The sequence below is a fragment of the Parus major genome, chromosome 13 (assembly GCF_001522545.3).
Source record: "Parus major isolate Abel chromosome 13, Parus_major1.1, whole genome shotgun sequence".
NCBI classification, from domain to species: domain Eukaryota; kingdom Metazoa; phylum Chordata; class Aves; order Passeriformes; family Paridae; genus Parus; species Parus major.
Window position 1 is genome coordinate 7230611 of NC_031782.1, and position 60948 is coordinate 7291558.

The 60948-nt window shown below is 42.3% G+C and overlaps 3 protein-coding genes across 5 annotated transcripts in view; 2 read left to right on the forward strand and 1 right to left on the reverse strand.

Moving 5' to 3' along the window:
- Positions 1–5143, forward strand: part of ADAMTS2 (ADAM metallopeptidase with thrombospondin type 1 motif 2) — a gene marked incomplete at its 5' end in the record, with an annotated part of 174435 nt that extends 169292 nt beyond the window's left edge. The window contains one exon of the mRNA XM_015641485.2: positions 491–5143. Within this exon, the coding sequence (XP_015496971.1) occupies positions 491–951 (461 nt within the window). The remainder of the gene's footprint in view (positions 1–490) is intronic.
- A 5876-nt stretch (positions 5144–11019) lies between these two features.
- LOC107210825 lies at positions 11020–15734 on the forward strand. The gene is made up of 2 exons (XM_015642148.3): positions 11020–11150; positions 12790–15734. The coding sequence occupies exon 2, from the start codon at positions 12792–12794 to the stop codon at positions 13779–13781; it is 990 nt and encodes a 329-aa protein (XP_015497634.1). The 5' UTR covers positions 11020–11150; positions 12790–12791; the 3' UTR covers positions 13782–15734.
- A 10666-nt stretch (positions 15735–26400) lies between these two features.
- Positions 26401–59219, reverse strand: CNOT6 (CCR4-NOT transcription complex subunit 6). Of its 3 annotated transcripts, none has more exons than XM_015641914.1 (12): positions 59062–59219; positions 44530–44643; positions 41875–42061; positions 38396–38481; positions 37347–37436; positions 37172–37240; positions 35614–35771; positions 34952–35106; positions 33824–33978; positions 32623–32853; positions 31145–31347; positions 26401–30486 (listed from the first exon to the last, which is right to left on the reverse strand). In XM_015641914.1, exons 2-12 carry the CDS (start codon positions 44639–44641, stop codon positions 30274–30276), a joined length of 1659 nt encoding a protein of 552 aa, XP_015497400.1. In that variant the 5' UTR covers positions 44642–44643; positions 59062–59219; the 3' UTR covers positions 26401–30273. The 3 variants fall into 3 exon arrangements, with proteins under 3 accessions (XP_015497400.1, XP_015497398.1, XP_015497399.1); XM_015641912.1 differs by having other exon boundaries at positions 37332–37436; XM_015641913.1 differs by lacking the exon at positions 59062–59219 and adding an exon at positions 56796–57172 and having other exon boundaries at positions 37332–37436.
- Between the last annotated feature and the right edge of the window lie 1729 nt (positions 59220–60948).

Sequence of the window (60948 nt, forward strand, 5' to 3'; positions counted from 1 at the left end):
AACATGTTACCCCTGACCGTGGTTTGTCACTGTTTGACTGCAGAAAAGCATTAAAAGGAGCAAAGAGGGAAAAAATAGATTTCTTAATATAAAACTTGATGACTTTGTGGGAGTTCAATGTAGTTTTAGCAACAAGACAGTACAATCAGTGTGTTTTGAAGTTTAAACCAAGTCAGTAACACAATTCATTGTGGCTTCATGGTCTTCAGGGTAGTGCTTCCAGGACGTGAAGTCAAAAATTTGAGTGTGATGGTCTAGAGCTTGGATGGGGCTGGTGCAAACAGTTCAGATCAGCTTTTGCAGCTCTTGAAGTGAGTTAACTTTTAGGTTGAATATAAACCTGCTTCTGCTTATAGAAGGCTCATTTGCCAGTTTCCCATCCCACTTTAAATATCAAACCCTCTGCCCACTGCCAAAGCTTCAGCTGTGTTTCTTTTTCTGATTAATGTAAAGATGCTCCTTATTTATCTGTTCCCTTTTTCTCTTTCAGAAGATCATTGTCAAGGAGACAAGTCAATGTTTTGTCGCATGGAAGTTCTCTCCCGTTACTGCTCCATTCCTGGGTACAATAAGCTGTGTTGCAAGTCCTGCAACACGTACAGCAACGTGACAGAGGACAGCAATGTAACCAATGCCAATGTAAATAAGAATAATGTCATTGAGGAGGAGCTCCTGACAACCCTCAGCCCTCCCGTGGGAGTGTCCACCACACAGTCTGCCACCAGCCCTCCTCTGCTTTCCAAAACACGTCCACCCCCTTCCAATGCAACTGAGGAGCACCCAGAAATCAATGCAGTGGATGTTCCCTATAAAGTTGATGGGTTGGATAACGAGGTACCACAGCACAACATCATTACACGGAGGAGGCCTTATGAAAGGACAAGGAATCAAAGAATTCAGGAGCTGATCGCTGAGAAAATGAAAAGAGAGACTCTTAGGAAAATAAACTAAAATGGAAATATGGAGCAAACAACATTTTTCTCTTATAGAGATGTTACCAACATCATAGTATTGGCCATTGTAGAGACTAAAAATGGGGGAAAATCAAAGTGGTGCTATGGCCGAGATACCAAATTCTCAAGCCTACTATAAATGGGAATGACAGATTGTTTCATAAGTGCTAATCTGAACACTTTGATGGCTAGGTTAGGTATGCAGGGTATGGCAGAGTATTAGTGCAATATCCCTACAGTGTCCACAGAATCCAAACAAACCACATTACTTAGGTCAGGTTAGCAGGTTTCTCAGCTACAGGCTCTCTCAAGTCTTCTATGCCTGTGTAAAACTGCTTGGGAATAGTAATGGGAGTCACACTTAGTCTGGAAGAAAGCAGTCCCAAGACATAATAGATCCCTTTAACTCTGACAAGCAGGGGGTGAGCACTCCTGTGATGCTTCTGTGCCTTGCACAACCCTGGCACTGACACAGCCCGCTCTGGGAAGGTTCTCAGGCCATGCCAGGCTCGGTTTGGCTGACCTTGGCAGAGCTGCCTCTGTGGTCACAGCTCAGCATGGGCTCACGTAGCTTCCTGGACCAGGACTGTGTAAGAAAATACAGAGAAAATTCTGTAGCCATATATTTATGTGTAAATTAAAAACTGACGAACAGTAGTTTACATACTTCCATAAACAATTTCAAAGGATTCTCCTAAACTTTTGGATACATGCAAGACATTTAGTAGGGTAGATCTGGCCAACTTGGACTGACAACATCCTAGTCTTTCTGTTTACAATTATCCATGATTTTTATAGTCTTTAAGTTCCTGTAATGCAATGGCCTCAGTGATCCTTATTGGTTGGTGCTTTTTTATTGGTCTGATTTTTTTTCTACCCACATTCTGTTTTACTTAAAGATGACTGGATTCTTGTTGTCTTTTCTTTGGTGCTTTGTTAAGACAAGCTCTTTTTTTTTTTTTTCCCCACATAGGATGCAGTTATTTTTGAGGAATTAATCTTGTATTATCTTCCTTTCCTTAGGACAGCTTTATTGGTGCAGAAGTGAACAACTGTTTGCTGTGCCCTTACATGAACAAACACACACACACACATGTATCACAGCACCAGGTCTGCTAGAAAACTTCTAAGATGTTTTCTGACAACCCTTTGAGTACTTTTTTTCCCCTCAGGGTCATCATGGTTTTCATATGTCATTTTGAATTCCTGGTTGGAGAACAGGAGATGAACTCAGCTTGGCTCTAACACTGCTGAGACAGGGAGCATGGACTGGTTCCTGCTGTGGGTAGCATCTGAGCAGTTTTTTTCCTGGCTGGGATTCTTGCATTTGTTTCTTCTTTGCTGGTAAATCTCCTGCAGAGCCTGGGGCTTCCCTGAAATCCTCTCTTTACTAGGTATGTCTGGTGGCTCCAAGTTCAGATTTTCCAGTCTGAGAGGAAGATCTCACCCTCCAGCCTGAGCTGGTCCTGGCTTGAAGCAGCACCAGCAATAAACCCGTATGTAGAGGCACAAAATTATTGGGAATGTTCTGCATGCCCAGCAATGTGTGAGCTCTTCTCTGTCCCTGCTGCTGGGGAAGAGCTTCACAGGTATTGCAAGGTGAAGGACATGTAACTCCCTGTGACCCTACCTTCTGCCCTTGACTGCCACGACTGAATGAACTGCCCAGTCTCTTCTTCCAAATGAGCCATTCCTGATGGAAAGGGGGCAAGAGCCTGCAGGAACCTCAGGCTTTACAGCACCTATGTGTGGGACTGCTTTGGCCTGAACTGTGGCCAGAAGTTTTTGAAGCACAAGACCTGGTCTAAGAAAAATTCTTCATGGAGATACTCGCCCAAGCAGAGAATGAATATTTTCAGCTGGTGCCGTGGCATCAAGTGCCCCTTCTCACACAGGACCAAGGTGATACACTTGGAACAGCTCAGATAGCGCAGGGATGACAGACACACTGAAGACCACGAAAACTGGGAAGCTCAAAAGGCCTGCTAGGAGTCCAGAGCATTAGGAAACATCTCCTGGGCCAAGCAGACGTGGCGGCAGATGTGGAAGCGGCAGAAGCAAAAATCTGTTCTGGTTTGGAGAAGTAAAAATCAGGCTCTGCAGTTTGGCAGCACAGCAGGAAGAGTTCCACTGCAGGCTTTCACTCCTGGGACATGGAGTGATGATCTCCTGCAGCCCTTGTCCTTAGTGCCCTGTCCCAGCCCTGCTCCATCACACGGCCACAGCGCACGGGCGAGCCCCGGGAGCCTCGTGCCAAGGGATTTGTGGTTGCCTACAGATGGGACAAGTTTTAATAACAGTGTAGGTTCAGGTCACGTCTGTGCACAACAGCAGCGTAGTAATGAGCACTGAAGGGGAAAAAAAAACCCCACCATTCTATTTATAAGCAAGGAAGACGTGTTTAAATCAACATCATTCCAGCTGCAGTGCCATGGGAGACACAAGCTGTAGCCAGGCTCCCAGCCTGTAGTCATAGTATTTCTTGCCTTCCATATTTCCTTTACACAGATGTGGTTAGTATAAAACTCATCTTTTCCCCTTCAAGTTAATATCCTTTTAGCTCTGTGGACAATAAAAATAAACCACAACCCCCAGCTTTTTCATAGACTAGAAGCTCATCCAAGCATATGAAACTTAGGAGAAACCCTTTCAAACCCAAAGATAGAAAGGGATGGAGCTGGATTTATGCAGATGGAGAGGTAAAGTTTGCTGCCTGGAGGGTACCAGTCTTATCCTCTGGGAGTTTTTTGAGACCCATTGCTCTGATTCCCTGAGGTAACTCATCTAATAGATCCTGTTCTGCCCTAGTTCTGGAATAGGCTTAGTCAACCAGGCAGTGTGAAAAAATACCACAGGAGGCAGCACCCACACCTCAAAAAAGCATTTTTCCAGATAAAGTGGAAAGTTCTGCTGCCTCAGGGAGCAGGAACAGCCTTCTGGAAGGCTGGTGCTATGTTAGGTCCAGTGCTCATTAGGAACCCCATGAAATGCCTGGTGGCATCTGCATTTTGGAAGGGCTTGTTCCCTTCTCAGTCTCAACTTTTGGGAGATTTAATTTGATTTGTTTCTCAATGGTTTAAATTCTCCTGAATATTTCTCTAGCTATTTTGGGGAGAAACACTAAACTACTTGAAACTTCACTCTATGTTGCTGAGGACATTGAGAGGCTGATGAACCATCTCTTTAAGGAGCAAGAACCACCAGCTGCCTTCTCTTCACACTTTTCCTGTATGAGAAGGGGGGAAGTTAAGTCTCTTCAGAGCAGGAAAGATGCCTTCTTTTCAAGCTGCCATGGGTTGTTCAGAAGGTGGGTTTTTTCAGCAGCTCCCCAAGAACAGGTACATCACTTCTACTGGAAAACACAACACAGGGCTCTATGGATAAAGAAAAAGCAACCCCAGACAAAAGGTGGGAGTTTGCTCTCCTGACCTGATCTCATTTCTATGTCATGCAGTGGAAAATTTGGTCATTTTTTTGTTTGGTTGAACTTGGACAACTGTTTCATCTCCTCTGCAATGCTGTAATTGGGCAAGAGCACCATCACAGTGGATCTTCTGTAACCAGTTTGCTGTTTCACAGGTGCTGCATTTTCAGACATAACAAGCTGAAAGTGATATTTTAATGTAACCTAATCCCCAGAAACTAAAGCAGGTTTATAAACAAATATATTCCTGCAGAGACCATCTCAGAGATCAGAGATAGTAATGTGCTCCCATGAAACAATGTGTTCATGATCTAACCATGCAAGTACAGTTTTCTCAATTGTCATTTTTCTTGCTGTCTGAATTTAAAATCCAAGTGACAGCCTCTCATGAAAAAAAAAAAAAAATCCCAAACAAATTCTGCTTTCTTTGGCTTCAGTCACCTGCCATTTTTTTCACCATCATTTCTTTAAAAATTTCTGTTATCTATTATGAATGCATCACTTTTTATATTCATATATCCATTCAATATTTAGAGTCTCACAACACCTCCATAGAATGCTTTCAGATATTTTGAGAATTCTAGAAATGGTGCTTTACCAGTACTCAAAGGGTTTTATGTTTTATTTTATTACATAATGCATTTAATGTCTTATTTACTCACCTACAATGCACAGTATTAGCTATGTTCATCTGAATATCTATATGCAACCTCCATTCACTTACATATGCCTGAACAGAAATTGCAATAAATAGCCATTTCTTGTATATTAAAAATGTATATACAAATTAGAATCTTTAATTTTATAATTTATTAAATTCAAATGTCTGTGTTCTTTTGCATAAAAAAAAGTGTTTGGCTTTTCCCTGTGCTTTTTTTCATTGAGTTGATGTCATGCAGAGATGCTGGAGGACAAAGAACCAGCATCTTCAGATTCAAAATCAATTCAATTTCTACAACGTAATCAAGTGGGATTGGGATCTTGCTGCCGAAGTCCTACATCCTTGTTACAACATCCATTATCCAAGGCTAAATATCATGAAGTCACTGGACCAAAACTTCAGCTGATAACTGCACAGAAATTAATCAAACTCATTTAAACCTGCTTGAGGCCCAAATCCATCCTGGTCTATGTATCACCTCTTTAAAGGGCTCAGTTTTGGGGCTTCTATTCAGGATCGATGAGTGAATTCTGTTTTGCATGTCTTATTGATAAAGTAATTGCTCCTTTCCATGAAATTCTTTTGCACACACTCCCCTGCTGTATCCTGCAGAGCATGGCCAGGTTCCCTTTAAAGGATAATTGAATCTTTCCCATCTGATTGAAGTTTGAATAAGCAGATCCCTGCTTATTGTGATTATTCAGTGAGCACCATGCAGTGCATTCAGGTCCAGCATCCTTTAATCAGGTAACGAGCCACCTCAACACTTTCCATCTGGAAAAGTAATTTGCATACTTGGATGCCCCGATAAAACAGTGGGCAAGCCCAAACCTGGGGTTCATTTACTGTGATAATTCATGCAGCATTTACAGCTGTGACAAGGGTTATGTTTAATTCCTCTTCCTTTTGTAGATTTTGAGATTTTTTTAGAGTGGTCATGGCAAAAGGTCTCACGTCCACACCCCAGACAAGAGGGGCACCCAAGGTGGGGTCAGTCATGTCCAACACCTCTCCCTCCCCCCAGTCTTGCTCTCTCTCTCTCAAATGCCAAACAATGACACCACAGGAGGCCTTTTCTCGTGGTCTACATCAGATTTTTAGCCCTTTTCACCATCATCTGGCTCCGAGGAATTTTTTTTTAAAAAAAAGGCAGCTGGAGGAGCTGCAATTCCAGGCTAAGAAAGCAGTTTTGGGGCTGTTCTTCATTGCACCGGGCAGAAGGCAGCTCCTCCGAAGCGCTGCGCAGATTTGATTCGCCTTTCCCGCAGCGAGGGGGGCACAGGATGATCTCCAGCCTCGCACAGGTGCTCTGGATCAACGCTTGGCTTTGCTCACAGGGGTCAGAAAATGCTGCTGAGCCTTCCTGGGAGATAAATGTCTGGAAGCCCCAGTAGGGCTGTGTGTGTGCACTGCTCATCTTTGCTCTCCCCATCACCTTTCCCAGCCCCTCCGCCTTTGGCACTTCCCAAAGCGGAGCAGGGCCATGGAGCCACAGAAGCACATCAAACAGCCCCTGTAAAATCTGGGTATTCAAATCTCTGCCAAATGTCCCCAGGGGAAGAAGCAGAGCAGGGTGAAGCGGGCAGCCCCGGCAGGCTCGGTGCAGTCACCACTAGATGGTGGCACGGCACCACAAGTCCGAATATGAAACGTGAATATGGAACTGAACTGTGAGCACAGCCTGGAAAATCCCTCGGTCTGCTGAGACGCGCTCCGGAAAGGCCAGATGGAATAAAACCCACTCGGCTCAGCCCCCATCACAGTGTGGATGTGACCAAAGATGCTGCAGTGCTGCTGTCTGTGCCCTGACTGTGGTGGGGCAATGCTGCAGGAGAGAAACACAGACAGCACCTGCAGTGCAGAAATAGAGCCATGATCAATCCCACCCCCCAAACCACTGAAAATAGCTCAAGAATAAGCTGTTTTCTGGGGTTGTTATTTCTTAGGGCATCTAAACACATCCCAGCTTCTCCAGAACAAAGTTTAGAAGCCAGAAACATTACAAGAGGTTCCACTGATTATTATAATTTGTTTTTTTTCAAATCCTTTATTAAAGAAACATAACAGCTATGGAAAGACAAACCTGTTGTAGATGACCCAGACTGCTGGGGATTTCATGTCACCCCAAGCAGGAGAAGGTTTTCAAGTGATGGCAGTGCTGCCCTCACTGAGACCTGCAACAACTCACAATTCACAGCTCTCCAGCCTCTTTGTGTGGTGTGTCCAATCCACACCAGAGTTCAGGCACTTTGGTACATGTCTAATCTAAAATGATGATGAAAAATGCATCCATGCAAAGACACAATTTAATCATAAGCAGATCAGTAATAACATAAATAAAAATGTTTATATTATTTTAAATAAATAGCCTGGGCAGGATTCCCAGGGGAGGTTGCCAGCGAGTTGTTACCATGGTTTGGACTTCTGAGACTTAAAATAATTTTAAGAAAGGTCTAAGAGAACTCTCTCTTTTCTGGCAGTGACCAACCCCTGCCAATGAAGCCATAACCATGTCATGGCCTAGAAACTGCCAGCAAAGGCTCACAGAGGTCATTTTCCAGTTTAATTAAACAAAGTACCTAAATCCCTCTGAGCCTTTGCAAAGGCTCTCACAGGACTCCTCCACCCATGTTTCTGGCTGGATGGAGAGCTCAGGTCCTGCAAACAAGCCTTGTGCCCTGTGGTGATGTGCTACAGCCACCCAGCCCTCACAGCAAATGATTCCTCAGCTGCAAAAGGCAAGAAATAGCCAGGAACACCCAGAAAATCTGTGTGCATCAGTGACACTGTTGGCACACGCAGCCACCACCAGTTGCTGTGTGAGCTGCAGTCAAGGTGCCCAGCTGTGGGTGCAACAATTCCAACCCAGTTCTCTCTAGCTAATACAAAACCAGCTCGTTAATATTTCATGGAAAGATCTTCATTGGTATTGTAGTGGCTGCTTGCTGTGATGCACAGGAGGTTAATGGGATGGGGGATGTAATTAGAGAACACAAATCATCTGGAATCTGGCACAAATCTGGTCAAAACATTTTCCTTTCCTAAAATTTTAATGATAAGCATGGAAACACTGAATCACAGATTGGTTTGGAATGGAAGGGACCTTAGAGGTCATTTTGTTCTATCCCCCTGCCATGGCCAGGGACACCTTCCACTAAACCAGATTGCTCCAAGCCCCATCCAACCTGGCCTGGAACACTTCCAGGAACCCACAACCTCTCCAGGCAACCTGTGCCTCAGCACGCTCACAATAATTTCTTTGTGATCTAAATCTCTCCTCTTAATTTAAAACAATTCCCCCTTGTCCCATTCAATATCTGCCCTGTAAAAGGTCACTCTCCCACATGCAAGAGAGGAGCAGCTCTTCCAGGCTGTTGATGCACCTTCAAGGAGGACCTGCACTGTGTGTGGAGATGCTCAGTGCCATGTCAACCCTGTTCCCCAGCCCTGGCAAGAGCCAACGAGCTTCAAAAATGCCCAGAGGAGCATCACCTGTTATACTTACCCAACTCTGCTAAACTGCATGGGTCTCCCAAAAACTGGAAGCATTCCAAAAGAACCAAAACTAGCAAACATAAAACCAAATCAAAAAATAATTGCCAGCATTTATATCTTAGACACTCAACCAAGTCCTGAAGAACTAACAACTGGTGGTTGCCTTTGCAGTTCAGGCACTGCTGCTGTTGCTGTTTTCTTTTGCCATTTGGTGACAGTTTTCATGCACCCAGGAATGCTGATTCACTGCACCCTTGGGGAGAATAAATACAGGAAACTGGGATGATTTATCCAGAACCATCCTCACAAGTGCTTGGGAGAAACCTATGACATCCTTGCAACATGCATTCAAAGTTGTAGCTTCTTTTCTTTCAAATGAAGATTTTTCAAGGATGTGGCTGATGAAAGAAGAAACCAAATGGCTGCCTGAGGTGAAAAAAAAGAGGTATAATATATTTGTCCCTCCCATCTGGCATGTTCTATTCACTCCATCACACCTTTTACAAGGAGGCAACTCTAGCAGGGAGAAGTGACTTACCAGGGCAGAGGAACCATCTTGAAGACTCTTTATGAAGAGAATGTATCCATGCACGTCTGCACATCTGGAGTTTGCTTCCAGATCAGTGATCTTCCTCACAAAATGTTTTTCCCAAGCTCCATACTGCAGCTGCTCAGCATAGCTGGTGTCAGAGGGGTTTTTTCCTTTTGATGGTAATCATGCTTCCTGCAAGCAAGAAGGAAAAATTGAAGCTCTGAATTACTACAGCATAATCCCAGCTGATCATTGCTGTTAGTGAATTTAATGCATGAAGGTTGTGGGTCATTTCAGCTAAATTCAGCTGTTTGGCACCAGAAGTTCAGACAAACAGCTTAAGCTTACGTACCTGTTACATTGAAATGATAAGCAATGGCTATTTCCAGAAAAAAAAATCTGCTTGGAACTATATCCTGAAGGGATGCACAAGTCTGTTGAGCTGCTTATTTCTTTTTCTTGGAGATAAAGAAAAAAACCTGAATGATGAGTGTGGGCTTGGGTGACTAAATCAGCTGTTACAGCCAATTCCAGCCTGAATGCTGGTGACACAGAATATTTGCATTAAAACTAAAGCAATGATTTTTTATCTAGGATTTTTGCTTTTCTCTTCATCCCTCCAGCATGTCAGGACAGGCATTGTGGGGAGCAGCAAGGTTCAGAAATGCAGTCATACTCCCTGGCCTGGGCACACAGGGATGTTGTGTGGGATGGCTATTCCCCAGGAAAGAGCAGCAGCTGTTGGGGCAGCCTCTGAGGACAGTGTTGGGAAATAAATACAGAAGGAAGTTTCTGCTGCAACACAACAATTCATCTCCCCATGCAACGTGATGCTGCAAGAGAGGCTATGAGAGGGACACTGGGGTTACTCCAGAATTGCAATCAGTTTGCAGCATGTTAATAAGCCAGCAAACAAAGCAAACCCCTGCTGTTCAGGGACCCATAAGGTCAGATGTTGCCAGTCCTCCTGGCAAACCAGTTTGCTGTAATGCCCTTGTGTGGTCTCAGAGCAACACGAACAGGGATGATGCTGGGAGCAGTGGGAGAGTTGGTGGAGCAGAGTCCTGGGAGGTGCCGTGTCAGGGCTGGCTGCTGCTGTTCCTCCACAGCTCAGCCTAGGGATGTGCAGCCTAGCCCAGCCCAGGGATGTGCAGCTCAATCCAGGGATGTGCAGCTCAATCCAGGGATGTAAAGCTCAATCCAGGGATGTAAAGCTCAGCCCAGGGATGGGTGGCTTGGCTCAGGGATGTTCAGCTCGACCCAGGGATGCAGAGCTCAGCCCAGGGATGTAGGGCTCAGCCCAGGGATGTAGAGCTCAGCCCAGGGATGTAGAGCTCAGCCCAGGAATGCAGAGCTCAGCCCAGGGATGTAGAGCTCAGCCCAGGGATGTAGAGCTCAGCCCAGGGATGCAGAGCTCAGCCCAGGGATGTAGAGCTCAGCCCAGGGATGTTCAGCTCGGCCCAGGGATGTAGAGCTCGGCCCAGGGATGCAGAGCTCAGCCCAGGGATGTAGAGCTCAGCCCAGGGATGTAGAGCTCAGCCCAGGGATGTTCAGTTTGGCCCAGGGATACTCGGCTCAGAGCAGAATGGGAGCAGGGACAGAGGAGAGCAGAGAGCAGCACTAATGAAGCTGCAAACACCCACTGCCTCTTGGGTAAACCAGCACAAATTTGTGCACAAAATAAGGCAGAGAAGGAAGAAAAACATCCCCAAACCCTAAGGATTCCCCTTCCAGCAATAAATCATGAAGGATCTAGGGCTGCTCTTTTCCCACCCCAGCCTGGAGCACAGGCAGCCCTTCCCCTCCTGCCCCCGTCCCTCACGGAGCAGTGGCCGGGCAATGGGCCGGGGGTGCCCGTCCTGGCGGGGCCCGGCGCCGCCGGCTGCGGCTCGGGCAGGGCAGGGCAGGCAGCCAGAGGATATATTTAGCAGCAGCAGCAACAAAACAGGCAGCGGGATCAGCTGACTGAGGCAGGGAGCTGGCGCATGGGTTAGTGTTAGACAGCACATCTCCCGTGCTGGAAACAGGGAGGAGGGAGCGGGCAGAGCCCTGCAGCCAGGGGAGACGACAGCGCCCGAGCCCCAGGTAAGGGGAGGGGGTCTGGCCAGGGGCTGTGGCCTGGGGGTCGCTGGGAATACCCGGGATGCCGGCAGCCGGTGATGCTGAAGGCACGCTGGAAGGGAAGCTGCAGGGCAGCGGGTCCTGCTCCCCGGGGGCCGCAGGTGCCGGGGAGGTGACCCAGGGCGAAGGGCATCGCCTCCGGCCGGGACCTGAGCCACCCCAGCATCGGAAGAGTTTTACTGCAAATTGATAATTGAATTTCCTTCCGGGGGAAGGGCGTGTTGGCAGGACTCGGTCTCTGATTAGCGCTATCGTGATTTAACACGACATGCCCGTGCCCCTTGCCGGGAGCATCCGGCCGCTCTCATTGCCGGGCCCGGACTCCGACCCCGCCGAGCCACCAGGGGCTGGGAGGGAAGGGACGAACAAGCCTTTTCTTTAAGGCTTAAAGACACGAGAGAAACACAGCAGGCAGGAGAAAGGATAATATAAAGGCCCTAAGGTTTAAAACAAGCATCCCCTGCTCTCAGGCCAGTAAATCCCAGCTTGGCTGGCTTTCCCAGTAGCGGCTGAGGAAAAGCAGCGAGGGCCAGCAGCAGCCTGGGCAGGGATGGGCACCCAGCGACCCTGCCCTGGCTCGGCACGAGTTCTGCTCCCTGTGTGATCTGCAGCTCTGCAGGGAGATCCAACAAAGCCAGATTTATTTCCAGCAATGGCAAGCAAGGCATTAAAATAGCTAGCAAAGCACTTTTCCGTTTAATCACACAACAAAGCTATATTGTGTCTGCAGATTAGTCACATACAAATTTCACTGGGGGAAGTGGTAAAAAAAAAATAAATCCAGGCTATGTGGTCATCTCTGCCAGAAGGAGAGATAAGCAAAGCACAGGGGGGAGTGTTTGGAGAAAAAAAATCAGCACAGTTAGAAAACACTGCAGCAAAAATATACTGAAATATTTGTAATTCAATATATTTAACTGAGTAGTGGGAGCAGGTTGATGGAAATCCATCCTAAAAGCTGTTAAGGATGACTATTTGAATATAAAGGACATGAATTAAATCCCTTTGACTCTGTGTAAGCACTCAGGGGAGGATCTACCTCTCCATAACTACATTTATGCACTACAGATAAAAGTCTCCCTGTACATTCTCATCTACAGCTTCTAGAAGAGACCAGTGTAATGTTGCTTTCCTTAGGTGGTGCTCCTCACAGCTCCTCTCCTTTCGGTTCAGCTCCTGCTTGCTCGGTCTAAGGGTGAAGCCAGAGCCCTGTCATAGTAACCAGACGTGGAGCATTAAATAAGGAGAGTTGTTTGTGCCTTGCTGCTCCCACAAGGGCAGTGAGATGAGCTCACACCCCTGCCCCACACCTCTCCAGCTGTGCTCCCTTGCATTGCTCCAGGGGGAGCACCATTGCTGATGTCCTTAATGACCCTTCTATTTACTGCCACATTTAATGACTTGGTTTCTTTGGTACATTTATGAAACTCTTTATGAAGCCATGGATATAAAAGTACCGGCAGCAAAGTTTTAAAATGAAGTTTTTGTTAACAGCCGTGTTTACCACAAGAAGACATCAGGTGGCTCAGGGAGAAACAAGCCCAGGAGCTCTTTACCCCAGCAGGTTTCCACACGCTGATCGTGTCTGCTCTGTTCCTTGCAGCCATGGCACCCCGGATCAGACTGAGCCTCTCAAAGCCTCTCCCAACCATACGGGAAACCCACGAGGAGGCGATGGAGGATCCAAGCAGCAACCCAAAGCGTGCTGGAAGTGCTGCAGCCAGCCCAGACTCGTACTCCAGCGATGACTACATCCAATCCATCTGCCACCTTGCCAGACCCACCTTCCCAGCCCTTCTGGAAAGCAGACATAAGGGTCAGGACAGAAAGACCCTGAAGACCCTTGAAGATGTGCCAGGTTCTCCACTGCTTGTGGGGACACAGCAGGAAAGGTCAAAATGTAAATTGACCAATTTCATCTCAAATGTGGTGCCACTGGGAAAAGTCCCACCTGCAGAAACCGACTTTTGGTCCAGAGAGGACCCTCTGGAGCAAATTTACACCAATACAGGAAATCTTTGCTCCTCCAAGGCTTCTTGCTATGGTGAAAGTGCCAGTGCTGGTTACTCACAGTGCAACTCTTCTGCCCCAAATTCTGGCCTTCATCCCACAGACCTGGAAGAAAAAAACACAGGAAAAACCAGTTTTCCACGAGTGTTCAATTTTCCAAGGCTTCCCTCCCCAAGACCAGTTCAGAAAGAAGCAGTATGCTCAGAGCTGAGGTATCTCAGAAAGGATGAGGGAACAGTTTTAGGGAATAATCACAGTCAGAAAGAAGATGGCCCCATGTTCATTAGCACTGAAGGGCTATTGGCACCCTCAGCTAGAGGGAAGGTGGTAGGAAACCCAGCCCTGCCCTTCTCTGTAAGAAGGCAGAATTTGTTCAATACAGCAGGCAGAGATGAAAAAGAAGGAAGAGAAACTTCTCACTGGGACAAAAATGTCATGGGTGATGTTCCCACTAAGCAGAGATACTTCGAGTCTTTCCAGGTACCTAAAAAAGCCACCATCCATAACTGGATTTCAGAGCACAGATGCATCTGGAAAGAAGCAAAGATAAAAGCTTGTTTGCTCCCAGCCATTGCTGAAGTGTGAAGAAGTAGCTGCTTAGAATAATTTTATTCACAAGATATAACCACCCTGTGCTCTAGCAGCTCTCTTTGGAGTCCTCACACAGAAAATATGGCTTGAACATGCATGCGAGTCAGGCAGACTCTTGTGATCCATCATATCCCTCATCCGTGGGCAAAGGGACAATTCAGAGTCTCATCTGCTAAGGAAACAGCAATCAGTTTTCATTTTGGAAAGGCAACAGTTCATAAAGCATCTCCTCCCACCTACTGCCTAGAACTGCCCTGAGCACGAAGAAAAACTGGAGAGAGCTGGAGAGAACACAAATCCCATCTGTGCTGGAGAAGAAGTAGGAACATTGAAACACCAGTGCTTTCCTGCCAGTGCCAAGCAGCCAGATGTTGCTGACCCTTGGGTACAGTTATTCAAAAAGAAACCCTTTGCCCAAGGCTCGGACGAAATGCACTCATCTACTGGGAGACCCATCATAGATCCCTGCCTCTGCACCAGGATCCCACTGGAGAGGTCATCCATTAGAGCAGTAGCATAAAGAAATATTTCTTAAAAATCATAAGGAGTCTTTTCTGAGGATTTGCTGGAGGGCAATGTTGAGAATATTACAACTCCTTGGGTGGGGATTTTCCTGGTGCTTACCCTGGCACAACTCTGTTCCCTTTACTCCTGGACTCACCCTGGCAGGAGGAGAGCTGGGAGCCCTGGAGGGCATTGCTGTGGCAGTGCTGTGGCTGTGGTGGAGCCAGCTGTAAAGAAACAGGCATCCTGTTGGGCTCTGCACTGACAGCCAGGCTGCACACCTCGGGCACCCACGGGATTTGCTGCTCAGGTGCAGCCCTTGAGCACACACAGAGCTCTGCAGGGTCAGAAGAGCAGCCTTGGCTGAGGGGCAGCCTAGGGATGCTGGGCTGGTACTCATAGAACCTCAGTGTAAAATAACAACTCGTGTTTCCCTTCATACCTGTGCTTCTGTATTCTCACCTACCCGACCATGCTGATGATGTTGACTGAGCTTTGCTTTGTGCTGCAAGACTGAAACGTGGAAAAAACAAATGTGCATGTTCCAACCACCCAGCACACAGCATACACAAACAATTCATGTTGATGGCATTGCTACATGGGATGTCTGTAGCATGAGAAGCATTCCCACAAGGCTGGGAGGTCCTGGCATGGGGTAGTGGGCACATGCCCAGGCCATCCCTCGCTGCCACACAGAGACTTCTCCATCAGAGAAGCTGCCACTGGCACTTTCTTCTGCAGTCAGAGCAGCCTCACCCACCTGTGTCTAGTGCCACACTCTCTGTAGCCAGTCAGGAGATGTAGCTGAGAAAACTGCAAAGCAATACCAGCCTAATTATTACTGCTACTAGGAGTAAATGTTTTGGCACAGTGGAGAGCAGAGGGACCAGGCTGTTTGCTCAACAGCAGCTAAGATGAGAAAGAGCATTGGAAAGCTGCAATTATAAAAATGCTCACAAGTGATTTCCAAACCACCCTCAAGCAGATTAAATAAAAAAGCAACTTCTGCTCAGTACCAACGTAAGTGTAAATATGCTCAAGGATCAAAAGGTGAGAGTGAGCTTCTCATCCTCACATCTCTTACCTCAAATATTTTTTTCTCCTGTTGAAACTCATTAGTGCTATGGAGCTGAGCTGCTTCTCAGCTCTGTTTTTGAACTAACCACACAGCAAGAACAGAAGTGAAGGTGGCTCCAGCATTCATTAAAGCTGATGGAGAAAATTGAACAACCCAGGAGGTCCCAGCCTGCTCTGCCTCCTCCACACCTGTCCCTCCCTTCTCAGGTAAATGCTGGGGTTTAAGTGATGCTTGTCCTCACTGCTCTGCTGTCATTTAAAGTTCTCTCCATGTGAATATTTATGACTCTAATGCCTAACAAGTCTTGTGCCAACTGCATGTATCACTGCTTTTGACAGAGGAAACAAATAAAATCCTTCTATCCAGTTGTTGTTTCCATTCTGCATTCCACAGGGGATTATTTTCAGTGCTGGGCTGATCCACAGCACATGGGCTGTGACTTACCGTGCAAACACCTTCTCACTCTACCAAAGGCCTTCACTCCTCACCCCTTCAGCAGCTGCTGCCCAGAACTCTGATTCCTTCTCAGCTGCCATGTAATCCTGCAAGTCTCTACAGCCCTGAAACCCATCATCTTTTCTTTCTCAAGCAAAGAGGCAGCAGATGAGAGCTGCATCCCAGGACACGCTGGGAAAAACCTCCAAGTCCTCTAATGTCAGACTGGGAGCAGGTTGTGGGGGCTGGGGTGATGGCAGGGCTGGGCTCAGAGCTGGGGACATTTAAAAACACAGTGTTAGTTCCAGGATTACTCAGCAGCAGCTGTTATGTGCCCATAGAGCACCAGGAGTTTGGAGTTAGGTACAGCCAGGTTTGGAGCAATGAAGCTTTGGAGTGAACTGGCTCTTTCTGGAGAATTTCTGGAGAATACTTTTTCTTTAGTGAAAACTGAGATTCTACTCAAGCAACTGGGTTTTGCAAGAGGGGACAAAGCTTCTGGGATGCAGCAAGGATGGGGGCAAAGAGACATGGGGGGCAAATTAGGGTCATAGAAGCGGCGAGGCAGGGAAGGGAGGAGGGAAATGTGAGTGAGCAGGGCAGCTCCCAGCAGGAGGGGAATGCTGGGTGGCAGGGCCAGGAGCCCTGGGCTGAGGAATTCCAGCTGTGCAGTAGAGGCTGTGACAGGTAGAAAAAAAGTAAGGTAAGAAAAGAAAAGCTGGTTTAACACAGAGGCAGCAGATAGGGAGGGTTTTTTTCTATTCAGGGTCACCTTCTTCACCATCAGCTCTGTTGGAAATGACCGTGTTGGTACTTGTGAAATCACAATTAAATATGCACCAGTTCCTGCGTAAGGCAGTTTTACAGCTGTACAGCATCACCCACCTGCTGGACACGTTCTTTGGGCTGGTTCAGGGAGGGGATGGGGATTGGCACAGCCTTGTCACTCCCCTGTCACAACCTCTCTGCCCCGCAGCTGCTGATGGAGCCTGCAGTCACACCAAAGGAAAAAAATTGGATGCTGTTGGGTGGGATAATGTGGCCTGTTTTTATACAGCACTTTTCTCCTTGTTCACCCCATGGATGCACACCTGGGCCATCAGAAGATGCTCCCCCCTTTTCCTCTTTGCAGAACAGCCCCTGAAGAATCACTGGTCAGGATAAGCCTGCAGAAAGTTGCTGCCTGTTCAGAAGTGCTTCCAGACAAGAAAGAAAACCTTATCAAGGAATTTAGGTCACAGAGAGAGATAAAAGCCGTGCTGCTTCCATGGCCAATCTCATGGCAGGCTCTGCATTTGAAGTCACCGGCAGAAAAATCTCATTTATTGAGATCATCAGAACTGCCAGAGGGATTTGGATTAATTTGATTGGGGAATCGGTATCCAAATCCCACCGGCAGCTTTCAGTCTCAGACTTCACATCCAGTTCACAAGCAAACTGTGAGCTAACATGGCAATTTTGCTTGCATGGTCATGCAGCCTCTTCCTGCTGCAAACGATAAATGCATTTGGACACAGAAAATCATGAGCAGAATTTACAAACCAGAGGTGGTGAGGCAGAGAGCTGTCCCTCTCTTTCCTCAGACTCTTGTCTTTTAAACAATCAAAGATACCCATCAGCTGAAACCAAAGGTGAGGAAGTAACAGCTCCAGGAGTGTCTCTCTGGTGATCAGCCCTGTGTAGTGCAGGAGCTGCTCAGAAACCCCTGCAGCACAGGGAGCCTCAGGAGGGGCCTCTCTGTGCCCACACAGACAGACAGCAAGAGAGGTGTTGATAAACAAACTAAAATAATGAGCCTTACAGACAGGGATATGCCACAAATGGGGCTCTCTCAGCCAGGGATTGTAATGAGAGAGACAAGCGGGAGCAGATGGAAGGGCTGCACACAAACAGGGAGATGCTGCAGGGGTATAAGCAAGTTTCTAAAAATCAGTTTCTAAAAAGGCCTTTAACACTGAAGGTGGGATGAAAGCAGCTATTTTTGATTTCAGAAAAAAATCCAACTCTTAAAGCTCCAAGGAAAAGGTAAAGCTCCCACCTTTTTAGGAGATCAGACCCAAGCCCGAGGCAAAACCCAGGATGTCTCAGCTGAAAGCAGAAGCTTTGTGGCTGGTGCTCCAGGCTTTTCCCCTGCCCTGAAGTGCCTGCATTTGGGCCTAATTGCTCATTGAGGACTTATTTTAATTAACTTTCAGCTATCCTAAGTGGAGACTAACTTCATTTATCATGGTGCAGAATGAAGTTAAATTGCATTTAGTGTCTAGCAGGAATCCCTTAGCTTTGAATGAAACCTTGACTGAACCATCAGCGACGTGATTAATGGAGATGTGTTTTATATTTTCCACTTGCAACTGTAACCATGGGCAGAGGAGAGCTCTGAAATGATGGCTGAAAGCTTTAATACTTGTGATTCAGGAGCCAGAAGCTTCAGGCACAGCCCTCTGCCTTGCTCACCAGGGCCCACATGTGTTTGTGTGGCTGGCATCACTTTTGTGGGCCACAGTTGACAGCAGGGATGACCCTTGAAGTGCCACATCCTGGGCTTGTGGCCCATGCTCAGGGATTCTCAAGTATAATTTGCTTGATACGAGCTAGAGTTGATGCAAAATACATGTTGTGTAAATAGAGAGATATTGTTCCTGGTAATTGCAGCTTTCCTGGAATTAATGGTCCTAGAGGCAATGCTTCCTAGGACTGTTGCAAAGAGCTGTAGAAAAGCTGGGCATTTTTAGAATACCAGCTTGTTGCTACATAAAGTTTGACCAAATGCCATTTAAATCAAAGGGAGCCTTTAAGTGCTTTGGAATGGGCTTGTAATGGGAATAATTTTCTGCTGCATTTAAAGCATGGATTCCTAATAGCAGCTGATGAGGAAAATCAAATTATTAGTTTATTTATTTGTGTGTAATAGCAGTGTATCAACTGTTTCTTGTCTTTGCTTTTAAATTAACCCAGCTGAAAGCCCATCAGCCTGCTGTGAGCTTAGCAAAACCTGTGTGTAAAGCACAAGGCTTTATCTGCCTGTGCCTCACACACCTGCAGTGGCTTTGTCCCTGAGGATCAGCAAATCCCTGCTCTGCAGAGAGGGTGGTCACGCACGGTGAGAGCAGAAGGAGCCAGCAGGGACACTGCCACATCTTATCTGGCAGCACAATGTGACATTTGCAAGTCAGCTGTGCTTAGCTGAATATTTTGTTATTTTTCCCTGGGTTGTGAGTATGTGGGAGAGAAAATGGTTCATACCAGAGGTGCTGGGCTGCTCTCTAAAGCCCTCTGAAAGGAGGCTGTACCAGGTGGGTGTTGGTCTCTCCTCCCAGGTAGGAAGTGGCAGGACCAGGGGAAATGGCCTCAAGTTGTGCCAGGAGAGGTTTAGATTAGGAATTGGGGAAAAGTTCTGGATGGGTTGTCAAGCCCTGGAACAGACTGCCAAGGGAGAATCACTGTCCCTGGAAGTATAGGGAAAAAACATGTAGGTGTGGTACTTGGTTTAGCAGTGGGCTTGGAAGTGCAGTGCTGAAGTTAATGATCTCAGAGGACTTTTCCAGCCTTAATTATTTTATGTTTTTGTATCTTTCCAACTCACTCAGTGAGCACTGGCTGAGCTCCACTAGCTCAGCTTCAGAACAGGGAGATGCCACATCTCAAGTGTCCAGGCTCCAAATAAATTATACAAGAAATACCAAACTTGCTCCAGATGTTCTTCAAATTCTGCCTCAGGTCATGCTACAGAAGCATCAAAAACTGCACAGAATGAATTGTGAGGCTGGCTCACAAATGCCCTTGGTGGCTGTTTAGCAGTGCCAGCCCTGCTGAGCTGGGGGCTGTGTAAATCCACAGTGGCCATCCCTGCCCTGCTGAGCCTCCAAGCCTTTCCAGCCTCATCCATCCAGTGGGATGAGCTGGGAGCTTCACATTGAGACTGGTTTTGTACAAAAGGAACCTGCACATGGTCCTTGCTCACAGAGCCAGCTGTGGAAAACAGTAAAAAATATAACTGTTTTTTAGGGGAAGCAAATACAAGCACAGGCCTAATCATGCCCAGTTCTGAATCCAGAAAGATCCAGGTCCTACTCCAGACCCCAGTTTAAGACAGATGGGTGTCTAACAACTGGCACTGTCTGCAGGTAAGAGGAGTTTGGTGGTACAAATATTGCAGGTGAGCTCCTGCTCCTGCCCAGAAGAGCTGATAGGGATGGGCCAGAGCAGCTGCAGCTGGAACTCTGCTGCTGCTCCCAGCCTGGTTCAGTCCCAGCTCTCTCCAAAGCATCCCTACACCTGTTCCTTCAGGCACTACAAGGTGACATAAAGCACAGCCAGGCTGTGGTGACATTTGAGCTGCTCAGTCAATGTTCAGCTTTCCTTCAGGTGTGCTGGGGTGTGAGGCATCCCCAGCCCTCGAGGGATGGTGACATCCCTGCCTCAGATGCCAAATTCTGTGTGGATCCTCCATGCTGCCTTTGCTAAACCTGGTTTGCTGGAACAAGGCACACAGACAGAAAACAACGCAGCCTCCTTGCTGTGCAGGGTCAGCTCCTGCAATTAATTGCTGCAGGATGTCAACAAGATAAAATTCAGCAGGATTCAAGAGAGGATTAGACAGTCCTGTGATCAGGAACATTTGTGCAATGCTAACTGGGTCAAAGAAATACAAGAGAAATTAAGCGTTGTGCTTCCCTGAAGGGCTGAGCTGGTACCAGCTGGGTTTAGAACAGATTCCTCTACACCTCCCTTTCCCAGTCTTTTTATAGCAACAAGCAAATAGCAGGATCTATTGCAAAGTGTCTTCCCTTGGAATGATAAAGCATTGCCTGCTCTAGGAAGTCCTTGAGACCAAAGTGACAACTGATCCATGCTACAGCGCTAAAACCCCTCCCCTTGTCATTTTAAAGGCAGAAAATTGAAGTTTCCTTTCTCTGCTGCCTCTAAGCTTCAGATCAACAATTTCTCAAGAAGGGAATGAGCTACACAGTAAACTGGCTGCTTGTGTCTCCACCCTGAAACTCTTCTAAGCGTAATTAACCAAATTAATTACATAACTGTACAATAGTGTTAAGCAGAAAAACATGTGGGGTACATAGCTCAATCCAGAAGCCATCAGTGGTATTACAGGGAAGTGTCAGGGGGGATAATGGGAGTGATGGTTTCCACCACCAAAAAGAGCAGAAGAGATTGGGTCTTGCAGCAAGGAAAAAGAGGAGCAAAATCCTCAGGATTTTGGAATAGAGTTCACTCTCCAGGTCAGCAAATACTGCACAGGTTCTCCAAGGTGGGACTTGCCATGCAGGTAGAAGGTGGAGGCTGGGGCACCCAGTATAACCTTTTCCTAGATTTTATTTTTCAGCAGAAAGATGCTGACAAACATCCATAATCTCTGCACATTTTTCTGACATGTAGAAGTGCTCCTGGCACAATTGGCCAGCAGGCACAAGGCACTGCATGTGACAGCAAGGGCAGTGCAGCTGCTCTGAGCACATCGGTTCACTTCATTACATTTCACTGTCTTCAACAACAGGATTCTGAGAGAAAAGTCTCGCTGAGGTTAATGCTGGTAACAGAAAATTACCTGGCAATCTCAGACAGGCAGCAGAAATCTTTGGATTCTGTGCCCAAAGATGAAGCCTCTTTCCTGCAGCCCATTGCAAAGGATACAGGCCAGAAAGGAAAACATGGCAGCATTTAAACATCATCCCATTAGGCCTGGCAAAATTTCTGATGCCCATTGTATTCAAAATTTTCATAGTATCATAGTATTATAGAATGGTCTGGACCTTAAAGATCATCTTATTCCAATCCCCGGCCACGGGCAAGGACACCTTCTACTAGACCAGGTTTCTCCAAGCCCCATCCAGCCTGACCTTGAATATTTCTAGGGATGGAGCAGCCACAGCTTCTCTGGGAATCTTTGCCAGGGCCTCACAGGGAAGAATTTCTTCTTAATACCCAATATAACCCTGCCCTCTGTCAATTTGAAGCCACTTATTTTCATATTTGCTGCCAAAATTGACGAAGAAACAAACCCTCCCCAAACCACCCCACCGCTTTTCATTGCATCTAATATGAATTCTAGAAATTTAATTTCAAAAGGAAATTCAAAATGTTTTTTTTGTTTTCCTTTTCTCTGTTCTTCCAGCAATAGCAATGGCTAATATGGCCTGTCCCACTTTGTCAGACTCTGGGACCTGTAGGGGCTGTGAGGTCCCAGCTATCAAAACCAACCATTGTAATTAGCTTTTATTAGAAGTCTTTCCTTTCTCATCAACAGTATCAACCACATTTACACAGCTGTTTGTCACATTTTTGGTTTTTTTAGAGAAGTATTTTTTGATTGGACCACAATAAAACAGTTGAACTCTTAGATTTTACTGCCCCTGGTACAAGCACTCACACCCTGACCCACACCAGCTCCCAGGGTCTCTCAGCTCCATTGTACTCCAAGAGACAACACAGACTTACGTATCTTTATGGACCAGAACCTTTGCAGAGGTATTTAAGAAGTCATTGCTCCCAGAACCTTGTACAGAGTGTTCCAGGCCAGCAGTACAGTATTTTAAAGTCACTGTGAAAACAAAGCACTGCACCACACGCATTCCTTTTCCCAGGGACAGGAGGGAGCCAACCCAGCTGACAGACTGAAGGCACCTTGCTCATCCTGCTCAGGAGACGAGCTCCAGGCAGGACAAGGCCATGGCTCTGTACCCTCCTCAGACCATTTGATCTGCCTGAATGCAGAGCAGTTTTACTCTTGCTAAAGTCTCTCAGCTCATGGGATGAGATCCTCACCTGCAGGACAAGAGGGAGCAGAACCAATCCCAGAGTCCAAGTGGGGACTGCAGGTGTGACCTGCTCCACCACCCAGACACCCAGGACCTTCAGCTAGCTGCAGGCTTTTGGAATTATTTCTGCTTTCTGTAGAATGGGAATCATTCCTGCTATGGGGAATAATATTCATAGGATTAGCCAATCATATAGGAAAAAATAATTATATAGAATCAGATTTTCAGAGCAAGAAAAGAATCACAGAGATAAAAGAGTTGCAGTGCCAGGTGGTTCTTTCTCTTTATTCATGTCACCAGTTCCTACAGGACACGAGTAATACATGGACAAATGTAAGGGAAAGGCTGACTGACTCCTGAGGATGATGTAACAAGTTGAAACTGCAGTTTTCACACCATCAAACTGAAAGCTTAATTAAATTATATAGCCATGACAGAGACTTGGCACTGGACCCAGCAAAAATGCAAACTCAGTTCAGTGGAATGTGAATCCTGTGTTGGGTGCCACAGGTCAGACACTGCCCTGGTGCCTGCAGGGCTCTGGGGGGTTAGGACAGGTCTCAGGGAAGATAAGCTGTTCCACCTGCACACATGGTAACTTCATTTTTCTGTACCCCTGATTATGTTTTCCCAGTGAAAGCTCAGTGGAGTCAATGGAAAATTTCCGGTTGACTCTTTTGGCCCAAATTTCTACCTTTGTTTATCTCCTTCCTCCCTCACTGGTCTGTGGATAAATGATTCCACCTGAGGGAGAAAATGTTCTATGGGATAATCCCAATCCTTCCCATGGTCTATTACCTTAATTTACACCAGAAATACTCCATGTTTACTACCTGCAAGCATTAGCAGGCATAGCCCCCACTTACACAGGGGTACAGCCTCTCAGAGAACAGCTAAGGCACTAAAAACCTTCAGCTGTCTCACACACCAACTTAAACAACAGCAAAGGACATGAAAATACATACATTTGTGAAGTCAGAAACAGAAAATCAAAGAGCAGTAGAAGGAAAAGCATGTTTGATTTGATCTTATCTCACTGGGCAATGCATGTAGAGTTTTACTGGGTGTAGTTGTTATTCACTGGAAAACTTGCCAGCTGTTAACCCAGCACTGCCAAGCCCACCGTGTCCCCAGGTGCTACAGCTAAACAGCTTTTAAATCCCTCCAGAATGGCCACTCCACCACTTCTCTGGGAAGCCTGTTCCAGTGCTTTACAACCTTTTCCATTATGAAATTTTCTAGGGAAATCTAATATCCATTCTAAACTTTTCCTGACAGACCATTTCCCCTCGTCCTGTTGCTGGTTACCTGGGAGAAGACACCAAGCCCCACCTGGCTACAGCCTCCTTCCAGAGAGCTGGAGAGTGGGATGAGGTTTCTCCTGAAGCTCAGTTTTCAGAGGTATTAACCAAGGCAAATATTCACTATCTCCACTGGTTTCCTTTGCACAGTGACCTGTAAATCTTCTTTCTGAGCCTGCAGCAGCTGTTCCATGGCTGGCAGCACATGCACCCCATGATGCACGTGAGTGCACAAGTGCAGCAAGGACTTGGTTCCCAGCATCCCACCACCTCACATTCTCACAAGCCACTGGAGCTTGGCATGTTCCCAGAGACCAGAAAACTGCAGAGAAAACTTAAACTAGGAAAAATAAATAAATAAATAAAATATGTAGCCTCATCAAGTGACCAATGTGTTACTTAAATCTCTGTGGTCATTAAAACCCAGCAGCAGAGTATGTATGTTTTCATTTTCTGTAGTGTGTGCTTTTTTATGATAAAACACCTAGAATTTTCAAATAAAGCAGTACTGTCCACTGATACACTAGGAATATTTAACCAAAATATACTGTCTCATCTTTTAAAAAGTGATAATCTGAGGGAACACTAGGCTTATTTTGGAGTAAGAAAATACTCAAGTGTACCAAAGATCCCTATAAATAGCTTAATTAGATTTACTGCTTTCTATATAGAGTAATGGAACATTTAGAGAGTAAACCATTACTGCCTTTGGGTTAGAAAGAGGATGAAAAGCAAGAAAAGAACTGGAATGCTCACCTTTAGTGAAGCATGGCTTCTCCCAAGAGGTCACTTCATGTACCTGGTGTAATTCTGTCCTTTCCACTTACCTTTTCTCTTTGGGCTCAATTCCACAGGTTTTAAGGTTCCTCTGCTTCACCAGTGCCAGTAGAAAAGACAAGCCATACTGCCAACTGCTTTGATTTGGGAGATTCTCACCCTAGAAGGCCCAAATCCAACTTTTTTGTATCGCTGAAGAGCCAGTGGACATGGGGTATGAAGGACCAGTAACCAGAATCTGTCCAGAGAGATTGTGTGGTCAATTCTATTAAAATAGCTCCAGTTATTTTACTGCAAGTTAAGCAAAGACAAGATTTCTTTGACCTGGCTGAGGATGATGGGACACAGGCTCAGCTCAGCCTTTGCCTTTGAGGGAGAGATGATGTTTTCTCTCTACATTCCCTGACAGGAACACTGGCCTCTCAGTAATTTTGGCAGTTTCCCTACAAACTGCTCTCTCCATACTTACATATCAGGTTTGCAGATACTATTTAAGAGCTTGTAAACTCTAATCTGCAACCACATAACAACTGTACTCATCTGAAAATATAACATTAAGCAAATGAATGCAACAAGGGAAGGCCCTCCTGAATGATTTTGTCACTGAGGACCAAGTAGGTCTTTTTCATTCCCAACACGACAGCTGGATTTATAAAACTGGTATTAATTGGCAAAGATGTTATCAAACCAACTGGTGCCACTAGAAAAGGTCCATCCCTGGGCCTGAATTCCCACAAATATTCTTCAGAATAATTCTACAAGCCACACTTTGTGCACAGCACTGAAATAGGTGCAGGCTGTGTGCAGCTGAAGTCTGTGTTTCCCGCACCATCTAGTGGCAATCCTGCAAATGTGATGGGAATTAACATCTCACCCAAGAGACAAAGCTGAAGTGAAATCATAGCCAGGCCTACAAGGGACCCATCACTGCTGCTGGGGACTTAGAGCTGCTTCAAGAGAGCTCATTTTAAACCTACAAACAAGCTAACACTCTGGGGCCTGTGGTGTTTATGGGAACACTGAAATAGATCATTTATTTCATAGCAAAGCAGCACCAACATGCTGAACGTGGGATCTGAGGACAGTGGTGCCAGGAGAGGCACTGGGTGCTTCACACACACAAGTATGCTCAGGTGTCTGATGTTTCCTGCTGCCAGGATGGGAACATCACACCAAGTGTGGTGAGGCTGTACCATTACACACACTGAGGCACAGGCACCCACAGAGAATGAACAGGGTATGAAAATACACCAATGACAAGAGTTTGCTGAATCTCATTCCTGGAAAAGAAGTTGAAAAAGTCTTAACTTTGTTTCCCTCCCATGGTAAACTGAGTATTTGAATTCCTTCCTGCTGTCAGACCCCAAGCCTACTTTGTGCTTCTGGAGCAGTAAGAGGAAGGAGTGGGGTCTACAGGAGTGAGACAAAAAACATCCACTGCACAACTGGCCTTACAGACTGACCTGGAAAGGTCAGAGGATGGCCAGCTATGAAGACAGGGGGTTGAGCTCTGGGTAGGTTTGGAGAGGCTCCACAAGCTCTGGAGGCATTTCTGATCATGCCTTCCCTTCACAATCCAAACCCAACTGACTGGAGATTTCTGCTGTGCAGATCTTGGAAGCAGCAGGAAGCACAGCAAGGTCTTTCTTAGACTTCCATTATACCCTTCACACACTTCACTCTTTGGCTGCAACTCTCAAGGAAGAGCATTATAAATCAGGTTAAAATATGAATTAGACTTCAAGAAGGTTTGAAACAGATACTGGATTTATTGGTCAGCTATGAGTAGGAAAATACATTGGTAAAGAAAAAGAAGACCCTGTATATAAATATAATACTAACTAGTTAAAATTTGACCAAGAAGAAAGTTCCACTGAAGAGAACAGTAAAAGCCCTTGTTTACCATCAGACCATATTCAGTTTCCCATTTATCTTATTGAAGAGCTGCCTATAGACAAATGCAACATTCTTTGAGCTTAGTGCAGATAATGTGCTGGTTTTTGTTACATGAATGGTAAACAAGAGTTAGTCCAGTGCATTACACATTATACAGAAGTACTGTGAATAAAGACTAAGATATTCTATTTTAGACACTACTTAAACATACCAAGACACTTAAAGAGTTACAAATTTATGCAACCAAAAGAAAATAGCAGTTAACATACTAAAAAATACTGTGTCCGGCTGGATGAGAAAGGCTTTGCTACTGAAGCGGTTAACTGAACTTTTCAAAAAGTTTTACAGTGTAATTAGTTTTCTTTTTCCCCCTCCCCCACAATGGTGTTGCAATTATTTTGTCTTTCATACAGGTTTTGCATGGTTGAAAAAGCAAAGCATAAGCTATTTTCTAAGCCTGCTATATTTAAAAAAAAACCACCTTGAGAGATTTGCTGAAGTTACATCAAAGATGCATACAACATTCTTAAAATCAGTTCAGTCAAATGCTAGCCAAATTGACCTTTAAATTCAAGCTGCTGAAAGGACAAAATACTTACAACACACACACCAATTTATATGCTCTTTCCCCCCTACTTGTGTTAAGTTAAAAGCAGTAACTTGTGGTATTAGTCTTGTACTCTAAACAATTGTTTTAGTTAAAGGTGTAGTTCAATTTACACTTTGACACCCAGAATTCTTGGTAAATGTAAATAAAACTAGAAAAGATATGGCAGAGTGTATTTTAAGTGGAAAAAAGCCTGGTCTTACCTAAATAAATCCTTCCAACCCCAAGGATGTTCTGTGACTTTTGCTATATGTGCTTTTACAACAAGAACACTGAAAGTACATTATGGCAACACCCAAAACCACCTTGAATAAAAATATTGCAAATAACCATTTCATGTTAAAAACTATGAAGCAAACATTTTGATTTTGTGAAGACACGGTTTATTGCCTTATTCTATGTTATAGCTGGAAATTGAGACTTTTGAGTTAGATTTGTTTGACACAAGAATGTATTTTCTTGGAAAGATTGTTTGACCAAGTTTATCTCAGCTCTGTTTTGGTGCCATCTGGTCTTTCCCTATTTTCAAAACATTTCTCCCTCCTTCCTTCAGTCCCCGAGTCACAGCTGCAGTCCAGTTAAAACCCAGTGAAGTCAAAGGAGTGCCTTCAATGGATTCAGAGGGTTTTCAATCAGGACCTGATGGACTACTATAAAAGCTGGAGGAAATGGTTATTCAAATGGACCCTTAGACCATAAGGTGACTAAGCAAGAACAGTTGTGTCTCCAAAAGCACAAGGGGCCATATTTTCACATGCTGTCATAAATTCAAATTTTTTTAAGACTAAGCAATAGAGGAGAACACATACTGGATAAAGCTCAAACCTTTAGAATCTAACAAGTGCACTCAAGCTCCAGCATCTATTAAAGTAAATTATCCCCCTCTAAAAAAATACAAAATGAGTAAGTGCTTCCCTTCCCCTTCTGTAAAGCTTTCTGGACCCCTTACACAATCCAGATATCAGAAAAGAAAAATAGTTTGCTTAGTCTGACAAGCTAAATTGGCTCATCATTACCGGAAATTGTCATGATGTACATTACCAAGACATCATTAAGGAAACATGAGTAAAACACCTTTTATTCACACTTTACAAAAAAACCCCAAAAAACAAACAGAAAAAAAATAACACTACGCATTAAATCTACTACAGCAATACTACCAGCATTTCAATGTACTGATTATAAACTGGACATGTTTGGTGTTTTTACAACTAAAACCAAAACAAGATAACCCCAAAAGATCAGGTCCCAGACAAGGATTCAAGATCAAAATTTCTCGTATTGAAATTTTAAAATGTACATTTTAACACATCTGAACTGTTTGCAATTTTTACTTTGACCTTAAAACAGAATGGTTTGAGCACACTTGTGTGCTGACTACTTTTCAATAAAATTTTGTATCATTATTACCAATTCATTTTCTTATATATAAAAATTCACAATATTTAGAAAGTTTTCTCTTAATGCTCAGTGTCCTTTTGCTTCCCTGCCCGCAGCTGAAACAAAAGCTGTTTAAGACCAAGCTCTATTTCCATTAGTAATATTTTTTTTTTTTTTTACACATTTATTATTCAAGTTGTATTAGTTTAAGGAGATGATGAATTCTCCCTTTTAGGATGCAAATAGACAAGTTAAATTTGTGAGCTGTTATATACTTGGCTTCATGACACAAATGGCACTGAGGGTACACTATAACTTCGGTCTTGCTTGACACTTTAAAATAAGACTTGGTCACTTTAAAATATGATCTGAAGAATTGTCTTTGGGACCTGCATTGAAGATGCATTTATTTTACACTGCTTCATTACTGGAAAATGTAGGGCTAGGTTTTTATCTTCAAGGAATTATACTTTCAGAAACTGAGGAACACACAAACGAAAGAGAATCCACATGATAGTAACTCTTAGTGGGAAAAACGGCACTGTGCAATGACACTGAAAGAAGCAGTGCATGGGCATTAGAAGCTAGAAACTGTGTACCCATAACCTGAACATGTTCCAAAGTGTGATATTCAATGCTTCACAAAGGAAAAAAAGATGCCACAGCTTATACAAAAGTATCTTCATAAAATTTTCACAAGTGTTAACATTATTTAAAAAAATAAAAGAGGATGCACAGGATCTCTCTGCATGCACAGGCAGTGCTAGTTGAGCAAATTTAAGCAGGCACAGTGGAGATAGGACAAATATTTTAAACAGAAATGAAGCTGTACACAAGTATCCTTAGATTTCACTCCAAAAGTCAGAGATGAGAAAAATGTCTGAGTGTGTACACATCAGCAATAACTCTCAACCCATACAGGTCTACTTATATTCACTGCTCAGCTTATCTGTTCCATGAGAACTCCATGCCTCTTTTTTAAATCAGAAATAGAATGCATTCCATTTTCTCTAAGATATTAAGATTTTATAGTTTTGGATTTTGAAAGCAATGTTCTCAATTGAACATAAAAAGTAGTATAAAAGGGCTAACAAAACCCTAACAGTGCAAATCATTAGCAGAGAAAACCTGTGACAACCTCTTTTACACGCTGGCCTTTATAACACATGAAAACAGATAAAAATTTAGCCTTAGTTTACAATACAATCATTTTCCAAATCTGATTTTTCTTTTTTTTTTTTAAAGTACAAAATCTCATAAATCATGTTTTCTGTTGTTCATATACAATCAATAAAGGCTAAATTCAAATTCTATATTTTACAAACAAGTCTGAAAAAGGAGGGAGTGAAGTACGGAGAATGTTCTGTGGATGTTCCTACTGGCCTCAAAAAAGTAGTGCTACAGATAACTGTGCAAAGAGAATACACTGTATAACAATTCCCTATTTCAAGGCATGAAAATGTCACGTTGGAGAAAAGAAACAGGAAGGTTAATTGTAATGTATTAAAGAAAGGTGCAAATGCACCAATCACTGTGGAACAGTATACAAAGTATATTGGGCTCAGAATTGTGTCTGTTGATAGCACCTGGCTTTTACTATGTCTTTAGCAAATAATTAGATTTAAGATTAAGATTATTAAGAAAAAAAATCCCTGTTGGCCATACCTCACTCCTCTATATTCAGATTTTACAATTGTACAAGTTAGATTGAGGTTGCCCTCTAAAATGTATTTGACTACCTCCTGCCAGGGAGATGGATTCCATTTACAGGAGGCAGGAAAGGCAGCAAAAGCTCCAGTTGTGCAAAAAGTGAGAAGTGGTCAGAAGGGATGAGTGGATGTGGACAACCACTTATATTGTTCTCTATTAACCAATGATGATCCAAAGGTCCAAGAATGCCAAGTATGTTTAGCTGAGGTTTAGAGTAGAAGATGTAATCAATAATACCCTAAAACAAGAGGGGGAAAAAAGATTATTGTTAGTATTTATTCTTGTCTGAAGTTATTATTCCAAACAAGAGGTGAGCTCAGTCTTACAAGTAATGAAACATTCTATTCCTTCTCTACAGCACCATCACAATTTAGGAGATTTCTTCTTCCTGTATCCAGTAGGATGCTCAATATAGATTAGAAAAACAAAAGAAAATGCCACCCTTTTTATCACTTCTGCTATGCTTTTGTGGCTTTCAATTTCCAACCTCCTACAGACCTTCAAAACACTTTTGGCTGATTTTGAAGAGATAAAAAACAATCTTTGTTTTCCCTGGGCAACAGAGAACTAAGACTTTTCCAGATGCAACATGGATTATTTCCTTGCACTTGACAGCTTAAGTGCCCCCTGTCATTTAGCTTGGAGTATCAAAACAAACTCTTACTGTTTACAGGGAAGGTTAAGAGCACCCCAACTCCTGCAAAGCTATTGCAAGTTATTAAAAAGAATAAGATGGTTTCTAGGAGACTGAAGTGTTGAGCATTCTAGTTTGCTATGTTTTAAGTATACACTTGGTGAACTTAGCTACACAGATTAATTTATATAACAACTTCAGAGAGAAAATCACATTAGTTACACTTGAAAATGGAAAACTTTTCCAAAATCTAAGTCCTTACCTTGAAGTCAAATGTGTAATTTGTATAAGGCATTAGACCATTCTCATAGGCACTCTTCAACTTGAAACCGTGTGTAATTCTTCCATTTGTTGTCCCATTTTTTCCATTACAGCTGAAGTTAGTAAGACTTTCATTGTATCTCAGTTCCTTAAAATCTTTGTGGTTTGTTTCCACTCCACCAGTGCTCAAGTACTCAACAACACCTGTGAGGAGACACATTACAAACAAGAAGGTATTAACAAACATCAGCAAATAATGCATGTAGGTACTTGAAGTCAGACATGCAACTTTAGGCTTTATATAACCAAAACCTTAATGATACACAGTACTATCAACAGTAGTTCTTTTAAAATACTGCAGGGCAGTGTGTATCAAAAGCAAATCTCACCTAGAACAAAGAGACATACTTTGATTAGAAAAAATGAGAAGGTTAACAGAGAATAGATTGGAAAGGGAAAGATGAAAAAAAGTCAGAAAAAATTATATCAATGCTAGTTATTGGCTGCCTCTTCTTGCTTTTATGCTCAGGTCGGGCCATTCAATGATCTTCAGCTAAAGTGTTGCAAAAAAGCCAACTTGTGAAACACTGCTTCAAAAGAAGTTAACTTTAAAGAGGCTGCAAAGCCAAATTGATTAGATTTATGTCAGAAAACTATGATTGTGCCTCAGTTTCAGAATAGCTGTGTTAAAATTCTAGAAGGTAAAAGAAGCAGTTAAGTTGTTGTGAAGACACAACCAGACACGTGAACTGGTCACTGCAATCACCACTGGTGATACTGGCCTTCCTGGGATCAAAAAGAATCCTATTTCCATTACTGCTGAGCAATACCTTCTCCTTAAAACCCTAACACATGTTAAGAGTTGCCAAGATGAAGCCAAAAGGAAGGGGACCAGGAATGGAAGCGATTATACTGAACAACCAGCAGCAGTAAGAAGGAAGGATGGCTCTTGAGTACAGCTGGGTACCTGAACAGGCAAGGTGGCAGTCAATGAATGTGTTCTTTTCTTGCACTTTATAGTTGCCACCAAATCAAGAAACAAAGTTCTATGTTAAGTAAAGAGCTCTTTAAAGTCCCCTTCTGAAGGGGATGTATTGAATTTTAGAAGTTCTAAAACATGACAGAAAATGATTGTATGACAGCATATTTAAAGGTAAAAAATTAGCTTTTCACAAAATTAAGAAAACCAAATTATCAGCAATACACTCATGCCACCTCCAGTTATTTTCTGAAGATATTTTAAAATACAGAAAGAAAATCACAATGGAAATGCCTCTGAAAGAGCAGACACAGCTCTACTACAGCACAGGCACTAAGGTCACTCACAAATCAAAGAGTTCTCTCTCCTCCCTTCTCTTCCTTTCTCTTCCCTTGGCACCTCTAGAGTTTACATTATCAAACAATGCATCCTCTAAATTGAAAAACTTAAACTTGTTACACACTTGAAACAGTCTAAAGAATAAGAAATAGAGCTCTTACCAGAGTCTGGTAGAGAATTGAGATCTGCACACAGTACAAGTGGAATGGTTCCAAGTTCTCCCGAAACACCAGGTTTGAGACTACGAGAGGCTTTATCAATAATGTTCTTTACCTCGGACAGGAACATCATAGTCTGAACCAGCTTCACATCAGAATAATCTGGGTCCCAATGCATATGTGCATTAGCTACAAGAACTAGCTGCTTTTCCATCCCAAGATGTGGCTTTCCAGCTAAAATTTAAAATCAGTTATTTATTTAAAATCACTCAGCGACAGAAAACACTATCACAGAAATTTAAACAAAATATTTAAGGGGACAAAAAAATAAAATACTAGTATGACTTCAATATGCTTATACCATCTGAATGAAGAGGGTCAGATAACTCCTCTTACATTTAACAAGTGTTGCAGTTGATATAAAGCATTAGGAATGATATTTCACATTCAAGACCACTAACAGACTATCTTGTTACATGTAATGCTTTTGTATTCACTGAAAATTAACATAAGTAACAGATAATCCTAATTACAGGCAAATAATGTTTTTCTAAAAAATTACAGCAGCTTTCCTCAGGCTATGATAGCAAACAGGCTCTGTTCATATCTTATTCGGCAGCAAGCTCTGAATTCTAAGTTATTCACATTCTAAGTTACCTCTCTTGCTGGAAGTGTTTCTTAAAAGACTTATTTGCTACAATCTGAATTAATAAAATATCACTTGGATAAATATAACACAGGTTGAGTAGGGTCCCACTTTGATATCTATAAAGCAAATTTACATTTCCTAAATTAAGAATGACAGGGCAGAACAAACAGGTTGTATAAGCATGACAGTAAAGAAAATAAGTTAAAATGATGGAGATCTATGATCCAGAAACACACAACTAACACCATCTGATTCTTTGATACTTGTACATAATTTTAAGTAAAAAAAACTCCAATCCAACCAACCAAATCACTCAAACTCTAGTTTTTTTATCTTTTTTCCTTAAAAACACAGGTGGGGAAAAAAGCCCCCTCATCATTTAACTGATATGACTTTTCCCCAGAATCCTCTATGGAAATAAATTTGTCTGAACATACAATCTGCAAAGCCAAATTCACCTGCAGAACCTAGTTTCTCTTGTTTATTATAACAAGAGTAATTTGTTTTCATTTACAAAATACCATCAATTTAAAAAAGAAATTAAAGGGGACTTACATGACATTTCTATCAATTCCTTTCGAAGTTCTAACAGAACAGCAACTCCAATGTTATCTTTTGTCATAACTCTGTTCAGCATAGCCTCTGAACCTTCTGAGTTTGCCATTGCTAGTTGATTGAACTCAACAGTATGCTTTTGAACCAAAGTAAATCTGAAAGAAAAACATAATATGTATTTTTTTTTCAGCAGCCAGATACAGCTGGAAATATTATCAGTAATTCTCCTTTTAATTAAAGCTCAAACATTTATGATGTGAAAATATCACCTTGTCACATCATTTCATAAAATCCTAACTTGAAATCAAATGATAGAGTTTTTATAGCAATTTTTGTTTATTTCATAGTACATCAGTTAAAATATTTTGTTGAGACAAAGAGGTATTTTAGAAAAGTCATGCTTATTTCTAACTCTGCATCTATTCCTAGATCAAACACACAGATTTAACAGAGAGAGACTAAATAATTTTCCAAGTCACTAGGTAGCAAACTTGGCACCTACATTTACTCGTGGATACACAGGAATGGAAGCAGGAGGGGACATTATGATCATCACATCCAAGTTGTACAAGTGCAATATGACACAACCAGTAAGTGCTGCAGCTCTTAAATGATTAGGGTTTTTTTACAGAAGTGTGCAGTGATACCTTGTCATTTGCTTTACCAAAAACTAATATATCAAAAAGTCAATGTCATCTGAGGCCTTATTTCAGCAATTAGATTAAGGATTATAAATTCCTTTACTCAAAAAAACAGAAGGCAAGAAAATCTGCTTTGTTTTTCATTACTTCCTTCATTTTCTATTATTACCACCTAATGGTTGGGACACCCACACTCAACAAGTGAAGGATAATTTAGTGAATTCCCAACCAGCACTGCTCAAACAGAATGAAATCTCATTCAACTCAATATTTCAAGGTTAAATTTTTTATTGCTAGTTCCACACAGAATGATCTGTCTCTCTCTCATATAAACCAGTCTTTCCAGGGGTAGGAATGCTCTGTATGAAATCCTGCCTGGCTACAAAAGGACAGTCAAAGCCCAGCTGTTTGAACTATACACCAACCTGAGAAATTATGTGAAAGACAGCAAGAGACAACAAAAGGCTTAGCAAACCACATCACTTACTTTTCTGTTTTGAAAAATATTGCACAACCATCAACATGTTTTCTTTCCTGTTCTGACATTGTCCTAGCTCTAGATTTTGGACTGAAGAATCCATTATAGCCACGTTCTTTCAATTCTACCAGGAAAAAACTGTAGTACTGCTCTGTTTCAACCTCCTGTAAAGTTAAGGCAGCAAAGCATGAACGCACTATTAGCAAAATATAGAAGACAGATATTATTTAGACTCTTCAGAAGTGTAAATCACTTTCAAATTAGATTTAAGGGGAAAAAAATCTAAGAATTAAGTACATCACAGAATGCAAATTCAAGAGCAATATCCCTATTTTAAGAAAATATAAATGAATTTCTGTAATCCCTGGAGTTATGATTATCTCAAGCTTCTTATTTGAAAATGTGTCAATTCCAGCCCCACATACACACACAGGCACAAAGACACCCCCACGAACATTGCTTTGATCAGGAGCTGCTGGTTCCCATTCCAACTGCGGGGGCTGAGAGCCTTCTTTTGATGTCAAGCAACAAATAATGTTCTAAACATCGCTTCTTTTCCTTTTGTTTGCAGAAGGTTTTGAAAACAGACCGTTTACTATAAATACACTTAATGTGAAGAAACCAGCACATGGGAATAGAAAAGGAAAAGAAATAATGGTGTATTTTTTTACCTGCAGACTTATGATGTCAGCATTGCAGCTCAGTATTTCCTGCATAATGGCTTTTTTTCTGTATTCCCAGTTCAAGGCCCAGGATGGACAATAGCCATACAGCTGCCGAGTGGCGTATTTGTCACAGAGGACGTTGTAGCACATGACAGAGAACAAGGCTGCAGAACAGTAATTTCACTTACACACTGACAGATTAAAAAAGTACAATTATGTTCTTGACTTTTGTCTTCTGTGAATTTATCAATTCACGCTTCATTTGTTTCAACCAAAACACAGCATGTGTATCTATGCTAAAAAAAAATTGTTAGTTCTTCTAGGGAGACAAATTACATGTTTGGACTTATTGCAGCTGTCTTCTAGCATTTAATTAGGAAACAAACACCCCACTTTATATGGTTAACACAGAGAAGAGCAGAAAAATGTGTTTTATGCTAAGTGGTGCTCTAGTGTAAAAAACCCCAAACAAAGTAAGTGTATTTGAACACTTGTATTTGCCAGCTATACAAAGGCCTACAAGTCTACAATTAGATTCTTTAAAATGGACCTTAATTATTGCCACTACAAACTAACAGATTCATAGGCAGGGTGAGGATCCTTTCACACAAAGAAAAAGTGTAGGCAAATTAACTCCTCAAATATTTCCACCTCAAAAAGCCATTCAGGCATAAAATAAGAAATATCTCCTCTCTGTATTAATTTGAAACAGGAATAGTAACGAGACATGCTGGGGCAACTTGACAAGTAACCCAGCAGCATGGATTTGGGCAGCTGTTTTGTTGGGTTTTTAGGTTTGTTTGTTTTTAAAAAGCACTTCAAGATTTTGTAGTATAACAATGAGATACTTGGAAGCTCCTCTCAAATGCAGAAAAAAGAAACAAGGCCACTATTTGAAGATAGAGATAATTGAGGAAAAGAATCTTGGCTGGACTGGAGTTGAAGTTTAACATTTTGAAAACAAATACATAAATAGGTGACAGCAAAACAGTAGTTGCATTAACATCATGATCTTTGAAGCAATCACCTTAATAATGAGAGAATTATCATTCCTGAAAGAGAAGACACTGCAATAATTGAGAAATACTCTAAGATTTTTGGTGTACAGGTAAATAGAAAAGACCGTATTTTAAACAATTTACACAGGATAAAAAATTAGTAAAGAATTAAACATGACCTGAATCCCAACAGCAAGAAAAATCCTGAATCAAGGATGGTTACTTAAAACAATTCTACATTTTTTGGAAATCATGCTCAAATGCTTCCATTTTTTTATTCAAGAAATGTTAAATTAAGCCTCTTATAATTCTGCCATTTAACTAATTGTGGACAACAGTTTCAATTCCTGTGAGGGGGACATTAATTAAAAATAAATTACTTTAGAGTAAAAGATGGATAAATCTGGAACAGGTGTTCCAATTGGGACAGAATGACTTCAGCTGGCTGGCCAGCACTGCTGAGATGATTGATTAATTTAAGCATTAACTTCTTTTCTAGTAAAGATCAACAGCTTTTATTAAAAGGAAAATAAAAGAACTGGGAAATCCTGGAAGTGTTACAGTACCTGTTGGTCTTGTACGGTCTGGTTCTTGCAACATAATCCAGGATCTTGGAGGTGGCTGTTCTGTCGAAACTATGGGAATATTTTAAAATAGAGATACAACAAGTGATAATCACATTTATTTTACACAGCAGAAATAAATGTTTTAAGAATGATCACTTACTTCTTTTTGCAGTACCTGCCAAATTATCAAGCAAATAGTTCAGTAGCCGTCGTGTCCCATCTGGTTCCTGATACAGGTTCAGAATATCCTGCGTAAGTGGGTTTCCTACAAACCAATTCACAGGAATACTGAATAAAATATACAGAACTATTGCAGACTTGCATATCAGTGTTGAAAGCTGACATCTTGGAGACATGATCTACTGTGAACTACTTCGGGGTTTCAGGTCTCAGGTCTTCAATCCCACAAAACCCTGGGTGTGTGGACAGCCCTAGTAAAGTTTAACAACATTCCCTGTTGATTCTGCTGTGGGACAGAGCATGCCAAAGGTAGTCCTTGGACTAAGAGTAGGGAAGAACTTGTGTGGTACAAGAGGCAGAGCTGGTAAGCACAAATGAGCCCAGGAGCCACCTCTGCTCAGTGTGAAACATCCACCAGCAGTTGATCTGACAGTCAGATCTCAGCAGAGACTCTGCCATCTGCCAAACATAAGCAGATTGCAAAAGATGTCATGGACAACACACACTGCAAGTGGCCAGTTTTAAGGGGGAGATAAGCAGACTTCTGAGACTTAATAGTGTTTAGAGGTATTATATCTCTCAGTGCTTCTGATTTTGTGACTCAAAATTCCCCAAGGTCAGCAATTTTATAGCTAGAATCCATAAAGTTCAGAGGGAAAAAAAATTGTAAAAGACTTAAATTGCTGCTTGCATAAACAGCACAGAACCCTGCAGCTGTACAAAGGATGTTCCCTTTCTGGCTAGAGATGTACCACAGTTAACCACAGACTATTTCTTAGTTAAAGCAGAACTGCATTCAACCCCCATGCAAGCAACAGAAAGCTTCTGTACACTCTGCAAAAAGAAAATTAAATCTTTTTCTAGGGGCACTGCCCTGCCAAACCTGTTATTTTTCTAAATAATCCCTAAGTAACAGTATCTATAAATGTGGAGTGAGCAGCTACATCTGGGATTGCTAATCAGTAACATTTTATGAACCAGACATTACAGCTCAGCAACAGTATCACTAAACAACAACAGATACCAAGAAAAAAACAGCAATACCTTTCAGACCCAAAGTCTGTAACTGGAACAGTTTTCCCAGCTCAAAAGGTAAAACTCGTAACAGGTTGTTATTTAAATGTAGTTCCCTGTAGACAGAGCAAGAATCATATGGGTCTGAAAACAGAGCAACGTTTATCTGCAGCAGTACAAGAATTGAACTAAAAGAGAATAGATAAATAGTAGCAAACCACAGTATTGAAAAATTCAGAGACTAAACAGCAATGGTTAGGGACATCCTGCTGTACTCAGATACACACACTCAGACAAAACACATTATGTTGAAGTACAGAGGAAAGGAGCTGTTTGGAGAGTTTATCTTAAACAGTCAGACATTTTGTGAACATTAGCAATAATTAAACACTTCAGTATCTACAAGTGATGATGCAGCAACAGCTCAGACAAACCAGACCATGAAACAGGTCAGCTGTGATAAGAAAGGGAAATTATATCCCTGAAACCAAATTCAAAAAATCCAGAATCGTGGCAGTATGATTACAGCTATGGCATTACCATGCAGTAGTCATTTACAGCAGTAATTTTCTGTTGGTTTGGGTGTTTTTTTTGTTCTTAATTTCAGTGGTAAGACAAAATATGTGCTTTGTAACTCACAAAACCAATATACAGGCAGGAGCAGAATTCATGTCCTGAATTCTAATATCCCAACAAACTGGGCAAAGAAAATAGACTTTTTACTTTCCTAAATGAATTCCCACTAAGCAATGAAAACTTTCATAGAATCAATCAGTATAAAGTTGCTGCTCCAAAGTGTTTAGAATTTGGTGCCTAGAGACTTGACAAGTATTTCTGGGCAACCAAAAGGAAAGAAAAAGGAAGAAAAAAAGGAAACCTGGAGGGCAAGAGTTAATTTAACTCTTTGGATCTCTACAGAACAGTATTTGAGGGTTTCAATGTCTCTCTTGTCATAAGCAGCCCAGAACTGACTGCAGGATTTGAGGTGTGGAGTCAGCAATGCCCAGCACAGGGCAGCCACTGCCCTGCTCCTGCTGATCCAGGCCAGGTGCCATCAGCTTTCTCAGCCATCAGGGCACACCTGGCTCTTGTTCAGCTCTTGCTGACCACCCCCACCAGATCCTTTTCCACCAGGCAGCTTCCCACTGTTCCCCCAAACTGGAGCACTGCTGGGTTGTGGCCCAAGTGCAGGACCCAGCACTTCACCTGACTGCACCTCACACCACTGGCCCCAGCCCATGGGTCCAGCCTGTCCAGATCCCTCTGCAGAGCCCTCCTGCCCTCCAGAGATCAACCCTTCCACCCTGCTCTGTGTCTTCTACAAATGTACTGGGGGTGCACTCAAGTTCTTTCAAGCATATCAAGAGAATCTGTTTAATAGCTCAGCTTTCCAAGATAATGTTACACTGTTTATTTTTTTTCTCCTTTTTCTGCCAAGATCAGAAATCCTACTGCTCTGACATCTTTTTCAACTACTTGCAGTAAAAAGCTAGATAAAAGGAGTCTTGGGTGAGCTCTACAGTACAGACCAAACCCAGAGCTCCAGATGTGGGAGCTGGGAGAGCTGTTATCAGTTCTCAGTGTTGAGAGCACAAATGATTTCTGTGGGTCGGGATATCAGCAGTGCCCACGGTTGAATTACCGTTGGTTTGAACAACTTCCCAGAATCCAGGGGAAGTGTCTGCAGCAAGAGCCAGCCTAAAACACAAAACCCCAGCCCAGCTGGGACCTGCAATGTGCTCTCACATAGGATGTGCTTATGGGCTTTTCTTCACTTTCACTACAGTGAAAAAAAAAACCATGGAACAGCTGCAACTACTGAGGAGCACAGTGGGTTCATGCACAGCTTTTCACATCTAGAGATCTGGGCTCAAGTGCTGTCTTTTGGACATAAATAGAAAGCTTATGTGATCCTAGACCTTAGCTACATATTTCACATTTACAAGATTTACCCTCCTCTGCTCAGAAGAAACTTGGGACTTACAAGAGCTGAAGCTTCACAGAATCAGCCAGAATAAATCAGAAGTGCTGGGAAGAAGGCATAATGACTTGACATTACTGATGACTCTGCACTGCTAAGCTATCTCCATGTCACAAGTGTTACATTTACAAAAATGTTTTAAAAAGAAAAAGACTGAAAGGAGGCTAATGAAGTACAAAGATGAATTTGAGACTATTCCAGTAAATTTAGGGTTGCTAGCTCAAAATATCCAAGGAACTGGATAAAGAAGGGTAGAAACCTGTTACTAATAACTGCTTTTAATTGAAATAGTAATGCAAAAAACTGGAGCTCAGAACAGACTCCTCTCCAGCTGAAAGCAACTATACAACATGCTACAAAACAGAGCTGCCAATTATGCTTCAAAAAGCAAGGTCCCTTTGCTCAGCCTCCAAGGTTGAGACTTGAACTGCTCTGGAATTTGAGCTTTTAGCACCAATTTAATCAGCTAGTTTAATCCTCTCCAACAGAGCGGACTTTTCTAAAGGGGAGGAAAAATGCAGTGAGATATTTCTATGTGCACACTTGCTTTGCAAGTTTCATGAAAGCTGTGCTGGCAGTCCATTTCTCTGTCATTGTCTTTACTTCTAATAACATTCTTGTTACTTTTGGACTCTGTATTTTCTGGATTTGAGAAAGCTATTCAGAAATATCATCAAAATTAATAGCAATGAAGGTTATTACTGGCAACTGTCTAATAATCCTAAAATAAGGCTCTTCCTTTGGGTCAAGGGCAAAAGACTGTTGCCTGTAAATATTTACTCTTATATAAATAATTTATATATTTACATAACAGTGTTTTTACAAAGTAAAATACTGCAGACTTAAGTATAATCTAAATAGGCATCATTATTCATATTTCACTTCCAAAAGTTTTCATTCCATGCTAACTTTGTACATCTTGGCATTACAAAACTGAAGGAAAAAAAACTAAAAAGGCTGTGATTAGAACATTTTTTTCTCCTCCCCAGTTTGCACAGGAATGCAGTTACATCACAGCAAAGGTGGGGAGGAGATGATACTAGATATGTTGCAACTGTTATACAATAAACAGAACAAGAACTATTGTTAAGTGTAATTACTAAATATGAATAAAGAGGAAAATATTGTAATTAACACTATTAGAAATATTTAATCGGATCTTTTTCCTACCTTACAATGAGTTAAAAGCAAATTTTTTTTGTGCTTCACTTACTCTTTGAGACAAACACCACATAAAAGATTTGTAGAAGAATCTGGAAAGAAATGCCTGAGAGGAAATCTGACTTGGAAAAATATAAAATGGGTGATTGCCATCAAACCAAGCACTTCTGAGGCTCATTCTGTGCTGTCATACATCAGAACAGGAGATCACAGAAAAGCCAGTACTGCTATAGCTGCACAGCCCACAGCAAGCATTCAGGGAGGCAGATAAGAAGGGAGGAAAGGGGAATTTACTTATGCTGAAATTTGAACTGTCGCTACAAAGATAATAAAAGAACAGTTTTAACTCCTGCTAGGATTTACATACCTGAGTGACACCATGTTTCCGAGCTCTGCTGGTAAACTGCGAATTTTATTAGAGGACAAGTCCAGATATACCAGATTGTGAAGCTTGGCAATGTCTGAAGGAATACGGGATAAGGAATTGTCACTGAGATGCAAAGCTGTCAAATGGGTCAGTGTCCACAATGATGAACTTAAGCTTCTCACTTTCCCTGTGGAAGAAAGGTACAAGAGAAAATAGAACATTTAAAATACATAGATCTGGCAATAATAGTACATTTTTCAAGTATGAACAGGGCAGGGAAATCTGAGGGGGAGTTTTGCTTCTGGGTTTTTTGTGGGTTTTATTATTATTATTTTATTCAACATAAATTCCATTAATCACTCATTCTATAGATGAAAAATTTGTCGTTGTGTGAGAAATTGCAAGATATTGCCAAGGATGCTTGAGGTTGTTTTTCCCAATCCATACTCAAGGCTTAAACATCTGCCTTTATCTAGTTCCATACAAGACAAAACATATTAACTAGGTGACCATGAATTTATCATTTCCAGAGGTGTAAGAAACAGATTTTTTTCAATTATAGTTTATGTCTGAGATGAAAGACAGTGCTTTGGTTCATCCCTTACTTCCGCACATCTTTCAAACCAAAAATCTTTACTCTATGGCATTAATCCAGCCAAGAACAGATAGAAACACTATATTTAGGGTGACTAAGATGCTTAGTTGAGAACATGGATTTCCATCTGGCATTCAACTAAAAGCTGTATCAACTATTGCCAGATATTTTAAAAAAGGTATGATTTTTTGTATAAACTGAAGGGTGGAAACATGGATTTGTGTGACAGAATCAAGATTTTTACACTGCCACATGCAAGAAATGTGAGATATCATCTGAAGGTCTCAAAATATTTCTTCTCTCCAAGATTTTTCTCCTCCAGGGGTAAATCCTTTTTCATTTACATAAATCATTTCACTGTACCAAAAGCATTATGAGTACCAACACCAGTCTCCAAGGCATAAAGTTGGTTGGAACAACCTTAAAATTCCCACTGTGACTCATCAAGGTTAACAACAGTCTGGTTAATATTATACCAACACACACACTTGGCAATTCCTTTCCTTAAATGATTTTCTCCAAAATAAGAATGCATATTTAGTGCCCAGGGAAGGTAACACTGAGACATGTGCATCTGGGCCTCAGTCACTGGTAGCAAAATGTTTAGTACTGATATAATTTCCAGTGAGCTATAACAAAACAAGGTGCATGAAAAAGCCTGTAATGAAAAAACATGATTTAAATGAGATCATGGGTTTGTGGGTTTCTGTATTATGTGAACAAGTATTTTGCAAGGATAGGACAGCGTGAACATTAATGAAACAAAAGCACTTCACATTTTATTTTGCAAGGCAAATGCATACAGTTCTTAAGGGATTGATTCTCCTCTAATGCTCGTTAAGGAATCTTTTGAAAGGTTTTAAATACAAATTGTTAGTTCTTTGCATTTTTAAAACTGAATTATCACCTCTTCCCCCACCCCCAATGCAAACAGGTGACTGTGATCATAGAAAGCCTTGCAGCTGAAAGGATTTCCAATCAACATCCCTGATCCAGGCTCTGGACTCCAGCACCTCCCTTGGCGGGAATCAGTCTGTAGTGAGATTACCAGGCATGAAAGGAAAGAGCCATCACTTAATGCACTTCCTATGCAGAGCAGCAGATGTCCAAGAGGATTCCAAGCCTAATGCTGATATATAATGCTGATTCCTGAAGCAGCATTTAACTGGGTTTCTGCATCTGTAACCTTCAGTAAAGAATGCTACTCACATGGTGAGGCACGTGGTACTGCAAGCAAGGCACAGATTCAGTGAACTGGATGGAAAGATTCTTCACAATTTGAAGAACTGTTTGTTTAGTCCTTCTCCCATAAATTTCTCTACTGAACAGTTATTTCTAAATCTTAACAGTTGCTTAAAGAACCTCCATATTTACACAAAATTACAGCCTAAGTTTAAAATGTCACAAAATAACTTTTTAATTCTTAAAATATTTGCTTGAATTTCCTTGTAAACACATTTTTTGTAGCAGACTCAGGATTTACTCTACAAATCAAGAGACTGGTTGACCAGTTGAAATACATGCTTATGAATTCTGAGCATTAACTTATTTTTCAGAAATGATTCAGGAGTTCAACGGTTTCTCAAAGCTTGCACAGATTGTAGAGGGTTTGGTGTTTGTCTTCAATCTTAAGAACAAAGAAAAATTTACAACTGCTTTTAAACAGAAAGCTTTTGCTTCATGGACTAATACCTCATTGTTAAATTACCTACAGTAAACACATACCACTGTAGATCAATCTCAACTTCACCCACTTCTCACTGACAAATTACATCTTAAATTCATGCTCTCATTCACTTCATCTCCTTGAAACACAAGAGCTCACATCCATATCCTCACCTTGACAACTTTCCTAAACATGGGGATTTCCCACTTGCCCCACCTTACCCCTCGTACAGCTCCCTGTTATCCCAGCCCCAGCTCTTCCCTTCACACACCCCCAGCTGCTATCCCGGTGTTCTGCTGCCTCACCTCAGGACAGGTAACACCACCCCACACTTGTCCAAGCCCACACTACTTGCAGTGAGTTCATAATGCAGGACCATGCCTCAGTTTCTTACCACTTATTTCCAACTCTGCCCAGTGTGATTTCTTTCCATTGGCTGCTTCCTCTGAGGACATAATTGTGTACATCCTCCGTGGATCAGGTGGATCGTACTTTTCCTTGGGCATTCCTGTTGAAACCAAAAGGCAGGTGATTAACTGGGATATTATATACTGAGAATTCTTTAAAAGGCAATTCCCATCTCAGTTAAATTTCATACTAGACTTTTGTACCAAATACTTCTCAAAGCTACAGATAATGTGCCCTTTTACAAATGTTGTTGAATGGGAAACACTGCTATAAAATAGAAAAACAGAGACTCCTAATGCTCCTAGAATTGCAGACAACAGCCTCCCCATCCCCAGTAATTTAGCAAAATATGCAAAGCAGTTTAAACGTTGTGTCCCACCACCTTCTGAGACTATGTTTTGTGTCCCTCAAAACCAGCACATCCCAGTGCAAGTACTTGTTTCCTCAACAATGAAACTTCAAAAAGGGATGATCACCACCACTGGGATCTCTCATACTCCTAGAGAACACATTTTCTAATAACTCTCATTACCTAGCAGTTCCAGGTTTACTGCAATTCTTTTCACACAAAACAGCATCAAGAAAAGAATTAAGGTTTCAAAAAGATCCTCAATTCTTTAAATCCACAAAGTGATAGGTTTTAAACCAACCTTCACCCTACTCTCTGCAATCTGAAAATATTGTACCCAAGGTATATATTTCTATCACTTTCTTCAGCCAGGTATTTAATACTGAAATTTAACTTCATTTTTCTCATTCTTTTTCACATCATTCCTGGTAACTTTATAAGACTAATTTTTCTAGGTTCATTTTACCGTACTCAATCATGCACCATGGCAGAGAAGCAAACATTCCTCTCCAACAACAGCAAGCTATAAATCAATTTATATGAAATAGAGAAATGAAACAATGCTGGCTCAAATCACACTTAAAAACACATTACAAGTAATATTATGCAATTATTCAGCAAAATACATTACAGCAATATTATAATACTACCCAAACCCACTCAATAAGCAAGCAGCTATTCTGGTCAAATTTCTAAGGACATCTTCCTACCACAAGTCTTTTAAGGCTTTCTCATTTTTTTATTTCCTGGAATTAACTGAAAAATGTTGTCATATAAAATAATCAAAGAATAACTCCTAGTATATAAGAATATCAACCAGACTTATAATCTGTTTACTGATTTTAATGAATAATGTTTACTCTGCATGTCAAACAAAACACAGAAATCCACCAAAAACTTTCTGATAACTATGCATCTTAATTAAAATAAAGATTTTAGGTATCACATGCTTACTTTAATATAACAGCTCTTTTACTAAATCAAACTCCTCCTTTCCTTTCCCACTCCCACTGCTGGTCAAAACCAGATTTCTGCAGTGAAAAGAAATTCCCCTTTAAGAAGTGAATTGTGGGTAAAAGGATCAGATTATAAATAGCAGCTGGGTGAGGCTCCTTCCAGAGTGAAGGCATTTGAGTAACCAGGGTGTGGGAATCACCAAGTGTAACACTTTTTTCATCAAACTTCACTAATTAAATGAGAGGAGAGTGGATTATTATCTCCAGAAAGGTAACCTAAGCCTAACCTCTCCCTGCAGTAACTATGCAACTGGTGCAAAAATATAAATCAGAATAATGTCATCAGAGCATCTCTTCTGAAATTTCTATGTATAATTATATATAATTCACAAAGACCACGTAGGAATGCTCCAGCTTGTCAGGAAACATTTACCTTTCTCAGACATTTACTGCTTTCTCTTCCTGCCTCTCCTTGAATTAATAAATATGTTCCAATTTTTTGAGAAGGAGGTATAGCAAAGACAGAAATCTCATTCAGTACAGAAACATGAACGCTCCCCAGAGCACACTCAATCACATGCACTAATTAACAGCTTTCCTGGTACCAGCAGTGTATCACTGCTCACTGCTAGAGAAGAGGATGACATACTTTTCCAGTGGGTTTTGTTAACGTACACTAAAACAATTAGAGATTTAAGAATTTGAGGGTTTAACACTGGATCCAGGTGATCCTGCACCCCCTGTCGCTCCATGGCACCACCCTTCCTCTCAATAAAGTTCCTGCTCTCAATGGTTTTCCCTCCCTCACTGCTGCAGCATTTCTCAGAGGATGAGTCCCTGCTGTTTAGGATTACCAGGTGCCAAAAAAGCAGCAAATTCTTGAGAGTCTCCTGGCTGAAGGAGCTGGTGCTGCCCAAGAGCATCACTGCCACCAGCCACATCTAGAATACTGGCACACCAGGCATTAGCACATCTTCATCTATCAGCCAGAACTCAGAGTTTCTCAGGAACTGGCAGGAAGGCTAAATTTAGGTTGTAACTCACACTGCAGCATAAAACACAAGCACAACACCTTGAATTGTATTTCAAAACCTGACAGCATGGAGTAGCTCAAGAAAATCAGTCTCTTTTACTGTCTCCTTTCTCCACCTCCCCAAACCCAAATTTAGCACCTGCTGAGCCGCTACAGTAAAACATAAAAGCTGAGGTAAACATCAGATTAAGTGATAGAGTTTTGTCAGAAATTTTTAGTAAGACCCATATAATAGTGTTGAACATCCTTAGAACCATTGATAACTGCAGCTCTTAACAATCATCATGGTAATTTTCAAAAGAGCTTATACCACCCGTAGCTTTCACTTGTACCAACACAGATGGTGGAAGCACCACTAATGTTAGGTTGTTATCACATACAGTAAATCAGTTTGTAAAGGAGAAAATCTTTATAACAAAGATATGACATGGCCAGACAACATAAATATAATGAAAAGGACATTAAAATATGGTTGAATACAAACACAATTGTTTACTGTCTTGTACCAGGTTATTAAAATTGTCATTATAATAGCTGTAAAAACAGAAGAGCTTGAGAGCTGCACGGAGTGTGGCTGCCCACTTCCACTGTGGCAGTACACTCAGTCCCCACATAGAATTGACACCCCTTACCCCAAAGAAACTGAGCCAAACAAGGCCAGTGAGGTCAACAGTGCACAGGGTCTGACACAGGGAATGAGAGTTCCAGCCTCCAGTGCAGATACTGCTCTAAAACCTTGTAGGGTCAGAGGGTGCTGAAAGACAGGCATTGGGACAGGGTGAGGGGCAGCAGGGACCGACAGTCCCTTCAGGGAAGGGCGACAGGGATCATGAAGAGAAGGAAAAAAACCCAAAGGTTGTTATGTCAAGGCAACCTGCTGGAAGAGAGTTGACAAAGCTGGCTACTGCAGCAGGTGGGTGATGGAGCTCTGGCTTCCCTCAGAACAGACCACTGGACACAAAGCCAAATGCTGCCAGGTCGAGCTGCACCTGCCCCGAGTGCCGCCTGTGTCCCCAGATCACAGGCATGACTGCAGCCAGGCCACGCACAGCCGGGCTGGGGCTGCGATTGTCCTGAACAATGACAGTGCCAGCAGCAGCACCACGAGCTCTGGGCTGCACTCCCAGCCACAGCACCAGGGCCACCGAGGGCACCACGGCAGGAGGAGCTGGTGGCCTGGAAAAGGACTTTCTGGAGGCCAGGCTGGGTTAGATACACTGCTCCCTGTAGAACAGAGAGAGTTCAGCTCATTGCCTGACAAGACATTTGTAATGATAAGTGTCCCTGGCTGTGGACACGTGCAAAGCAGAAGCTGGACAATAAAGTAGTTAATGCTCTAGGTGACTATGGAAATTACCAATAAATGTCTTCAAAATGAAGAAATTAGTGTGCTCTGAGTGACAGGTGAGAAAGATGATGACTTTTTTTTCTGTTCTACCCTTCTGCCATTTTTGAGAAATTGGAAGATGGTGAGAAGGAAGATTTAAACAAAATAAGTAGGTGAGCAGATACTTGGAGATTTTCTATTTTTTTAAGCACCCCAATACTACAGCAATTCTTCACTTTCTGAGATGCTTTCTACAATACCGTGATAAATTAACTCCATTTCAAGACTAAATGTATTGGACAACTCCTGTAGGCCAAGTACAATCTTTTATACTATTACTATGGATGTAGATATCAAGTTTGCCTCTAAAACATCATCTTTAAATTAGGAAAAAAAAACTTGAATCCTACAACTGTGTAGAAAATGATGAACAAGTAAGAGCAACACAGTGTTCAGACATAGTTCATAATAAGTATGGAAATAGTTGTTTCAGAATAGTTGACTGGATCAGTTGAAACTATCTATAAAACTCATTTACAAATCTGGGAGTACTATTAGAAATACTTCAAGATCACAAAGGTGAAGCATTACAGCTCTGCTTCTGAAACTTCCTAAGACATGTTGGTGACTTCTTTTGACTTCCCCTCCTCCCCCTTTACTTGCTTTTACTTGTCACTAACACACTAATGCAGATCAGGAGATAGCCAGAAGGGGAAAGTAAACAAAATAGCACCACACCTGATCAAGTGCAGAATTACTCAAACTTTTTGCTACTTTAATTAAAAACAGTGAATAAACAATGCAAATCTAGATCTAATAAAGTAAGAAGTAACAAGACAATTGGACAATATTTTCCATTTGTTGATGCAGTACAGTACTACTTGCCAAATAAATTACTTCTCAACTGCTGAAAAGTAGCAGGATAGAAAGCAATCTATTAAGTTGCTCAAAGATTTCATAAGAAAACAATAGCACATATGAGAAACTCTTTTTCCCTTTCTCTCTCCAAACCCTCAATTGGAAGCTCACCCCAGACCATTCTTTTGTAACCTTGTGCCTTTAACCCTGAAGCTCTTTTCCATGCAATCCAAAGTTTCACTTAAAAATGGGTTCCAATGACCTTCCCCGCAAATATAAATGTTTCTTAAACTGATTGGTCTGTTTTGAATTCAAAGTTAATTTAGGATCCTCCACACCCTCTACCACTTGCACTGTGGTTTTACAATGCATGAAGGAGAACTAAGCTGGTCCTGCTGCAGTTCCTCCTCCCCAAGACCCTGTATTTCCACTTCACTCTTGCATCAGCACTGACTTTTGTCTGATAACACAAGAGCTGGTGAAGAGAATTAAACTGTCTAAGGGCAGAAGAAGAAAAAAAATACATATTTAAAAGAGATTAGCTTCCTGTGTTATTATTCCTGTATAGCAGAAATGTATGTGTGGATTTGATGCTGCTGAAGTCAGGACACCATCATAATGGCACTTTTGACCACACTGGCACAAAATCTCTTCTCCCATAGCAGGAAACAAACTCTTGTTTCCAGTTACCCTCACCCAGTTAAACAGTAACACTGAACAAAGTCTGAAATCCTAACTGAAGGCAAAGTACATTGCTTTTTAGATAACTTAAGGCTGCAGCAGGTCTAGCAATGTATAGGCTAATCGGATGTGTTAACCTGTATTGAAAGGGTTAATTTCTACTGTTGAACTTTATTAGGATTAACAGGAATTTCTGCTTTCAACTCCAAACAGTGACCCTCTTCAAAGGGAACAGAAGTACCTCTAAAAGAGAGCTACTACACTTCAGAAAAAAAATCTTCAAGGTAATTTCATAGTGATGTATTCAGTTTTACTATAAAACTGCAGATTTGCTCACTAGCCTTTCTTTAAAAAGTGTTTTTCCAACATGAATCAAGCTTGCTGCTTTCCCTGTCCTGTCACTAGTGGTGCTTTACCCAGCAAGTCATAAATTTCTATAGGAACTTAATTACATTTCAGCTTGAAGTACAGGCAATAAGCAACAACATTGTCCCTGGCCAGGATGACAAGGTGCAACATCTGGCACCTCCTCACAGAAAAGCCACAGTGGCTTGAACAGGGCTTATGATAAAGGTCAGTCCCTGCAGAATTTACACGCTTGATGTGATGAGTTGAGTCAATGACTGAATTTATCCTCAACCCGTTCCATGCCTGGGCAACAAACCTGAGAGTGATGTCAATACTGGAAACTGATGGAAAATATTCATGGGCAAGACACCAGGATGAGGAAAGTAAACAAATACCCAATGCATCCCAGCTAAACCTCAAGTGCCCTGTGAAGTACATTTAAAGTATTTCAGCTAAATTCTTATTTAAAATGATTTGGCATCACCCCACCTACCTAAGGTACAAAACTAGAGACTTGGATACCTTTTCTGTATCCTGATACTGTTCCTAAAAAGCCTTCTAAATTTCATGTTATCTTATTTCTATAAATGTCTTATTCAAAACATACTAAATTGAAGCTTTTTTTTTTTAAAAAAATCTTACTATATGCCTGTAGTTTTGTATTTTCCAACTACTAGCAGGTATACACCATAATATAGAAAAATACTTGCATTCTACTCTAAAATATGACTTGCTACATAATGTACATTTTGTTGCAATGTAGTATACAATATATATTTATGTTACACATATTTTATACAAAATATATTTTCCTACAGTATATTATAACATGCAACATAAGTGCAAAATATATTTTGCTACAATATACAAGCAGATAAACCAAAATTCAGGAAAGCAGATGTGAGTCATCACAAAAAAAAAAAAAAAAAGAAAAAAGAAATAATTGAATCTGCCTCAGAATTAAGATATCCATGCTAGAGTACATTAAAACTGAAATCACAAATATTCTGAATAAGCAGAAATTTAAGGGCTTGCTTATCTATTGAAATACAACCTTACATTTAACTTTGTAAGCATGAACCAAATCCCTCTATTGAAATATATACAAGAAAACACCAGTGTTGCAAGAAACCACATATTTATTTTTTCCCTACTTGAAGTATGCTACTTCAAGGCAAATATCAAGTCTGTTGTGTAAACACCTATTATTTGTAGGCTAGTACAAACACTCTTGGCATTTTATTTGAAAAAAGCCATGTGTTTTTTTTACAGTATTTGGTATTGAAAAAATAAGGCTAGGAAAAATCCGATTGGGAAATCAGCTGAAGGCCAACACCTGAATTTTTCAGAACACATGCTGTAAGTTCAAAATTTCCTTTTTCCTAGTGTGGGGAGGGATGCCATGTACCAGCTGTGGGCACAGGCAGAACTGCAGCAGCACAAGGACAACTCATGAAACACACCCCACTCCCAGAAGACTCAGCTATAACATGTGGGAAAGTGTCAAGATCCCTTTAACCCAATTTATAGCTAATGTTGGAATAATTTAAATTAAAATTATAAAAAAAGCTGTTGAGTCAACACAAAGTCAATTGATTCATTCCAAGTACTTTTTCACTTGCTAAGATCACATTTTAGTGGCTGTTAGCTTATTAAGATTTAATGGCTTCATCAGGGATGTAATACTTCTCCATCCTATTTTGAGGACTTCTAAAACTGTAATTTTACATGACTGCAAATACAAACCCACGAGTTACCCTTCCTCTTTTTCAGACTTAAGATAATGCTGTGGGATGTGAACATGCATGTGAACACGTATAATAATAAATTCAAGATAATCATTAAGTCAATATCCATTCATTCATGTAAGTGTATCTGGAATATTTCTAATCAGATGAGTTATTTGAATTTGCATATGTAAGCTCTACTAGAGAAAACTCAGAAGCTGACAAATGCTTTAATATTCTTTTTAAAATCTATAAAGCTGTTAAAGTTCAGCAAACCCCTTAATCTAGCCAAAGCTGACTAAAATGAAACATAACCCTCCAGAAACTCAAGCAAAGCATCCTGGTTCAGATAAACTAGGCCATAAATGTCAAAGGATTTACTTGCTGTCTTCAAATCAGGAAGGCTCCATTAGACTAGAGAGCACTGACTAGAACAGGCTTTAAATTTTGTTAAGTTCAAAACTCAGTAATTTCCAATTTTTAAGAAGGGCATATTAAATTTTGACCTGCAGGTACTTTAAATTTAATTAAGATTTCTTTGTCCTTCATAACTACTTGTTTATAGAAATGCAAACTGCCTGGTTCCAGCTAGCAGTGGCAGGCATAGGGAGGATGTCATTTTCCCAGCTTATACTTTTTCTTCCCAACCCCTGCCTATTATGACTTCCCCCAGATAAGCAATGTGCAGCCCTTTATTTCAATGGTGTACATGTAATCTTTCAAACCTTGCATAGTGTGAAAAACTTGCTTACCATCATTTCACTAATGCAAAGAAGCAATTGCCACTTCCATGTTCAGCTGCTATAAAAACTAGTTTAGATTCAAAAGAGAACTCTAAAATGGTCAGAGTACAAAGGGCACAATTGGGGACAGAGGTCCTCCTTGACAGCTCCATCTTCTAGACAGACCTCCAAGACAGACCTGTTTTATCAGACTCATGGAAAAACCCCTCCCCACTCCTTACCCTGAACAACATATAATCATTACAAATACAACGTCCAAATGTTCTCAGTGTTGCAAACATGGTCCAGATGATTAGAACAGTTCTTAATTATCAGAAATTGTATCTAATTATGACTATAGTAAAAGGCTGCTGTATACAAAACAAGCACTAACACAAAACCAAATTGCAAAGCAAAGACTGACCTTAACTGGTACCCTGGGAGCCACATTGGCTAGTTAATGAGTACTACACAACCTTCAGCTTTTTGCACATTCTGTTAGTGTGTTCTGAAACTCCCATATATTAAAGAGATGTCAGGTTCACTAATTACTTTAAGAATTTAAATAAATTGCATTGCATTACAGAATTGTATACTGTACAAGTCAGATGGAACCTAAAAGACCAGCTTTAGAAAGGAAGAGTTGTGTTGTAAAACATTTAGCCTCAGGTTTTATAAACGTAGGCAGAAAGACCAAGGCTTAAAAGCTTCACCTACAAATGTCTCTAGAAAGCTGAGAATAGTCTTAACACTCCAAAACATTAATATAATACAACTCCCACTCCACTGGTAGTATCAAATAATATTTGACTATTCAGTTATGATTGTTCACAATATATGGAACATTGATTCTTGTTTACCGGACCTAGTGCAAAATTTCTTATCTTGGTCCGACTCAGCAAGCTATTCTAAATACTGGCACATGCACCAACAAGTTCCTTACCACATTTTCCTTTATGTGTCTGCAGAATGCTTACCACACTTACGTTGTTTCATGGGGGAAAACCAAAAGTCACCACACAAAACATTATTTCTTAGTCTTACAACAGAACTAAGGAGTAAGAGAGAACTCAGCTACTTTAAATGAAGTTTGGACATGAGCTCATTTGCAGCATTCCTGCTAAAGAACTGAACTTGAGCTTGACAAGAGATGTCAGTATCTAAACCCAAAAATCTCTGCCTTCCTAGAACACCATTTCTAGATACCTAAATGCATGTCAGTATTAGAGCTGCTAAACTAACTGAAGGTCAGGATGTTACAGAACCCATTGCACAGCTGATGCTCTACCCACCTAGCCACATCCTGACAGCAAGCAAATTATTCACAGATTGGTTTTACTTCAAATTTAATCAACAAGCCTGAAATTGTTTTTCTACAACCATGCTCTTGTGCGGCAAAGCCAACTCAGGACCTCTTTCCTGTCCCCATAATCCACTGTATCACCTCTTTCAGTTGTGTTGATGCAGCTGTTTGTGAGACAATACTGAAAACCAAAAATCAGCTAAGAAATGGGGTTTAGAGATTGTGGGGGTTGGGAGTTTTTTTTAATAACCAAGTATCACTGCTCAGCCTTGTCACTGACTGTTTTTGAGCATTACTCTGACTACAGTTGTACTGACATGGATGATGTGGATTTAATGAGCAACCAAAGTAGCAGCTTTCCAAATTCTGCTACCAGAGAGAAATCCTGACATACATCAGAAGAAACCAAGAGGTGATCTAGTCCACTGTTCCCTATATAGAAAGTACCTATGCCATGACTGGCCATTGTAAATCTCCAGAGGTGGATCTTTCATCATGTTCCTCATCAAAACAGGATTCCTTACTAGTTTTAATTATTCTTCACACTTATTACTTGTTCCTAAAAGCTCTCATTCCTGAAAATACTCTGCAGATGAATTGTGATTAATGCTGCACTGAAATTTCTCTTAATCCACAGGACCTTTGCTTTGTCACACAAAACTCCTCTGTTGGGTGAGCAATTGTTAAAACCTCTTTAAAACAACATTTAAAAGTATTAATGGTCAGAGTGTGGCATAAAATTTCTCAATACTTTTTATATTCAGCCATTATGATGCCATTTCCTTGCTCTGACGGGTGATACACATCAGATGGTTGACAGCCAATCCTGGTGGTGTTTTAGTTTAGTTTCAAGCCTTCCATCTTTGTACATCTTGGCTAAACACGGCCTTTGTTGCAAGAATCACATGAAAGATCTGTCTCTGAAGCAAGTTTTTTCCTGATCCCTGACTTTGCAAACTGATCTATGCACAGAGATACTTTTGAGGAGAAGCATTTAGGTCAGATCAATGTGCAGGATCTACATCTCACCCATCAATACACTCCAAAATAGCTCAAGCAATAAAGCTGCATAATATTTGTAACATGCAGGATATGACATTATTGTATACTCCTGGTCTCCTAACCATGGCAAGATGCTGCACCCTCATGACAGTATCCATCACTCAAACTGCTTCAGCATGTTCTAGAAAACTCCAATCTTCCAACTAAAACTGCCGCCTTGCTAAGGGAAAGGGGGAAGCTCACAGGATGCTTTGGAGATTATAAAATGGAACAAAAACTTTAGGAAGGTCTTCAGGTAAGGAGCCCCCTTCACTTGCAGAATAAAGGCTGCATACCAGGAACATGAACTAAAATGCACAAGAGAGCCATCCAAATATCCAGGCAGTGATCACAACATCGAGTTGGCAGTCTCCACATAACAGCAGCATTCCAAGTAAAAAAAAAACTAAAGTCAAATCAATCTCTACCTGCAGATCTCCCTTGTAGCACAAACTGGAATCCTAACAGCAAGTATTTTAGTTCTAAAATAAACAACTGCATATATTTACTGCTCCTAGTCCCTCCTTGATTCATACACTAGAAAAAAGGCCTCCAAGGCATTAATGAAAGGATTCATGTTGCAGTCTTACAAAAGGAAAAATTGAGTTGTTGCCAATCTTTTTTTTAAACAAGCACCATCTTGGAAGTGCAATTAGCAACTAAAAGTACATGTTAAGCATTTAAACAGGTTTTTCTTTGGGACCTGCCTAAGCATTTGTAAACTCTTGTTTGAGACGTCAGCTGCAGAAATTGCTCCATGTAGAAACTGTGAGTGCAGGTCCCCAAGCTTATGCCAAGACTGCCTTGTTGAGTGGACTTGTACAACCCAATTTCAATGTAAGAACATAAATTATGTCACTTAACACAATGCTAATAATCTTGCAGGGTATTGTACAATAATCACACTTCCAAATGTGAAGCACAAACACTTTAGAAGGAACAAAACAGATTAAACCCTGCAGTGACTCAGTTTGAGCAATTTATGCATAAAGCTTTCAAAAATACACCATGGAGAAGGCTAAATTTAGACTGGAATCAGTAATGTCAGTGTTTTGACATGGGAAATAGTGTAAAACCTCAATATACAGATTGAAAACCCTAGATACTTTGTATGCAACTGGGCATGGGTCAACCTGTGCCTCATGTAACTAGGACTAAAATCTGAAGGTTGGTTGGGTCTGTTGTGAATATTCTTGTGGTGTTTTAAGATCACCAGCAGCTTTTTAAAGCCCACCATATACAACTGCAATCTTTCAATACTTAAATGTATTTCCTGAAAATAAAACCCCTATAGAAATAAGTGTCAATTCTTGTACATCCCTTCAGTTCTGAAGGCTGAAAGGCATCCTCATTCCTAAATATTCTGTGCAGCATCTTTGCCTAACGTGGCCCCATTTGAGACTAGGATATAACAGTCAAACTGCACACACACTAGTGTACAGCCAAAAGGACACAACAAAACCAAGTAATAATAATTTAAAACTCAACAGTCTGTTAGCAAGCAGAACCAGGGCCTCTGCAACTGGGACTGCACAAGTAGATGGAAGAATTCTGGTTCACCACATGGACTCCTGGCATGGTGGTGAACCAAACAGTATGGCACAGTGCACTACAAACACTGATATTTAAGTTTTTTTTGTAATAGATTAACAGAACCATTTTTGTTTATACAGCCATGATTTCAAACATAGATTCTTTTGTTCATATTTTGGGAAAGAATTTTTAGTTTGCTCAGTCTTGGAACCATTTTAAAGACAGTGGTTTCCATCACAAACTTTGCACTTGGTTAAAAGGTCTTCCTAGTATCTAGTACAGCCCTATCTTGAAAAGGTACTGTGGTCATTCAGTTTGTGACCCTTCATAACATGTTTTCAAGTCTTCATGTATAAAATGTCAGATGTATTTACCTGCCCAGGCAGTATTACAGTTTCATCTATCTTTGTATTTCAGTTCTTCCTCTAAAATTCAAGCACAATAAACAGCCTGAACATGAGACTGTATTCAGAGTTCAACTTCAGAATGCAAACAGAAAGGAGATGCATGGCAGGATCCTTTTTAAACATGGGCTGATCCAAGTGATTCAGGTGAAAAGTGAACAAAGAGTTAATCCAAATGCGAAGGGCTCCATTTCAGTAATAGCATGAATAAACCCCCACAGAAGGCTCCATTGCTAGCAGCAAACTCCACAGAGTCCAGATGAACCAGCAGGAAGAACAGAGGGCGGATAATCCTGTAAAATTACCCCAGTGGAAATGCTGATAAATTCCCAATTACGAGACCTGCTCTAGAATGAAAAAAAACGCAAGATACAATACAATTACCAGTCAACACTTGCACATCTTTGTATTTAAGCCAGACAAATACCACAGGTATTTCTTAATCCCTTGGATTTTGAATTAGCTACCCACTGTGGCGAAATCTAGATTATGAAAAAAAGCCCCAGAAATCAAATGAAAAAATAGGCAATCTGCAACTCTAGTTACAAAGCAAATACCCATCCATGAAGTTCTATTTTCAGTAATACAATTTGCTATGCATTTGTGGAAATACAGATGGCTGCATTGAAAAACAAACAAACAAAAAAACAAAAAGCAAAATAAACTAAAACTAAAACCCAATAAAACCTTCAGCTTACTGCATTTGTTTTGAATATACTTCTTATACTACACAAAGCAAAGCAGCACAGAATCAGGTTGGAGAAGATCTCTAAGATCATCGAGTGCAACCTAGGACTACAACCTAGTAGGTTTCCTATGAATTTTTAATGTTCGTGGAAAAATTGCTGATAAAATACGTGTTCACCATAGATACCAAGGCAGAGACAGGTGCATTAAGTATCTCCTTTTTTAAGCCTTGTCTAATCCCAGGCTTATCGCTCTCCATAAAATTCTGGAGGAGGAAAGCCTGTCCTGTGAGCCCCAAGACGGAGCGGGGGGTGCGGGAGCTGCCCACCGCCCGCTCCCCCGCACGATGAGGTTCCGCAGGCAGCCCAGGCGCTCATTCCCCGTGCCCCAGCCGAGGCAGCGACCCCGTTCGGACACGGAACGACGGACAGACCGCTACAATCCCGATCCCAGCCCCGGCGCCCCGCGCCCCAATTCCCTCTGTTTATCCCTGCATGCGCCTGTCCCGCGGCCTCCCGCACCCGCCCCCCGCGCCTCCCCATTGGCCGCCGCCGCTGCCACTCACAGCCCCCGCGGCCCCGCATTGGCCGCCGCCGCTGCCACTCAGGGCCGCCGCCCGCCCCGCCGCTCCCTCCGCCGGAACGAGCGAGCGGCGCTCCGGCCCCGGCGCCAGCGCGGCCGCGGCTCCCGCTGCCGGCGGGGCGGGGAGGGACGGGAGGGCGGGCGGCTGCCGCGGCTCCTTCCGGAGCAGGCGAAGCGCTCCGCTGACAGGCAGCGCTGCCGCCCCTCGGTGCGCGCCCAGCCAGGCGGATCGGCCTCCGGGGAGGCAGCGGCGCGGTGCGCCGTGCGCGGAGGGTGGACGGGCAATTCCCCCGATTGATGTCATTTCCCTCGGCCTTTTGTTTAATTATTTTAAACTCAAATTGCACGGTGAGGAAAAAAAAATTAAAAAAAACCAACAAAGACAACAAAACCTACCAGCACCAATAATAACAACAACAACGAAAAAAAACCCAACCAAAACCCAACAAAAACAACAAACCGAAAATACACAACAACTTCAGGCTTCCAGATGCCATTATACTAATTTATCTTAATTGCCTCTCCGATGCAAACAGAGCCGGGCTCCTGCGCGGCGCCGCCCGGCCCGGCTCCCTCCCAGCCTCCTTCCCTGCCTCCCGCTCGCCGGTGGGCGCTCGCGGGGCTCGGCCCGGGGGTGCGGAGCGCCCTCCCCGCCGCCCCCGCTCCGAAAGCCGCCGTTCCCCGCCGCCTCCCCGGGCGCGGAGCCTCTCCCGGCGGTCCCCGCAGCAGCGGCTGCCCAGGCCCAGCACAGCCCCCCCCGGAATCCCCCCGCGCCCAGAGGGGCCTCGGCCCCCCCTGACACCTCCAAACGACGCGGAGCGGGGGCTGCTCCCCGCCGAGCCCGGGGGTCCCCCCTGGCCGTGCTACCGCCGGTCCCCCCCCGCCCCCCTCAGCGCACTCCCCCCGCAGCGCTGCCCCCCCCGGGCAGAGCCCCCCGCTCCGGGTCGGGCGCCGGGGCCGCCCCTACCTGTGGCTGCAGCATCCCCGTCCCCCCGCCGCCCTCGCTCCGCCGCCTGCCTGGCTCTTTGTTTCCTGCCGCGGGCCGGACGGGAGAGCGGCTCCCCCCCGCCTCCTCCTCACACTCATTGAAAGCAAACAAGCATCATGGCGGCGCTGGCGGCGGCGGCGGCTGCGGGCGGGCCGGCCCCCCTCCTCCTCCTCCGCCTCCTTCTCCTCCTCCTCCTCCTTCCTCTCCTCCTCCTCCTCCTCCTCCTGCGCTCCGCTCCGATCTCCGCCCCACCTGCCCAGGCCGCCCGCACTGCGCGCACGCTCCGCGGCCGCGGAGGGAGCCGGGGAGGGGGCGGCAGGGCCGGGGGGGATGCGGAGGGAGGAGTTTGGAGCGTGTTTGGGGGTACGGCCGCAGGAACGCGGCGGGGGGAAAAGTGGGGAAAAGTAACCAGCCCACTGGTTACTGCGGTGTAAGGCTCGTAAGCCGTGCAGATGGTCTGTGGCAGAGAAGGGGTTCCTAGCAGGAGCCCAAGGAAGGAGAATGGGAATAGTTAGTTGTTTGGAAAAGAACTTTTAAATTCGCCTGCAAAAGCCCAAGTGGGGAATTCAGCCTTGAAGCGGATGAGCTCAGATATGGTGCAGGTGATAGGCCGGACACCTTTTTGAAAACAGAACATATCTTACATGTCCGTGTCTTTAATGGTAAACCAGTCCCTTGGATCCTTCACTGTGACATGCTCAGGAACAATGTTTACTGTGAAATGTCCCCCAGAATCACCAGCAGCACCTTTCTGAAATTCAGATTGCAGCTAACATCATTTTCTTCATGAACTGGTTACTGGGTGCAAACCAAGATATTTAGAAAAATTAAGTACATTCTCATTAAATGTTATTACTACTGTCCCTGTACAGCAAGAGTTTATGATGAGAGATGCCAAGTGAAATGATGGTGGGGAAGTGCCATCCATGGTGTAATATTAGCAAAGCTCCTAAATAATGACTTCCAAATTAAAGATTTTGTCAGTTTTTCAGAGAGCTGAAATGCTGAAGCATTGATGATGCTGCAGCAAATGAGCACTTGGTACGCACCACTTCATCCAAGGGAATAGTGAAGACAAAGACACTGTCCCAGATACAGAACCCCGTTTCTGATCCAGGAAAGCTGAATAGGAATTGAGGCCTCCATTTAGGTATAACTGGATATGTATCTGGAAATAAATGGCACTTACACTGTTGTGCAGTGAGACATTCTCTTTTAACATAATGTGAAAGAGGATGGTAGCAGGTCCAGCTTCTGAGGAACACCACTGCCATCCATCAAGGCCAGTACTTTGAAAAACATGACCTTGGCATGCTGCGGACCAAACCTGCTCACAGAATGTCCTCCCTAGAAAGGCTGACACTCGGTTGGAAATAATCCTGCTATACTTCAGATTTCTGTTCAGCCTTATCATATCATATATCTGAAATGCTCTTGGATGATAAACTATCTCCTCTCCACATGGTGCAGTCCTGTGCTAAGATATCCGAGCCTGCTCCATTACGGATGTGCACGGGCTGCGGCAGAATGCCGTATCTGCTTCCCCGTGTTGGCTGGCTCTGGAGAGCTGACAGTCATTCAGAACTAACTCAAGTAGCTCTACATGTCATTCTCCTGCACTGCATGTCTTTTCTTTCCGATAAGCAGCTGTCCTACTCATTCTTCAGTTAATACTTTCTGGGTCAGATATGGCCTCAATAGACTATATCATTTTGCCCAGAGCTAATTCTCCAAAAGCAGTAGGAAAGTCTTTGAATTCATTGCAGGATTTTCCAGGAATTGCTGCTCAGCAAAGAAAATTCAGTTGATCATAAGCATCTCAAAAAATGCTTGCAAGGAACCTTCATTCCTCAGGGATGGATGCTG

Excerpts from the sequence above, each read along its gene's own strand:
- LOC107210825 (XM_015642148.3), top strand. The coding sequence starts at position 12,792 with ATGGCACCCCGGATCAGACTGAGCCTCTCAAAGCCTCTCCCAACCATA.
- CNOT6 (XM_015641912.1), bottom strand. The coding sequence starts at position 44,641 with ATGCCCAAGGAAAAGTACGATCCACCTGATCCACGGAGGATGTACACA. Across the intron at positions 35,107-35,613 it reads CTGACATCATAAGTCTGCAG|GAGGTTGAAACAGAGCAGTA; the intron begins GTAAAAAAATAC and ends TTAACTTTACAG. Across the intron at positions 33,979-34,951 it reads ATATTTTTCAAAACAGAAAA|ATTTACTTTGGTTCAAAAGC; the intron begins GTAAGTGATGTG and ends TTTTTCTTTCAG.